This window comes from Rhipicephalus sanguineus, chromosome 3, assembly GCF_013339695.2.
Source record: "Rhipicephalus sanguineus isolate Rsan-2018 chromosome 3, BIME_Rsan_1.4, whole genome shotgun sequence".
Taxonomy (NCBI): Eukaryota; Metazoa; Arthropoda; class Arachnida; order Ixodida; family Ixodidae; genus Rhipicephalus; species Rhipicephalus sanguineus.
In genome coordinates, this window is record NC_051178.1 from 105,788,542 (window position 1) to 105,845,322 (window position 56,781).

General features: G+C 46.9%; 1 pseudogene; it reads left to right on the forward strand.

Annotated features, from left to right (window-relative positions):
• The first annotated feature begins 5,740 nt into the window (after positions 1-5,740).
• LOC119385732 (juvenile hormone acid O-methyltransferase-like) lies at positions 5,741-54,571 on the forward strand (annotated as a pseudogene).
• The last annotated feature ends 2,210 nt before the right edge of the window (positions 54,572-56,781 follow it).

Consider the following 56,781-nt stretch of genomic DNA (forward strand, 5'->3'; position numbering starts at 1 on the left):
TGACGAGTTTTATTAAAATAATGCTAAAATTGAACTATTCTTTTTTTGCAGTCGCTGGGCAGAACGGCAAGTATTATTGCACTTGCTTAAAATGAATACTCCACTATTTTCAACAGTAGACGCGCAAAAGTAGCGCAAGGGTCAAATGAGTAGCTTAAAATACTCGTGGAGTCGCTTGAAGCTTCGGTGTGGCTCACTTGACCCCCGTAGGAGTGTTACCGGCAAGAGTCGTCTGACTCGCTATAAGTGGTAACGTGATCCTTCGGATGAGAGTCTATCCACTCTTCTTAGAGGGTCAGGGGACTCTCCTAGAGCGAGCCGACCCTGACCCACCAAGAGAGTCACACCGTGACTATTAAAGAGAGTCGTATACGTGGCAAGTCAGAACTCTCCTAAAAGAGTCACGCATACTCTTTTTTTTCTTAGAGTGTGGAGCGCAGCTGAAGGGGTTGCAATAGCTCCATGACGCAGGAACGCGATAGGGGTTCTGGCACACTCACATGCGGCTCGCCGTATTTTCAATAAAGGACGTCTACCGCGCATAACCCTGAAGCTGCTTGGGAAAACGCACCGCGGATCACTCAGCAACACATGGTCCCCGGGACATCCGGGAACGCTAGGAAATGAACCATCTAGCTCGCGAAGTAGCGAACCGAACAGACGACGATCCCAGGTCATAAAAGTGTTTAAAAGTCGCGAAACGAGGTCGTAAAAGTGTTTAACAGTTTTACGACCTTGTTTTTTGGTACACGTGCCTCTGGACCCGTGTTGATCAAGAACCTGAGCGTACTCTAACTCGTCGACCCGTTTGAAAGGCAATATAACTGCGTTGCGCCACGCTAACACGCCCTAAAATAGACACGGTCACATCCGGCAACCGACAACCTCCCCAGGGTATCTTTTATGATAACAGAAAAAAAAGCTATCATATCTTCGTGTCGGCGCGGTAAAAATAACTAATGAGAATCCAGTCCTCGTTTTGTAGTTCACCACAACTGCCGGAGCGAAAGGCGTACCGTTTCATACCATGTGAGCGCCCATTTAGGCTAGTCCGTTAGCTACCCCTCGAATCATTTTGAGTGGATGTCGGTCGGTCATTTTAGCGCAGATTGTTTCAGCCGGGCAGAAGCATCCAAGAAGAGAATTCAATCTGCCCATAAGGTGAGCTGAGTGTACTTTTGTTATTCGTGACTAATTGAGGTTTTTCCCAGTTTTCTGCTGTGTTGCCTCAATGCAATTATTTGGGCGCATAAACATAGAAATATTCGTATACCATAACACTCGTAAATTACTTTTGGGAAATCATCTAACATCAGCTGCCACGGTAGACGAGTAGCTATAGCTAGGCTCTGCTGAGACAAGACTATGGCTTCGACATATTTCTCGGTAGCCAAATTGAGGAACCAGGCGAAGTAGAAAGCACTGGTTTATCTACCCTGCATTGGGATTTACAAGAGATCGGTCAGTTCGACAAACTTGAGTTATTACCTTTCTATCGCGCTCATTCACCTTTAATACAGGAAAATTTGCCATTCAACTGTAGTACGAAGCACATAATGAAGAACAGTGTATCACCACACGCAATCGCTCCACAGTCAGAAAGCTCACTGCCGGGATTTTATATTTTGAACCCTTTCAACCCTTTCAGCCCTGGATTCTCTATTTTGGTCGGAGACTTCTTTTGTGCGTGTTTTTCGAATACTTAAGACCTCAGAAGACAACAAACGAAAAATTGAGGCATTCGTGCAATTAATAATGGATTTAGAGACATGACATTAAATTAGGTCATCGGGGCTCAGCGGTCATGGAATGAGAAAAATTGATTCTTTTTTCCTGCTACTCACTAGAGTACGCAAAATGTGAACCACGTCTCACTTTTAAGTTTTATACTCATTGAAACAGCTTCGGTACGTTGACCCGAAAATGGCACTTACATGCCTCAGCTTACCCGCCTCGGCGCCACCCATGACTTCGCTCAAGCTTCTTCTTTGCGGCTCCCATCTACGCAAGCATCTCGCAGTTTTGGTGTCAATCGCTGTGGGGATCATTGAAGATTTATCCCCCCAAGAATGGACAGTTTTGGTTTCACGTCCGAGGTACTAGGGGAAACGTTGTGGGGTGGTGCCACTTGACACCGCCAGGGCCGAAAGGGTTAACATTTTTTTAGGAGCGAAGCACCTCAGGGCCGAGGCTTGTCCATCTATCCGCGTCCGGCCGTCACGGTACACAAAACCGAAACCGACAGTGCTCGCGCCAAAGATAAGTCTTCCTTCTCTTGTTCCTTGATGATGAAAAGTGAGCGCGCGCTCACGCCAAGAAGTCTTCTTCCTCTCACCTTTACCGTGCTATACTAGCATCGTAAAGGTGATGCGATACGTGGACGACTTTTTAATTTTTATGGCACTAACTGACGTGCAGCCTGCTGCGGAATCATTTGACGTGTTCCTCGTGGAATTAAGCCCCTTTGAATCGACCACTGAGTTTTGGTTTCACGTCCGAGGTACTAGGGGAAACGTTGTGGGGTGGTGCCACTTGACACCGCCAGGGCCGAAAGGGTTAACATTTTTTTAGGGGCGAAGCACCTCAGGGCCGAGGCTTGTCCATCTATCCGCGTCCGGCCGTCACGGTACACAAAACCGAAACCGACAGTGCTCGCGCCAAAGATAAGTCTTCCTTCTCTTGTTCCTTGATGATGAAAAGTGAGCGCGCGCTCACGCCAAGAAGTCTTCTTCCTCTCACCTTTACCGTGCTATACTAGCATCGTAAAGGTGATGCGATACGTGGACGACTTTTTAATTTTTATGGCACTAACTGACGTGCAGCCTGCTGCGGAATCATTTGACGTGTTCCTCGTGGAATTAAGCCCCTTTGAATCGACCACTGAGCATCCTTCAGACAATAGGCTACGCTTCTTGGACATGGAACTCTCGTTCTCAAGCAGCCATGTATGTTGGGGTTATGCGGCTAGGTCTCAAAAGAGCCTTCTCCCTTTTTCTTCTGCGCATTCAAAAATTGTCAAGCGCGGCATTGCAAGGGCTTGCATGAAGGCGGCGCTTGACAGGTCCTGTGACCACGAAGTTGAAGCGAGTTTTTGTTCTCAAGTAGCACGCCTGAAGCTTGAAAGTTTCCCAAGAACGCTTTTGACCAGCATCGCAGAAAGCCTCGTATCTGGTTTTAAAAGCAAGTGCGCATCAGCTGTTCAATTAGTGACACACTCAGCGCAAACAGTAGAGGTCGTTCCTTATGTGCACAAGGTGGCACATAATCCTGAGAAAGCGGTCAGCAGGGTAGGCGCTGGGTTGTTGTTTTCTGGCAGAAATAAGCTTGGTAGCCTGTGTCAGCAAGTAAATCGAGAGATCAAGGAGAAAAGATGTAGCAAGAAGCATCGCCAGAAGTGTGTTGAATGTTGTGAGAGCGCTGTGTATAAGATATCTCTTTCTTGCGGGCGTTACTATGTTGGTCAAACGGGGCGGTGCGCTATAGACCACATGAGCGAGCATGCGAACAACGTCCTTAAACAAGCCAAAGATAGTCGACTGTCTCTTCACTGTAATGAATGTGGACGCCAGCCATCTTTTAAAGATTCGATTTTCCTGTAGAAGTACAATGATGAACGCACGCGTGTCATTTCTGAAGCGTATCATATCTATAACGGCGGAGAGGCATGTGTCAGCCTCCCCTCGATTTCCCTCCTTCCGAAGGAGTTAACTTTTCTGGCTGATTGAGCATTTAGTGGTCTCGGCGCAGGTTAATCATCATTTTTTGCTTTTCTGTTTCCTTGAGATTCTGGTGGAATATATATATATGCGGACTGCAAGAATAAAACACATTTGGTTGATAGCCAGCGCCGTGATTAGTGTCCTTTCTTCCTCCCGTCTTTTAGCGCTGTTTTCTATTGGTAATATATGTTACAATGTGACCAGAATCGTGAGGCTAAAATTACAGCGCGAACGCACAAGATATACCAGTAAAAACAAACGTACGGCACAAGCGCTGACTAACAACTGCTTTATTATTTCATAACCAATGCATATATAAGCCCAAGGCAAACTTGCCGCACATGCGCACACAACAATAGCTTCAAAACCAAAACGTGTAACAAGGTTAATAGTGTATTTTATACACGGAAATATGAAATATTATTCAGATGGCTGCAGGAACAAAAAAATAAAGAAGTTATACCTGTCATAACGGAGAGGTATAAGCCCTACATATCAGCTTACCACGCCTCGTTTTGTTAATACCCATGTTGTTGTTGGAATCGTTATGCAACTGTAAACAACTCGTTCTATAACACATGTGCGACTCTTGAACATACGTGTGCGTCTATACCATTTCCATATATCTTTATCGTCATTTCGTAACCTTTCGCTCAATGTAAACACATTACGCCGCAACCATCTTCCCGCCGCATGCTTCTCATAACACAGATTCCCACGGTACGTGGGATATGCCGAATTGTTTTCTTTCTCGCTCTTCCTAAACTTTTCTTTCTTCTCTCTCTCTATTTCTCTCTGTATATGTATCTATATCGCTTCCTCTGTCATTCTACCTCTTTAGGTCTCTTTATCTCTTTTTCTCTCTATTTCTTTCTATCTCTCTTTTTCTGTCTTTGGTTCTATTTTTGTCTAGCGCTCTCTTTTTTCAATCTCTTATACGTGTCTGTTTCTTTCTCCCTCTTTCTCTGTCGTTATATTTTTCTCGGCATTTCTACTGAGAGACAGTTATCGTGCACAGCAAACCCCACTTCTTATTTCTGAACAGAATCACCTGTATATATTTCTACCGTTATTCTCTTTCCTCCTTTTCATTCGCCCTACTTCTCTATTTCACCTTCTATATCTCCCTTTCTTTCTCTTTCTGTCTTTCTCTGTCTCTCTTTATGTTTTTCTCTCTTTGTACTCGTTCGCCCGCCCGTCCGAGTTATTGAACCCCACGCCGAACAAATCGGCGCAGTGGGAGAGTGCACGCCGGACGCACATGTTGTAGGAGCAAAGCCGAAGTAATATAATAATAATATCTGGGATTTAACGTCCCAAAACCACGATATGATTATGAGAGACGCCGTAGTGGAGGGCTCCGGAAATTTCGTCCACCTGGGATTCTTTAACGTGCACCTAAATCTAGCAAAGCCGAAGGTGAAGAAGAGGACGAAGAGAGAGAGCGCGCCGGCCGAGCTATTGCGTAAAATACAGCAAGATTATTTTCTATATTAACTTATTTCTTATTTGACGAGAAATATTTCCACCAACCTTTTCCTTTTTTCAGTTATTATTCTCGCAATTTAACAAAATGAGAAATTATTATCATTTCTAGCTTCTAAATATTTTTTCTAAGCTACCCGATTCTTGGCCCATCCACCTGAGTGGGTGTGAGCCAGCAGTACAGGATCTACATCTACATCTACATCTACATCTACATCTACATCTACATTATTGCGTTGGATGCGCAAGGCGCAGCTCTGCCAGGTGCTCGGTGACTCGAAATGCGATATAAGGTAGAGACAGTTCGTGATGATAGTTTTTGATAGCCCCGACTAACGAACCTCGAGCTTAAGCAGCTTCGCTGTTAAAATTACTTCGGACTCCTCTCATAATGACTCAAGCTGAAATAACGGTTCTTCGCAGGTGCGAAAAACCAGAACCTCGCCGCTTGCGCGCCACTCCTTCAAGAATTCTCAAACGTCGCAGGACAAAACACTTCTAGTGGTGCCTTCTTCACCCTTGACAGCTGCTTCACTATGACCACGAATATCTCAGGTAATCTGAGGTACAACTCCAAGCTATACAAGGACAACAACGAGCTACAGCGTGGCATTAACCTGAAGGCCATGGACTTCCTTCACATGACTTTCGCGCCGGACGACAACACCGAGAACCAGCAATTCTTGGACATAGGCTGCGGTACCGGGGACTTCACTCGAGACTGGCTACTGCCTAGATGCTCTCCCTGCCGTAGACTCGTCGCCGTTGATGCGTCCGAAGATATGCTCTCCTATGCTCGTACAAACAGCTCGCATCCCAAAATACAGTACGATTACCTGAACATAGGTGATGACGTTACGGATTTCCTCGGAAAGTACAGAACATTCGATCGGATCTACTCCTTTTTCTGCCTCAATTGGCTAAAGGACCAGGCGGAGGCCATGAGGAATGTGTCACGACTGCTGACGCCATCTGGAGAGTGTCTCCTGCTGTTTCCCGCCTGGTCACCCACGCGGACGCTGTGGAAGGAGGTGGCGCAGCTCGATCGTTGGAAAAAGTTCTCGAACGTGAGTTTTTTTAACCGGCCGTCGGTAAGCCCTAGATAGATCTAAGACTATGTCTTTCTGAGCCTATTGCATTCGCGTTCCGCAACCGCGTTATTATCCGCTGAACGGCGTGTGCGTAGTAATTCCTAATTGAATTCAACCACCACCTTTCCCGGACTAGCTAGCAGTGGCTAACATCCACGGTCAAGCATTCGCTGCATGATCGATCATTTTGTCTAAGTTTTGGCTGCCGGTTCTCATAACGGCACATAATAACTAGCACAACCATTCAGCACATGCATTCTGCTTAAAGTGAGCTCTTGTAGTTACGTAATTACCATTAGCTATATCATACACTACCCTATCGAAAAAAAAAAGCGTTTCCAGTGCCTTTCAGCGCACTGGGTGGCACTGGAAACGCTGTACAGTGTGTCCCAGTGTACTACAGCGTGCTGGGAGGCACTGGGCAGACTGTACAGCATGGCCAGTGCAGCGCGGTGCGCTGAAAGACGCTGGGAATACTATACCCAGTGGCCCAGTGTCTTACAGCGCACTGAGAGGCACTGTCCACGCTGTACAGTGTCTGCCCGTTCACTGGAAACACTGGCAGCACTTTGGAAAAAACTGGGCGCGCTGTGTGGAATTCGTATAAAATTTGGTATTGGGTCGCCAGAAGTCGACAGAAAAACTTATCGAATATTTTCAAAATATTATTCTATTCTGTGTCGTACACATATCCAGCTTTAGCTTTAGTTAAGCGACGGACGTACGTATACGCTAAAGCAATCATTTGTCGAGCGCGCGCGCTTTCTCTGAAGTGTGTGATCGAGTGTCATGAATGTAGTTCATATAACTGCATCGAAAGAACTTATCATTCGCAACACAATATGACATTAGTATTAGTCTGAAAATAACATCGACCTACTATAACAGTCAGTCCTTCCATACGGGCTCGTACCGCTGAAAGCCGCACCATGGCCGCACGCCACCGGCAACAGTGAGCCAATGTAAGGCTCAATCTCGGCGTTTTTAGCTTCTGATTTGTGTAATCGAAGGTGAAAATATGGCCTCGCTTCATTCAGGTATGATCGAAATTACATTTGAACGGTTATTAGATTCTATGTAATTGAATATGCACGTTCTTAACAGCGATCGCGGCGCACGGAGTACAGCTCTAAGGCTAACGGTTGTCAGTTCGGCTAGGGTGAACAACTGCATGCGGCTGCATATTACGCGGAACGTAAACAAATAGGACGGAAAATATGTTCAAATGGGTGACGAAAGCTAATGTGTTCAGTGTGCAGTTCAGATAAACATTGTTTTCTACATAGGTAAGGCTAACTGCTTAGCGAGTCAGTGCGATCGCCGCAACACATCAGCGGTTACGCTAATATGTTCTTGCCGCAAAACGTGCCAGATAGACGTTGTGATCCTAGGCAGCACATAAACAAATTAACTCTCTTCTGTTAGGTTCTCGCGAGCACGAAGAGACTGAAATCTGTGTTTCTAAACGAGAAAAATTAAGACACTGGCTACCGGAAGTAGTAATAACATGAAGAAAAAAGAGGCTGACTCAGGCTGACTCTCGTCTACCAGTTGTGGCGTAGGTATTCGATGAAGCAATCCATGTTCTTCTGGCCTGCGATGTGAGTGGTGCCTTTTTAAGGCACTGGCACACCAGGTTTTTGGTATTACGCGGGGAAAAACTGGAATTTCCAGCAGCGCCGTACTGAGTTACGAAAAAAGAAATACCCCGTGTGGCGTAGCGGTAACGTGTCAGACTCAGAATGCACGGTGCGTCGAGGTGGTGGATTCGACTCCAGCTTGCTCGTTTTTTTTTTACTTGTTTTTTGTCGCAGTGCTCGTGCTTCAGCCCTAATTACGATCTGGGCACGAGCACAGTTTCTAAAATCAACTTTGTAGGGTTTTGCGGCTGCAGGGTTTGAGGTTTTTGCGGGCAACTTAAAAGCCCGATTCCGGCCCGTAACGGGTGTCCCAGTGTGCAGTGCGCCAGCGTCCAGCGTGCCTCGTGCAGCGTGCCAGCGTCCCAGTACCCCCGTGCCACACTGGTTCGATAATCATGTATGGCACTGGGACAGTGCCACTGGGTTTTCCAATAGAGTATGTAAGAGTTTTGTGCAGGTTTGGGACATTCTTTCATGAAACAAAATGCGTTGCGTATTCGGTCAACCTTCATGAACTGGCTCATTTTTTTGGCTGTGAAAGACGAGAACAGAACTAACTATTCCTTCGCATATCTGAGAAGAGAGAGAGAGAGAGAAGGAATGTAGGAAAGGCAGGGAGGTTAACTAGACAATGCGTCCAGTTTGCTACCCTACACATGGGGAGGGGGAATAGGGGAGTACATATCTGAGAAAGTACTGTGAGTGGTAATGGCGATGAACTTGGTAGTGTTAACGCGATGGAGTCAAAGAGCTTGTTTCGCAGATTTTTCGGTGTCGGTGGCGTCGTGTTTTTGGCCTTGAGCGAAAAATGAGCGTTGTCCGTGAGCTAAATTTGAAGTAGACGCAGCTAATCGGAACAACTAGCCCGATCTCAGTGCCTTATTCTAAGCAAATAAAGAAATTTTCTGTTCGATTGGGATCAAGGAATGAGACCTGAGACCCCTGGCTCCGTGGCGCGATGACTTTAGCCACTCGGCCACCAGGTACACATCCTCCAGTATAAAGGCGAGCTATTTATGTACACCATTTAGCGTTGGTGGTACACGCATCTCGAAGGTTCTTCAGCGGCTTGACAGAAAACCCGCGAGATTCCGCAGAGGGCCCGCGGGTACGCTTTCCGTGTTCTGTCGTGCAGCATCCATGGATATAGGAGACGGCGCACGTCCATACTTTCGCTTTCCTTGCTGCACGATTTAGGTGCCGACAGAGAAGCGAAGCCAGCCTAGCAATTGGGACGGCGATACGAACACGGTCCGATTAGGCTATCGCGTTCTACTCTTGAAAGCAAACCTCTAGCGTCCTAGAACTTTTTTTAGCTAATCTGCTCTTGTGGTCTGCTCTGCTCTGTTATTGTAGCTGATCTGCTCTTGTGTCTGCACAGAACAGGAGTCGGGGAAAGTAAGCGATGGGTTCAGTTTTCCTGCACACCAACATCTGCGGTATTTTAATTGCAGACATTCTTTGGCTATTTCCTTTGAAGAACCGGGCATCAGTCCGTCTGTGATGTTACGGTCCTTATGAATACATGAAGTTACTGTATGCTAATTATAGCGGACGTTGAATAATGTTAGGCTGCTTTGTCATCATGGTAATCATCAGACTGTATTGGGTCCACTACCGGACGTAGGCCGCTCCCACTGATCTACAACCCGCCATGTCCGAGTTAAATGTATTTCACATAATACTTACACACTATTTGACAGCTCCACAATAGGGAGCTTCTGCTGCAATTTCTGGCCACTGCTAGACGGCCGGACATCAAAACGTAATGCACGCCGTAATTAACGCACATATTCCTCTGTGCGGCTAAACGCGTGGTTTTTCGCAATTTATCGGGTATTTCTTGTGGCAAATAAGCATTGTTTGTACGTTCCAAGGTCTTCGACGAGTTTACGCCAAAAAGCCAGGACTTGGAGGATGACAAGGCGAGACTGTCTTACCTGCGCAATACCCTTGACTCTGCCGGCCTTGCCGCCAACACCTGCGAGCTGCTTTATGTGAAGATTGATTTCAGTGAATCTATTCAGACTGCCGTTGGTAGGTACTCACGAAATCTTACGCTTCTGAGACATACCATGCGCTAACATTATGCAGCTGTATGGCCATTGGTATTCTGCTCTTAAGTGATGTTTCAGAAAATGGAGACGCCGATTGCGATTTCATAGACTTTGTAAATACGAGATAGGTAAGCGATTCTCCGTCGATTTTAACACGACAGTGTTTCATGCCGTTGTCCACCACGGCTCCACTGACGTATTTCCGTCACGGATATGACGTTGTAAAATATAAAGACTAACAGTGGGCAAAGAAAAAAAAACAGAAGAAAAAGTTCCGTCACCCGGAATTGAACTTACGACCCCTCGCTCCGCAGCACGCTGCGCGAAACGATTCGGCCACGGACGCCACGTTCTTCGCAATGCTAACGACGAGCTATTTATATACACCATTTGCCCGTGGCGGTACTCAGACATCAGTGTTACAGCGTGTTTTCGTTATCACTAGCGAGATGGTGTGAAGGGCTGAAAGAGCGCTCTTTAAAAGTCGCCGCCGTTGCGACAAGCGCCCGCCTCTACAGGGTGTGGTCGCTCGTGCGTGCGCTTATCTCGTGATTGCGGTGGTTCGTACGTCTTGCGTTGAGAGCACGAAGGTCACTTGGCTCACTGCAGCGGCCGATTTTGCGAAAGCAGCGCGGTGCTCACGCAGACATAAGTTACAGATGCCACAGTTTGCTCTCATCCATTGTATGTTTCGTTCCGTGCGTCCTTTCTGCTTGAGCAGCGCGTTGTAAGTTTCGAGCTGCTTGCCGTTCTTCGCATGACATTACAATTTGTTGCTGTAGCATTCATTCCTTCGCCCTTGGGGCGAAGGAATGCAAACAAACGCTCCACTGCGTCTGTGAAGACACGTTTCACTTTCGTGTTATACCGAGTCCTATGACAGAGGGATCAGCCATGTTTTAGGGGCGAAGCTCCTTATAGCATCACCTGGTCGGTCGTCGCTCCATGCGGCGTTCCCCCACCGTCGCGTCTCCCGTATCATTCAATAGATGGCGCTGTCCCATGGAGATGCATGCAAACTGCAGTTGGGTGGCGATATACTAGATGGCGCTGTCCCATAGAGATGTGTGCAATATGTGTGCAAAAAAAAGAAAAGAAGAAAAGAAAAAAAGAGGAAAAGAAGAAAAAGAAAGAAAAAGGGAAAAAAAGGAACAAAAGAAAAAAAGAAGAAAAGAAAAAAAAACAGCGGCACCCTGCACGCTAGATTGCGTGCAGTAATCAAAGCGGCGTATCGCTTTGATTACTGCTGGGCGAAACCACTGAATATTTCACGGTGTAACCATGATTGCTTCGGGAGCTTCGCCCAAGCTCTTCATCATTCACCCGTGGATATGCTGTAATTCTTTTTTCTTGCACAGTGACGTCCGTAATCATTAAAGCGCGCCTAACAAGTCACGCTGCACATTTTGGTATCACTTGGGAAGTTCTAACGTGCCTCGATAGGGACTGTTTTACCCAACGTTTGTCACATCGGTTCATTATTGTTCGAGTTACGGTGCCGCGAGGCGTGTTTCCGTGTCCTATATAGCGCAATAGCGGGAAACTCAGTTGCTTCACATGCAGGAGAGTCACGTGACCTAAACGGAAACATCAAGTATACCGTCACTGGTAGATCGGCATGTCGCTGTCAACTCTGATTCAAGCAGTAGCGATGATGCCAAAGTAGGGAGGCCCGGCATGTAGCGAAGTCGCTTGCCGGGTATTGACTGAAGAACCGGTCACGTGTCGTATTCATTGAATTCAAAAGCACTCCGCGTGCGCGCTACATTGAAACGCACCTTTCTCGAGACGAAAACGCGCGCTTTTCTTTCTGTTAGAAATCTGGACCCATTTCGCATTACGTAGCCGCTTCAGACACCGCTGCACTGTCTACACGACTTGTTTGATGCATCACGCCTGCTAGCTTTCGATGCTCAGACATGTTGAAGGGGTTTTTAAGCAACTAGCGGCATTCACTACTGAACTTATCATACGCGAAAACTAACAAGTCAATCTTTTAAGTGGCGCGCACTTATATGGCTCATTATAATAAAAAGAAAGTTTCAGGAACTTGGTTCGAACAATCTCAAGCCCCTTCTTTCGTTCCGTACGCTACTCAATTAGGCAAATTAATGAGCACCAGCTAAGCTTTACCAATCCGAGTATCTCATACACGAAAAGAATTCTCATTACCTTTGGAACACTTCGAGGTTTTGAATCACAAAGCCGAAAATCTGCTGAAAATTTCGCGAACGCTTCACTAGCGGAGATATTCCTTTGCTGTACCCGAACCTTTTAAAGTGTTACTGTATATTAGATTCGGCAACATAGACAGCACACAAGGCGTAAATACACACACAGTGGCGGCGTTTTTCTACCTTGCGTATCCTCTGCGTTAGGTAATCTAGTATTCAATGATACTGTACCAACAAGCCAAATTCAAGTAGGTCCGGCCTCCCCGCATGGCCACTCTCGTAGGCAAACGTGTAGTCGATTATAACCGCAAAATAAACACAAGCTCCACCCACCACGATCACTGTCGTCCGACGAGAGAAAATTTCATACAGGTTCCATTCAATCGCAAGTGCTCGTCTCCATGACGTCAAGCACTTTTAGTGTGTTTCAGATAGTTGGTGTTCCCTACAGGCATGCTCGTTTCCATGGTTTTATATCGAAAGCTTGAACGTCCTGGAAAATTTGATAAAAGATTCCGACATCACTGCTTAGCCGAAGGTCATATCTTAGCTAGGAGTGATAAACCTTTAGTTCACGATCTACCTGCTTTTTAAGTTCCTTTAGAAAGGGTACTTACGGTTCGAAAGGAAACCAGCTTGATTGACTCTCTCATATAGGTGATAGAGAAGCACGCCTCGGTTTTAAGCGCAAAGCATTTCTTAGCGAACTTTTGGTACTTCGAGCGTTTCTATCTGCGTATCTATCTATATATCTATCTAGGCGCCTACGTCTCGGTGCTCTCATGATCGCCTCCTTAACTTTGTGTACACCAAAATTGGCATGGGAGCGTAAGAAGATTTGACAAATATGAATGTCTGGTCATGACATGGATAACAAGAAAGTCCTGTCGCGTGCGTCGTTAAACCCTTTCTTACAGACACGTGTGGCACATACCCGTTTACCATGGGCAGCGGTGTACGGGTATGCGCCACAGGTGGATAGTTTGTATCTGCCAAAGAACGGCGACAACAGACATTTGTAACTTAAATGCAAGAGCGTGAAGAAAAACCGACATTGGCAGCGTTGACGCGACGAATGGAAATAATAAAAATTAAGATCCCAGCAGGAATCGAACCCTAGCATTCTGCGTGGTAATTAGGTATTGTGCCACTAGCCACGCCACGTCTATAAACTGGTTTGGAAAAGCAGCCTATGCAGGCGTAACGACGGTGCGAGGTCAATTGTGGTTGTGGTGCTGGCTATCGAATTTTACATGAAAGCAATAAACACTACATATGCACTCTTACGGTACAGGTGTCATATCAGATGGACGTCTGTGTTTCCAGTGTTGGCTTTTTTTTTTTTGAAGTCTAATAAACATTACACTTCTGTTCCTATGATACAGCAAGCTACATTGAAACATTGCTCGACTCCGGAGGAATGCATTAACGAAAGTTACGTATGATATTCACATGATTGCACTATAAGGTACAGTTAGTTTCGATAATACTGACGTATGTACTTTAACGTGAGCGCTCACTTTACGTGGCGCCCTAGGTTGTCGACATGCCTGGTAAGCCCACGACGTGCACACAGCTACTACACTTACGAAATCACATCGATACACCTCGTAACGCTTGGCTCAAAGCCATAAAATACTGCATAGAAGTAGTCGCTGACTGCTTCACATGAAACCGATTCCCACAACGCGTGGGATCTCCCATATTTTTTCGGAGAGGCTTCTATTTATTGTTACGTTGTAGCTATATATTAAATGCGAAGCATTTCTTAGCGAACTTCTGCGACTTTGAGCGTATCTATCTATCTATCTATCTATCTATCTATCTATCTATCTATCTATCTATCTATCTATCTATCTATCTATCTATCTATCTATCTATCTATCTATCTATCTATCTATCTATCTATCTATCTATCTATCTAGCCGCCTACGACTTTGTGCTCTCCTGGTCGCTTGGTTAATCGAATGTACTCCAAAGTTGGTATGGCGTAACATGACTGTATGACGAACATAAATGACAAGTCATAACATGAAAATCATGACACGCATGTCATTTACAGCATGATTTACATGCCGCGCTCATGGTGCGCTGGCGGCCGTTTCGCTAGCTTGATATACAGCAAAATTGGTATCTTGCGACGTGACTGTATGACGAACATAAATGACAAGTCATACTTGAAAATCATGACACGCATGTCATGTACAGCATGATTTACATGCCGCGCTCATGGTGCTCTGGCGGCCGTTTCGCTAGCTTGATATACAGCAAAATTGGTATCTTGCGACGTGACTGTTTGACGAGCATAAATAACACGAGTTAATATAAAAATCATGACACGCATGTCATGTACAGCATGACTTACGTGCCACGCTCATGGTGCGCTGGCAGCCGTTTCGCTAGCTTGATCTACCCCTAAATTGGTATTGCGCGACGTGACTGTGTGACGAATATAAATAACACGAGTTAACACGAAAATCATGACACGCATGTCATGTACAGCATGACTTACGTGTCACGCTCATGGCGCGCTGGTGGCCGTTTCGCTAGCTTGATATACAGCAAAATTGGTATCTTGCGACGTGACTGTGTAACGAACAGAAATAACACGAGTTAACATGAAAATCATGACACGCATGTCATGTACAGCATGACTTACTTGCCACGCTCATGGGGTGCGAGCGGCCGTTTCGCTAGCTTGATCTACCCCGAAATTGGTATTGCGCGACGTGACTGTGTGGCGAGCATAAATAACACGGGTTAACACGAAAATCATGACACGCATGTCATGTACAGCATGACTTACGTGTCACGCTCATGGCGCGCTGGTGGCCGTTTCGCTAGCTTGATCTACCCCGAAATTGGTATTGCGCGACGTGACTGTGTGACGAACATAACACGAGTTAACACGAAAATCATGACACGCATGTGATGTACAGCATCACTTACGTGCCACGCTCATGGGGCGCTGGCGGCCGTTTCGCTAGCTTGATCTACCCCGAAATTGGTATTGCGCGTCGCGACTGTGTGACGAACATAAATAACACGAGTTAACACGAAAATCATGACACGCATGTGATGTATAGTATCACTTACGTGCCACGCTCATGGGGCGCTGGTGGCCGTTTCGCTAGCTTGATCTACCCTGAAATTGGTATTGCGCGACGTGACTGTGTGACGAACATAAATAACACGAGTTAACACGAAAATCATGACACGCATGTCATGTACAGCATGACTTACGTGTCACGCTCATGGCGCGCTGGTGGCCGTTTCGCTAGCTTGATCTACCCCGAAATTGGTATTGCGCGACGTGACTGTGTGACGAACATAACACGAGTTAACACGAAAATCATGACACGCATGTGATGTACAGCATCACTTACGTGCCACGCTCATGGGGCGCTGGCGGCCGTTTCGCTAGCTTGATCTACCCCGAAATTGGTATTGCGCGTCGTGACTGTGTCACGAACATAAATAACACGAGTTAACACGAAAATCATGACACGCATGTGATGTATAGCATCACTTACGTGCCACGCTCATGGGGCGCTGGTGGCCGTTTCGCTAGCTTGATCTACCCTGAAATTGGTATTGCGCGACGTGACTGTGTGACGAACATAAATAACACGAGTTAACACGAAAATCATGACACGCATGTCATGTACAGCATGACTTACGTGCCACGCTCATGGGGCCCTGGTGGCCGTTTCGCTAGCTTGATCTACCCCGAAATTGGTATTGCGCGACGTTACTGTGTGACGAACATAAATAATAGGAGTTAACGTGAAAGAAATGACACGCATTTTGCTAAACGACATACAAGACGATGTATGCAGCTCTTTGCTGGCTGCTTCGCATTACATCGATTCCCACAATGCGTGGGATCTGCCGGCTTTTTTTTACGTTATCGCTATATATTTTATCACCACCGCCGCGTCATCACTCCACACTTGCCAGTACGACTGCAACTGATGGTCATTTCAATGGTGTACATGAATGCAATTGTAGCCTCCTCATATGATGACATGAATATGCACATCTGACTTGCCCACATCCCGCACTGCCTTCCTTACATTTGTTTTCCTGTCCAGATATCAACCTCTCCGTAAATCCCGTGCTGGCATTGCTGTCGCCAGAAGAGGAAGAACTCTTCCGCAAGGACGTGACCAACAAGGTTCGGAAATGGGCGAGTTATAGCACCTTCTCGGCCCGGCCCTCTGTGTATCTCGTGCACGCAAGAAAACAAATCGAATGTACAAATAAAACAGAATAACGCATTAAAGCTCCGTGCATTCCTCCTATTTGCATCCGTGTCACTGATCCCGTTAATGGGGATTGCAATCGCCGGGCGGATTTTAAGGGCTGGCGTCACGGCCCTCCGAAAACGCACCACGAAAGCGCGGACAATTTAGAGTTGGTCCTTTGGTGCGCCAGCGAACGCCGGTTGTGGTCCAAAGACCGAGTCAGAGCCGAGAGTCGATAACACAAACGAAAACGAAATATATTCTCAGTTAAGGCAATACAAATATCACAAACACGTGCACACTCGGCTGGTACCAGTTACAGCTTCACAATATAACTCAGATGGTGTTTACACAACGGGAGCTAAACAAACAGATCACACGCTACGAATGCAATTGCATGCATTACAACTATTCAACGACAGTTAAAGTCCTGAATAAACAATGGCGTATCCAGTCCACAATACTTGGACGGTAATCGAATACTTCTCTTCAAGGAAACACTCACGCCAGCTCCAGCGTTGATCGTCGTAGCTCAACCGTCGTCGTGACTTGTCACGGCTCACACGGTGTCGTCATCGGATTCTTCCAGATCGACGATCGACTGACCGCACACCATCATAAACACGTCTTCTTTGGCTAACGGAGCCACACTTGGCGTAACTTTACCATCCGGGCCGACTGACTCGCTCACTCCTTCGCTGACTGTCTGCTCCCTCGTCGTTTGCACGCTTTTATCCATTCTTCCCCGGTTTCTAGAAGCGTCGGGAGGGTTCTTCGGCGCGCAGTACAGCTAAGGCTAGAGAAAGGGCGAGAGCTTTCTCGTATGTTCGAACCGCGGCGGCATCGCTCGGTGCTGCGTCCCCCTTCCTTCTAGAAACATCCAGGCTTTGCCGGGCGTTTGATCGCGTTGGCTGCGTCTGGCTCCAGTGGGTGAGGAGGAGGCGGCGCGCCGGCGTCTTTTGATGTTTGTTTTTTCGTCGTTCGCGCTTCTTGGGCGCGCGGCTCGCGCCGTCCTGTCGCGCAGCCGTTTGAAAGCGGCCTCGCGCGCGCTTTATTACGCGCTAATTTGTGACAATCCGCCATCGTTACTTATGGTGCATTCACACGACGGACCAAATGCGGATTTGGAGGGGGGGGATGACGGCGCGTCACGTGACCTCACATCAGCGATTCCCCTTGTCCGGGCGGCTCGCGAAAGAATGAGCCCAAGCTGTTTTCCACATCTGGATTCTGGCGGCGGAACGCCGCAGTTTTGTCTACAACCAGTACGCATTTCTTCTGCTCGAGCAGTACGCCTGTCCCCGCAGTTGATTACAGCTATGCTGGCGCTCATTTATTTAATAATAATAATAATAATAATAATAATAATAATAATAATAATAATAATAATAATAATAATAATTATTATTATTATTATTATTATTATTATTATTATTATTATTATTATTATTATTATTATTATTATTATTATTATTATTATTATTATTTATGTATTTGTTACGCGCCAGGTGTGGATGAGGAGGGTGTTTTGGAACACCACCGCCACCAGCTTCACACGTGAGTCAATAAAAGCTTCGCTTGAACAGCTGACATGTGCGTACGTCTTTCGTCGTTATCGCTTATGAGTGAGGAAATTGCGCGTCTTGTACGCGCGCACGCACACACACACACACACAAAATTCGGCAGATCCCACGTACCGTGGGAGTCGATGTTATGCGAAGCATGTGGCGGGTAGGTGACTGTGGCGTAACTTTTTTTACTGAGCGACACGTTACAAAATGACGCTAAAGATTTGTATATATTTTACACGCACACATATATATGTTGAAGAGCCGCATATGTGTTATATAACCAGTTGTTTACGGTTGGGTAACGCAGCCAATGGCAACGTGGGTATTACCAAAACCAGAAGCGGTAAGCTGATATGTAGTGCTTATACGTGTCCCGAAAACGCACGCACGTTTCACGAACCCGTGTGCACGTGTGCAAGAAGTTCTTGACAGTTCTTGAGCAAGGGCATCATCATCACGATCAGTGAGCACCAACAGCTGGTCATGACTTGTTATAGGTTCCGGTCGTGATCGTGGTGACGAGGGGTCTATGTCTAGTGAAGTATGTGGTATAGTAGAGCTGTTGGAATTCGTGGATGCCTCGGTCAGGTCGTCGACAAATTATCTGTCGACAGAGCCAGCGACATGTCCGAACCTGAAGCCATCCTTCGTGTTGGTGAGGTATAGGCCGTCGAGGCTGGTAGGCCTGGATAGTGCTACGTAGACCAACTTCAGTGGACGGTGTTGGTCGTATTCGTAGACTACCTGGGCGTATGTGGCCTACGTAGCCTAGTCTACAAAGCGGCTGTCAATTATTCTGGCATCTTCCTCGGTCAGCATGAGGCCATCACCCAGCCTCGTAAGAAATGAAGAGGACACTGCGTCGTTCTGGTGCACGAAGTGCACTTTACGGTGCTGTGATGTGGATATCATATGTAACATTCGTTAATGTATTCCTCCGGGGACGAGCAATGCTCCAATATAGCTTCCTGAATCATAGGAATACAAATGTAATGTTTATTAGACTGCTATAAAAGAGGAGCCAACACTGGAACTACACACGTTCATCTCATATGACGCCTGTATCGTAGGAGTACACATCGTAGGAGTATCATGTAGTGTTTATTGCTGTCCTGTAAAATTAGATAGCCAGCACCACAACCACAATTGACGTTGCACCGGTAGTACGCCTGCGTAGGCTGTTTTTCCAAGCCAGTTTATAGACCTGGCGTGGCTCAGTGGTAGAATACCTGATTGCAACGCAGAATGCTTGGGTTCGATTCCTGCTGGGATCCTAATTTTTATTATTTCCATTCACTGAGTCAACGCTGCCGATGTTGGTTTTCCTTACCGCTCTAGCATTTGAGTTACCAACGTCTGTTCTCGCCGTTCCTGGGTAGATATAAACTGTCAATCACCTGTGGCGCATACCCGTACACCGCTGCCCGTGGTAAACGGGTATGTGGCACACGTATCTAGTGGAAAGGGTTTGACGACGTACGCGACAGGATTTTAATGTTATTCATGTCATGACCCGGCAATCATATTCGTCAAATCCCCTTACCCTCTCATGCAAATTTTGGTCTACACCAACTTAAGGAGGCGATCATGAGAGCACCTAGACGTAGGCGGCTAGATAGATAGATAGATAGAAACGCTCAAAGTGCCAGGGGTTCGCTAAGAAATGCTTCGCATTTAAAAAAGACTGTGGTTGTAAGTCGGCGCTTCATCTCTCTCGGTATGTTTTTCCAGCTCCTTGCTTTGCTTCAAGTTTCTTCTGTCGTGCAGCCAATATACAAAGCCAATAGACACACGGCCTCACGTATCTAGAGCTCAACCTTAGCTAAAGCAAAGAAGTGGATGTCATCATACGTACGGCGTATAAACCGGCACTGGGACTCCCACCCAGCGCATCCAAAGAGAGACCATAACCGTCCGGACTTCATAATACAGTGACTAGGCTAACTTAAGGGAACGCCCCGACAACTCAAAAGCAGGGAGGCTGGTCCTTTTGCGGATATAAATCTTCCTTTGTAACCCCATTAGTGCGAGGATGACCTCGTTTCCGTCCCCGAGACCTTGCAATAACAAGCGACAGTTTCTCTAATTCTGAGGACCATGACGGTGATTCTGATCCTCTACCATGGCGCAACTTAAACTGAAAAGGAAACTGAAGGTGCGCGACGAGAGCAAGAAAAATTCCTCGAAATTTTGCCGGGCAACGTTACGTCATTTATGTGGACGTCGCGAAGTCAAACGAAGGTCAGGTAATGGCAGTAAGCTACTTCAAACCATCTGACAAAAATCGCAGCCTCTTGCGCACCTACTGGAGCGCAGCTGAAATAATTGCAATAGTTGCATGAGTTCCATAGACTCTAGCAGAAACGCCATAGGGGTTCCGACACATTCACACTGGCTTGCCGCATTTTCATTAAGGGACGTATACCACGCATAACCCTGAAGGTACTTGGAGAAATGCACCGCGAATCGCACAGCAACATATGGTGCCCGCGACACTCGGGAGTCCTAGAAAATGAACCGTCTAGCTCGCGAACTATCGAACACTATCTCGCGAAGTAGCGAACCGAGCAGACGACGACCCCAGCTCGGAAAGGTGTTTAACAGTCACAAAACGAGGTCTTAAAGGGTTTACCAGTTTTACAGTTTTACTACCTTGTTTAGCTGCACGTGCACCTGCCATGCGCGGCTCTAGACCCGGGTGGAAAAAGAACCTGATTGTACTCCAACTGGTCGACCCGTTTAAAAGGCAATATAACTGCTTTGCGCCACGCTAACACGCCCTGAGAGAAAAAATGGCGCATCCGGCAACAGGCGACCCGGTACCAGGGTATCTTTTATGATAAACATAAAAAAGACAGTTAACATAACTTCGTGTCGCCGCGGTAAAAATTACTAATAAAAATCAAGTCTTCGTTTTGCAGTTCGCAACAGCTGCCGGAGCCAAAGGCGTACCTTTTCCTATCATGCGAGCGCCCATTTAGTTTGTCAATTAGCTACACCTCGAATCATTTCGAGTGCTCTTGGCCGGTCATTTTAGCGCAGACTGTTTGAGACGGGAGCCCCGCCACGATGGTCTAGTGGTTATGCTGCTCGACTGCTGACTCGAAGGTCGCGGATCGAATCCCGGCCGCGGCGGCTGCATTTTCGGTGTAGGCGAAAATGTTGGAGGCCCGTGTACTTAGATTTAGCGGTACGTTAAAGAACCCCAGGTGGTCGAATGTTCCGTAGCCCTCCACTACGGCGTCTCTCATAATCATATCGTGGTTTTCGAGACGTTAAACCCCAGATATCATTGTAGGTTTCAGCCGGGAAAAAGCGTCGAAGACGACAATTCAATCTGCGTATAACGTGAGCTGAGTGTACTTTTTCTATTGGTGACTAATTGCAAGTTTTCGCGATTTCTTCTATGTTGCCTCAACGCAATTATTTGTGCGCATAAACACATAAATGTTTGTTACTATTCGTATACCGTAACACTCATCCATTACTTTATTCCGAAACGCCATTTTCTTTTGTTTTGACATTGATCAGTGAGCTCCTTTTCAACTAATTATTTCATTATATGGATGTACGGGGGGAAATCATCTAACATCAGCTGCCACGGTAGACGAGTAGCTATAGCATAGCTCTGCTGAGGACAAGACGATGGGTTCGACATATTTCCCGGCAGCCGAATTAAGAAATTAGCTAAAGTAGAAAGCACTGGTGAATCTGCCGTGCTTTGGGGGTCACAAGGGATCGGCAAGTGACACCACAATGCAAGCTGCAGTGAATAATACACGAGACTCAGGCGTGATTTACGGTAACACCAAACGATCCCCACGTGCTTCGCTCACTCATCATCATTCACTTCGTGGATATTCGTTCATATTTTTTTTTGCTCTTTCTGCCTCACTCCTCCTGCGTTTGTCTCCTCACTTCCTTCACAAGGCAGAGTAGCACGTCAGCTATTTCTGTACGCCGGCTAAATTCGCCGTAGTTCCATAGAGAGCTTTATCTCCCTCTGTCTAACGCGCACAAGTTATCAAAATAATTCTCTACGGTGCTTCTCTAGGGTGCCCCTCATGAAACTCTCCAATAAGTTATGAAGCTTCCGTTCACTCCTCTCAAAATGATTCAAATTGATAATGCGTTTCTTCGCAGGTGCGAAAAACTAGAAGCTCACTGTTTGCGCAACACTGCTTTGTGAATCCTGAAACGTTATCGGGAAAACCTCTTCTAGCGATATTTCCTACACCGTTGATAGCCGATCCAACATGGCATAGAAGCGGTCAGACAACCTCCGGTGCGACTCCCAGCTATGCGCCGACAAGAACAAGAAACAGCACCGCCTCAATCTCAATACCCTGAATTTGCTTCACCTGACTTTCACGCCGGCGAAGACCGAGAACGAGCAGTTCTTGGATATAGACTGTGGTACCGGGTACTTCTCTCGGGACTGGCTGCTGCCTAGATGCCCTCCTTGCCGTAGACTCGTCGCCGTAGATGCGTCCGAAGAGATGCTCTCCTATGCTCGCGCAAACAGCGGAAACAGATTTCGTCGGAAAGTACGGGATATTCGACTGGGTCTACTCCTTTTTCTGCGGGCACTCGCTAAACGACCAGGCGGAGCCCATTGAGCAATGTGTCACGGCTGCTGAGACCTTCTGGGGAGTGTCTCCTTGTGTTTCTCGCCTGGTCGCCCATTCGGGTGTTGTGGAAGGAGGCGGCGCAGCTCGATCGTTGGAAAAAGTATTCGAACGTGAGTTTTTAAGAGGCCGTCGGTAAGCCTTGCATATATCAAGGACAATGTCTTGCGTAGCCTATTACGTTCATGTTCAGCGACCTCGTATATCATCCGCTGATCGACGTGTGGGTATTAACTCCTGATCTAATTCAATAACCGCAATTTCGGGACTAGCTTGCCGTGGCTAATATTCAATGGCTAGTATTCATTCGCTAGTACTCATTGGCTAGTATTCACTGCATGATGGCTCATGTTATCTCACTTTTGGCTATCCGTTGTTGTTACAGGGCATAATGTCAATGCAATAAAGGATTTGTGTACCGATACTTTGTCCACACCTCCTTGGGGAACGAATCATCATGGGTTCTGTAAAAACCACAAAAGTGCATTTTATTAGAAGTCGCTGCAAACGCATGTACATAAAAAGAAATTGGTAGAGCTATCCAGCACATGCATTCTGCTTATAATGATGACTTCCATTTACGGAGTATTTAACATCGGCTATATCGTAAACTATGAACGAGTTCAGTGTAGGCTTGCCACAATTTTCTTACAAAAAACCGAAGACAGAGGGATTAAGCTACGGATTCAATTTTCCTGCACAACCATAGGCGTGCGCACAGGGGGAGGCAGGGGGGACGGCTGCCCCCCCCCCCCCCTTATCACCTAGGAGGGGACGCAAAATCTGCCCCGTACATTGACCCTTCTATTCACCTAAGAGGGGGGGGGGGCGCAAAATCTGCCCCATGCATTGACTTAGTAGGTTGGGGGCGCGCTGCGATGAACCTTCGCCCCCCCCCCCCTGATGGGGAACCCTGCGCACGCCCTATGTGCACAACAACGTCTGCAATGTTAATGTCGAAATCCTTGGGCCATTTCTCTTGAACAACCGAGCGTACGTTTGTCCGTAACGTTACGGTTAATAAAAATACATGAATGTAGTGTGTTAATGATAGCTTTGGTTGGATAACTTTAGCCTGGTTTGTCATCATCATAATCTTCAGACTGTATTGTGTCCAGCGCCGGACAAAGGCCTCTCCCAATGGTCTTCAACGCACCTTGTCCTGGTTAAATATATTTCGAATGATACGTTCACACCATTTCAGAGCTCCCCTACAGGAAGTTTGTGTGGCCATTTCTGACCACTGCTAGACTGCCGAAAGCCAAAGCATACGACACGCCGTAATGAACGCCCATATTTATCTACGCAAAAAATGCGCGGATATTTCGCGATTTAGTGGCTATTTCCCGTGTCAAATAAGCATTGTTTCTACGTTTCAAGATCTTCAACGGTTTCATGCCAAAAAGCCAGGACTTGGAAGACGACAAAACGACACTGTCCTACCTGCGTAATATCCTTGACTCTGCCGGTCTTCTGGCCAACACCTGTGAGCTGCCTTATTGGAAGATTGATTTTAGCAAAACTACTCAAGCTGTCGTCGGTAGGTACTCACGAAATTCTACGCTTCTAAGACATAAACTGCGCAAACATTATGCAGCTGTATGGGCATTCGTGTTCTGCTTTTAACTAGCATATCAGAAAATGGAAAATGCGATCGGTATTTCTTGCACATTACAAATGCGAAATAGGTAAGCGATTTTCCTTGGATTCCTCTTACCAAAGTGACGTCCGTAAATAGCAAAGGGCCCCTAACCAGTCGCAATGCACATTTTGGTTTCACACTGAAAATTCTAAAATGACTTCGATTAAAACCGTATTACCCAAAAACTTTGTCACATCAGTTCATTATTGTTTGACTTAAAAGCATTTGGGATATCGAGTTACGATGCCACGAGACTGTTTCCGTCTCCTCAAGAGCATAATAGCTGGAATTCTAGAAGGCGTCACGTGTCGTAAAGCCACGTGACCTCAGCGGAAACGTCATGTATGACGTCACTGCTAGGTCGGCATGTCGCTGTCAACTCGGATTCAAGCGGTAGTGGCGCTTCCAAAGTACTGAGCCCCGGCAACCAGCGAGGCGTAGGTTAATAGATTGCGCTACAAAGACATGACAAAGGGGATAAATATACACATAGGGGTGCCGTTTTTTTTGCGTATCTTCTGTGCCAAGTAATCCAATATTCAATCACGTTGTGCCATCACGCCCAATCCTCAACCCGAGCAACTTTTTTAACCACTTCACAAGGTCTGGCTTCTACTCTTGCAGCCACAACGGTAGTCGATTAGAATCTAAGAATAAATGCAAGCTCCCCCCACAACCATCAAAGTCCGCCCAAAAGAGAATTTTTATAGACGTTCCATCGAATCGCAGTTGCTGATTTCCGTGACGTCATGCCCTCTTCGCGTGTTTGAGTTATATTGTGCTGTCACACAGACATGTTCGCGTCACTGGTTTTATGTCGAAAGCTTGAACGTCCGGGAAAATTTCACAAGAGATTCTGACATCACTGCTTAGCCGAAGGTCACATCTTAGGTAGGTATGACGAACCTTTAGTTTTTGATATGCGAGGTATTTAAATTAGCACAGAAAAAGTACTTATGGTTCGAACGGAGACCAGCTTGCTCGAGTCTTTTAATGGTGATCGACAAGCACGCCGTGGTTTTTCTGGAATGGCTTGTACTTATTCCTAGGTTGTGACCGACTACAATAATGCTAAATATTTCATCATTACCGCCCTGGCATCCCTCTGCAATTACCAGTATGATTGCGACTGTCATCGTCATCTCAATAGTATGCAAAGGTGCAATTGCAGCTTTCTCACGTGACGCCATAAATATATACGCACCTGACTTTGCCCAAATCCTTCACTGCCTTCCCTACATTTCTTTTCATCTCCAGATATCCAGCTCTCCGTAAATCCCGTGGTGGCATCGCTGTCGCCGGAAGAGAACGAACTCCTCCGCAAGGACGTGACCAACGAGGTTGTGAAATGGACGAATTATAGCGCCTTCTCGGAACGGCCCTCTGTGTATCTCGTGCACGCGAGAAAACAATATGATTGTACAACTACAATAGACTAACGCATTAAAGCTGCGTGCATTGTTGTGAATTGCATTCGCCATCGTGGCTTAGTGTCTACGTCGTTGCGGTGCAACGTACGAGGGCGCTTGCTCGATTCCCGGCCATGGTGGCCATATTGCGGTGTGGGCGAAACGATAAGTACGTACGCCTACTTAAATTTTTACCCTTGTCATTCGGTCCACTGCTGATCGGGATCAAGCCCGATCGAGATCATATTTCTAGACAGTGACTGACACCCTACAGCAGCTACTTTAAATAAGTGAACCACGATGCAGAAATTTCATCCTGATCAGGCCCGATCACGACGTTGTCACACTGGCATTAGAATGACGAACCCGAGGAGTCAAAGCTAATCGAAAGTCCCACATCGTGGCGAAGTTGAATACACCACGGGGAAATTCAGGGGAGCACCGTACTCTGTTTTACGGGTCAGTCATGTGGCATGAAAATTGCTTTTGCTCTATCTTGTATTTTGTAATCAATGACAACAAAAAAACAGGCCTGCGCGGAAAGCGCAGCACAGTCACAGCGAAAGCTGGAAGAGCGGCATTTCTAGAGCCCGTTGTAAACTCTCTTGGGGCTACTAATACAAGTACACTAGCAAGGCACCCACTACGCCATAAATCACAATATTTGTGAAGTTGGGAAGCACCTACAACGCCATTATTCATCATTGTGCGCAGAAGCGAGGTTCCAGCTACAATATGTAAGGCATTATGTGCACTTTGTTTACGTGACGACTGATGACGATGAATAATTCTGGCTCAGACCTTGTAATGGGTTGGAAGCTTTAAACGGCTCACCAGTTACGTAATTCGCATTATGTGACGCCCGGTCGCTATTTCACTCTCCCACCATGCAATATAACATACGTTGACGTGAGAAAAAGAGACAGAGAGAGGAGGGAAGAACTTTATTGAGACCCTGAGAAAATGTTTGATAGGCTTATGGGCTTCCTTGGCAACCAATGCAAGTGCACTTGCGAGGAACCCACTACGCTATACCCCTCATAATTTCTGTGAAGTAGGGAATCAGCCACTATGCCATTTTTCGTCATTCAACGGAGAGCCGGGGTACCCGCTAAAAACATGTAAGGCATTATGCGCACTTTCTGGTGTTGTGCCTGATGACGATGAAGAATTCTTGCAGAGCCCCTTGTAATGGGTTGGAAGCATCCAACAGCCCAATCGTAGCGCAATTCACATTGTATGACCCCTGGTTACAGAATTCGCGTTGTGTGGTGCGTGGTTGTTATTTCACTCTTCTACCACACTAAATTACATATGTTAATGTGGTTCCTTCTGGACATGAAGCCTGTACAGCGTCTTCTTGCAAGGCAGTTCCGAGCACCGGTATGGCTCTGAGGTAAACCACTGGGCTCTCACGCAGAGGGCCCAGGTTCGAACCCCGTTCCATCCTGGAAATTTTTTCTTATTTCGTTTCTTTTCTTATTTCGAGCGACAGTGGTTACGGACACCGGCGGCGGCGGCGGCGGACAACTACGGTGCCAAAAACGGCCGTTGAAATGATCTCATAACAGCTTTCGCTGTAAAAACAATTATAAACCGATATTCAAGCATAGAACTTGTACCTTTAACTTCGTGGCGAGGCGACCTTTTGCACCGTTGTGTTTCGTTTTTGTTTTGATTGGTTTTTGGGAGGTGGGGGGCTTACAACGCCTTCTTTCATTGTAACAGTGCGTAGCCTCATTGCTATTGCATTACCTTAACTTACTATTCCCACTCCCACTCAGTGTTTTTCTTCTTGCATTGCATCAGAGACGGAAGAGATGAGGATAATAAGGCGGCAATAGGGGCTAGTTATCTTCATGCTTGTGATGCGCTGTCGGTGTATAGCGCATCACAAGCATGGAAAACATCACCCTGTGTTGTTTTCCTCGTTTTTTCTGGTCTGTGTCCACCGGCAGCGCATCACAAGCATGAAGATGAGGATACACGAAGGGCAAATATTAAGACAGCCTCAATCGAATGACAACCTTTCTTATGCGTCGTATCGGCCAAAGTGCCATAAATACGATCTTCGCGATTCAGGAAGCCACTAACAACATAAACTACAGAATAATAACTATTCGGGTTCTACGTGCCAACACCACGTTTGATTATGAGGCAGTGCATGGGGTAGAGCTTGGAAAACTTTGACGATCTGGTGTTCTTTACGCGACCTGACATCGCACAGTACATGGGCCTCTAGCAGTACGCCTCCATAAAAATGCGACCGCCACGGTCGGAATGCGTGACTTTCGGGGCACCAGCCGAGCAGCGATGTGGATTGGGGGGGGGGGGGGGGGGGGTTGACGGGGGCCGGGCACCGATGTGTGCGCACCGGGGTACAGGGGGGCAAGGGGGGGGGGGTGGTTGCCGACCCCTCTTGTCATCTAAAAGAGAGCGCCAATTCAGCCACAAACCTCTACTCATTCGGACCTTTCACGTCATTTTTTAATGCGCGGCTTGATCGCTACGCAATACTTTTTACGATAATGGTGACTAAGAACCCCTGATATTGCATTCAAAGAACTATTTACTTCCCATCATTGTCCCAAACGGACGGCGACCAATGGCAAGCCTTTGTGACAAGCACGTCATCGCTTGATTTTAATTATTGCATCCATTGCGGGGCTTGTTTTATTTCGTACTGGACCAAAGGGTGTTGCGCAGGTCTATAACCACTGTACCACTGCAGTGGACAACACGTCGAACGAATGACACCACTGCGTCCCCGCTTCAACACCACAGTTAGTATTTCCTAATAATAAGCAAAGCTTCAACTTTGCCTAACTGATTGATATGTGCTTTTTCTGCTTGTATTGTTCCTGGTATCCCTCTTTGCTCCATATTTCAAGGCGTGGGGTACGTGCAAAGACCGGCAAGATAATCCGCTCAGACAGCTTCGTGGCTAGTATTGATAAAAATCATGAGCCCTTCCCCACTCGGGCAAATGGAGTTAAGCGAAGCTTGTCGTGCGCCTGCCGGACGTACTCTTCATTCATTCATTCATTCATTCATTCATTCATTCATTCATTCATTCATTCATTCATTCATTCATTCGTTCGTTCGTTCGTTCTTTCTTTCTTTCTTTCTTTCTTTCTTTCTTTCTTTCTTTCTTTCTTTCTTTCCTTCCTTCCTTCCTTCCTTCCTTCCTTCCTTCCTTCCTTCTTTCTTTCTTTCTTTCTTTCTTTCTTCTTTCTTTCTTTCTTTCTTTCTTTCCTTCTCTCTTTCTTTCTTTCTTTCTTTCTTTCTTTCTTTCTTTCTTTCTTTCTTTATGCATTGGCATGGCGTCTTCCGTGCTCCTCCCAGCGTGACACCTGTAGAACGGCCCAACGAAAGAACCATAACGCGATCATGAAAACGCGGGTTAGGAATTCGATTTTCTCGAAGTCGGAATTTTGCAGAAATGCGCCATTGCTGATATCGACGTTACGCGTTGTCCGGCAGATAGGCTTTTGTCCCCCCAACACGAAATAATTCAATGAAGCGCCCATAGGAAGTGTACTGCCTTCCAATTGCTTTTCGCATCATCGATAGAACGCATTCGTATCCTTCAGTTAGGTGACATAGGGCAAGCATGGGGGGCATTAAAAAAATTACACATATCCACGAAGTGAATGATAATGAGTGAGCGATGCACCGGGGGTCATTCGGGTAACCGTGAATCCCCGTACATTGCCCACTCGAGCATGCAGTTGCGTGACAAACACGTGTGTACAGTATATACAATGTTGTTTTGATGTCATTAGGCGTATATGGTGTTGAGTTGCGCACTTCGTTTCTCCTTCATTAGGACCGCCTTGTGATCGGTGGAATGACGAGCCAGGCGTTCTTGAACGGGATGTAATCTGAAGTTAGCGAATACGAGGTCTATACACGTCCCCCTGGTTGTTGTTGGATGTTTATGGTCATATGAAATGCATCTAAGAGCATGACGCGCCCCTAGTGGTCTCCATTCAAACCGGAGCACGCGCCGGGAGCGAGCGCTGCTACCGCAGCGCCCCTAGCGGACTCCGTGTAAATGAGAGCTACGCCAGACGCTAGGGATACAAGGCACGACCCTAAGGTGCTTCGCCCCAAAAAACAGTGCGAGCATGGGCGCGTGGCCTAGTGGTTGAGGCACCCGTTTTCGGACCAGGGGAACGCGGGTTCAAGCCCCAGGCTTGGAAATAAAGTTTAGATAGTGTTATCTGTTATTTATTTTTTACGCGCCAGGTGCGAGTGAGCAGGGTGTTTTGAAACACCACCACCACCAGCTTTAGACGTGAGTCAATAAAAGCTTCGCTTGAATAGCTGACGTGTGCGTAAGTGTTTCTTCGTTATCGTTTATGAGTATGGAAATTGCGCGTCTTGTACGCAGTCATAGGCTACTTTGAGCTGTGCCCTGATTCATGGATATTTCATAATTGGGCGTATTACCTGTCTGTCATCCTCCTCTTCCTTTTAGAAACCCTTAAAAACTGTATATATGTATTGTGTCAAATAGAAAAAACTGTGGCATTAAGTCAGCGTGCCACCTCGTCCGGTCTGTTTTTTCAGTTCATTGCTTTGTTGCCAATTTCTGCTAGCATGCACCCAATAGACAAAGTTGACATTTTATCTAAAACTCCGGAATGTCGTGCTTAAGGGACTCTAGCGAACTCACAGCCTGGAACATATTGTGCTGTGACTTTGTGTTGGCCGCAAACTTGACCGAAGTGGTCGCCGATTCCATTGCTATGCACCACAGCGACCACAAGACCGTCGTTTCAGCGGTAAATAAAGCGCCTTACGTACAATGCTTTATTTGCTTATCATTGTGACTACGGCACAAAATGTGACGCGCAGCACTTTGTGTGTATATGCGTTGCTTGTCATGCAGATGTGTAATGTAGACTCGCGTGATATTCCTCATACGGTGCCTTTTTCAGCCGTGGTATCATTCGAGCCGTCCTGGTAACACCTTCGCTCTACCTCCAATTTCGCATTGTGCAAGGAAAGCGTAACTACCCACCCTAAAGTTTGTCAAAGACACATTCAATGAAAGCGTCATTAGATTCTTACATTTCTGACTTGTCCATACAATCGTGCGTAGCACTGCCGTAAGTTTTATTACCTGAATTAGGCACAACCGAATGAATCCTACAGACAATCAGCGCGAGAAAAATATAATGCACATTAATTGTTGTGTTTACCTGTAGTGTAGTAATTGTGGCTTGAATTGAAATAAGTTAAATGGACAAAAAGCACCCTTTTCGTCGGTGGTATCCAGACTCACAATCTTCGATTTACGCGTCCGATGATCTGCCAATGGAGATCCGACGGAAGCCGCTTCCTTATTGTCTTCGTTAGGTATTTCTGCACGTGTATAATTCCAGGGAGCTTAGCTGAACGTCTTGCTGGGATAGTTGGTACATAAATTCAAGAAATATCTAGACAGCTACAGTCGGTGATAAATTCAGAATAAAATGTAAACTCTACATCTGCCCATTTTTAAAATGCGCGTCCAATTACGGCCGCTCTTTACATCGGCAACAACTAACATGAACCAATAAAAAATGCAACATGGCGATGTTTGCGACGAGAGATGAGGCACCTCTGCACCTAGACCGAGAGCCGTTAATTTGATTTTCCTGTGTTGTTTATTTGTTCCAAAAGAAGTCTTTCGTACTGTTACTCGCGCGTACCGAGCGTCAGCCTCGCCATTCGTCAATCGATGCAGTAGAAGTTTGCGCACCACCAGAAGGTATAACGGGCTTAAGCCAATTTAAAATAAATGAGTAGGACACATATCCTGAAAGTTTTTAGATGCGAAAGCATCTTAATTCTCGGGACAGTGTCTGTTCTGCGGCGTCCGCACCCACACTGCGCATGCGCCAACTCTCCCCCCTCTCCTCGCGTGAGAGCGGGAGAGTATTTTCGCAGCGCGTTAAAAAAGTGCGGCCGGTGCGGCCCTCTGGTGGGGGTCTGGCGAGCGAGACCAGCGAGACGGAGAGACGGAGACGCGTAGACGCGGTGGCTCCGGCCATCGTATCGATAGTATGCGCTCCCCTTCTGCGGTAGTGTTATGTTATTTCGGCAGAGTAAAAAGCTGGGCTTGGTGTTCCCTGAATACTGTGCGATGGAGTTAGGAGAGGCTAGGATAGACGCACATCTTCATTATCTTTGTTTATTGCTAGCGTGCATGCTTGTTGTTGACATCCGACCGTCAGTTCGTACGTGTTGCATATCGTGCTTTAATTGTGGTGTTAATGCTAATGCGGCCGGACTGCTCGCACTGAGCTTACAAGAGTGCCCCCTACCTCTAGGCCGCATACTTTGATTTAACAGCACTAACACTGTTTCATTTCGTTGTTGCTGCAAGTATAAATTCTGAGTGAACAAAGCAGTACAAAAGAAAAGCGTGTACTGTCCGCGCAGAGCACGACGTTCGGCGACGAGTATGGCGAGTACGAACAAAGTTCTGTCTTCGGGAGAAGAAGCGGCGCGGCGGAAAATATGATGGGAATTCGCTAGAGCATATGGGCCCAACGATGACGGGCCGACCCCGAGTTTCGAGTGAGAGAGGCGTGTCGCGGCAACTGCACGACAAAACTCATCGGGAAGAGAGACGTCGGCCGCCCAGCAACGAAGGGAATCCGATCCTGGCTTGCGAGTGGCCAAAGGAGGAGCTCACGGACCGTTTAGCGGCGTCATATTATCATCGCTGTATCGACAGCTAAAATAGTACTTAGTAAAAAACGCACCCCAAAGCCAAGGAAAAGGCACCAGCTCCGCAGTTTCATCAGTCTTCGCGACGCCAAGTCAGTGAAGCTGTGCTAAATTTTACCCTTGAATGTTGCATTTGTGCTCTGTGACGTGCAGCTCATGCAGTTACTGCTTCATCGCAATGCCCACTGAATACGTTGTAATACCAAAGGAAGCATGGCACTGCCGCAGAACCCAAGGACGGTCGGAGTGCCGCCGCGGCCGCGTCTTCGTCGCCTAGGCAACCGCGACTGCCGCTCGCGGAGCAGCTCTGTGTACCACGTGACTTTTTTAACGCGCGGCCGAAATACTCTCCCCGTGAGAGCGAGCAGGTGGGAGGAGGTGGCGTGAGCGCTGCCTCCGCTTCGTTTTTCCTCTCCCGTTTCTCTCTCTCCGCCACAGCTGTGCGCTCGTATATTGGCCTCGAGGCCCACCACTGGAAACGCCGGCGCCACCGTCGGCGTGACGTACTTGGCAGGATCACGTGGTCTCCGCGGCCGCGTCGGCTGCTTGTGGCGCACTGCCGCGTGCTTTGAAAACGAGTTTCAAGTCCCACATGCGCTGCGATCTGTTCAAATTCGGAAGTTTTCTCTCATTTTCTACTCAAGTGAAACCATTTTAATAGAGTGGCTGCCTCCGAAGGCGACGAACATGGGGCTCTACCGCTCGGTGCCGCAGCGCCGCGCTTACGCAAAGGAGCCCAGTTTCAGCCTGCACTGGTAACCGCGGGACAAGAAACAGCGTGAAGCATGGGTTGTAAAGCTAAGAACCGGCAAGTAGCCATCCGCTACGAGTCTTGTGTGCAACAAGCACTTCCGCGACGAAGACTTTTGTTACTGCGTGGGGCCTGCGATGTTCGGTGAGTAGCAGACAGCGCGCACTGAGGCGATGGCTCGCGCGCGCTTCCCGCCGGCAAATGATGCTTATCTGCCACAGGATGGTAAAAGCGCTACATTTTACCACGTGCGATGCCATCTCAGAACCTTCCAATGCGACCTCTTGATCGTCGGCCCCGTGCTCAGCGTCCACAAAATCGGCTGCAGATACACAAGTCCTTCTTTAGATACGTTGAAATAAAAACGCACAGGGTCCCTTATGCATTCGTTAAAGATGACTAGAAGGCGAAAGCCATCTTCTTGTCAGTCGATGTACTGATTCTCCCGCGTTACTGTATTTTCTTTCTTTTCCTTGGCGTCTCATGCTACTACATGCTCGGTCTCGTAGACTGGTTCTCCTTCCACCAGCAATCTCGAAGTGGTGAAGCTTTGGTCTATGAAATTGTTGATCACAGAGAGCGGCAAGTTCACTGGAATGCAAACGGAACGATAATAAGGAGCATTAAAAAAAGGCGTCGCATTTGCTCACGTTTTCTGTGAGCACCAAACGAAACGAATGCGCTAATAAAGAAACAGAAGCAGCGGCATTTCCCGCTGAGAAGACCGATCAATACGCAGTGCGAGACAACTTGTCAAATGACATTGAAACGTACCCGAATTTAGACCGAAAAAGAAAAAAAAAACACTGAATCGTCGGGACGGCAGATCACAAAGTTATCATGCGCACCGAAGCCGCAGTTGTAAGGAAATTGTTTTTGAACTGTTCTGATAGCGTCCGCGCAACAGTAGTTGTTTGTTTACTCACAAATTATCATGTTTTGCGACCTAAAGTTCACAGCGCGGTGCCAGAACGCGCTCGTAGCAAAAGCGAAACCATCAGTACGAACATACATGCAGACGCTCATAGAGGCACCGTCAGTCGTCGCGAACCCGTGCGATCGCTGGCTTGAGGCTTCTTTCTGTTATGATCCGTTTGGTTATACAAGCAGTCTACTCTAACGAGATATTTCACATAGTTTGCACTCAGCGAGTGACTACCTTTCACGTAAGAAGCCGGTTCAGGGGTCTCCAACGCGGTGACAGCGTGAAGCGGGTGCTCGGTTTTCTGCAAAGAGACAGCGACTGTAGACTATCTTGTGCTTTCAGTTCGTCGAAAATGATTATCTTGACAGTAAAGAACACAGTTCCTTTCGAAAGTACTTACAGAAATGCCCTGGAGGGCTTCCGCGAGGTGTTTTTGTAGAGCGCCGACAGCAAAACCTATGGGGAGCGCGCCGGCGGCATCCTGCCTAGCACGCAATCGAGGCGCGTCCGATAGAGGGCGACTCCGTAACTCCTCGAGGCCAATAATGCGGCGTTCGCTCGCTCCCGTTGCACTCTTCTCCGCAACGGCGCTATGGACGCTCGCGAAGCTGAACGTAAAGAACAACGCCGGCAAGCAAATCTCGAAGCTGCGAGGCTGTGAAAGCGCGCGCTCGCTGTGCTTCCGTCATTCTCTCTCTGTGCAACGGTGTACGAAACGCGATGAACAACATCAACGTCGGCGCTAGTTGCAGCGGCAGCGCAACCGCCGCGGAGAAGAGGAAGACTCGGGAAGCCAAACGTAAACGTCAGCGTCGGCAAGCGGTAATTCAAACGCCTCGACAACCGACGTCTCATAAGTCACATAAGAGAAACGGAAACTCGATGCGCACGCCCCGCGATGCTTTCGCATCCCACCATGGTTGCCCGTAGGGGGAGCTGATGTGTAATTTTTTGGAAAAAAGGCACCGTTTCGCCGCAAGGGTGTCGCAATGAAGGCGATAGCAACATATTGGAAAGTCACACAAACAACGGGAAGCAGCTCGAAACTTGCAGCGCGGTGCTCAAGCACAAAAGTCGCACAAATAAAACATACGAAGGACGAGCACGAAGTAACAGCTGTCACAGCTGGACACTTGCAGCGCGTTGCTCAAACACAAAGCAGGACGCACGAAAAGAACGCACTAGTATACACAGGACGAGCGCGGACTGTCAGAGTTGTTACTTCTTTGTGTTCGAGCAGCGCGCTGCAATCATCGACAACGCACAACCAACTAGCCCCTACTTTGGCTCCTCTAGTTAGTAGCCCACTACTTCAGCAAACACGGCCGCTCCAGCGAGCGAGTGACCTTCGTGTGGTGCGTAGCTTCGACGCAAACTTTGCGGTGAGAGCACGAAACGTGCAAACTTCCTTCTCACGAGATAAGTGCGCGAGCACGGGCGACAACGCCCTGTAGGCCAAAGTACAAGTAGGAGGCGCGCGCGCATCCCAACTCCTGCGAAACACGAGCAACGCGACGACCTTTATATCGCGCCATTCGCGGTTGACAACGAATACGCTGAAGCACCTGCGAGCTCTGCGTACCGCCAGCACTAAAGTGCGGATATTAATATCTTGCTCTTAGTATGCTGGAGGATGCAAGCCACGCGGTGGAATTGTTTAACGCAGCGCGTTGCGGAGCTGGCGGTCGCCGGTTCGAATCCCCGGTCACCTGCCAAGGAAAACATTTTTTCTGAATTATTTCTCTTTGTGGCTTACATGCATATACGGAGCATGACGGCGACAGCAAAAACCAGCCCAGGGTGTGCGTATAGTTGCGCAACAAAAAGAAACAATATTAATGATAACTAACAGACAATAATGCCAAGGAAAGTATAGGGGCTGTTATTAGTAGTAAATGTAATGTAAATGTGAAGAAAGAATAAGTGGGCGAAAAGATAACTTGCCGCGGGTAGGGACTGAACCTGCGACATTCGAATAACGCGCCCGATGCTCTACCAACTGAGCTATCGCGGCGGCCACCCCCCCCCCCCGTCCACTTTTTGGGGTTATATGTGTATTTTAAACGTGGAGTGTCAGTCAGCGCCGCCAATAACCATGAAGGCGAGTGTGGAACACTCATTTTCTGCCATTTGGCGGCACGCAGTACGTGAACTACTTACTAGCTGGCAGCTGACTAATAATCCCTCGTATACTACCTGAAAGTATCTAGTCTGCCAGAACGAGACCCTCGCTGTGAATGAAGGAAAGTGGAAATTTCAAGGGCTAGTTTTTCTTTGTTATACACAATATTAATGAGAACTAACAGACAATAATGCCAAGGAAAGTATAGGGGCTGTTATTAGTAGTAAATGCAGTGTAAATGTGAAGAAACAAGAGTGGACGAAAAGATAACTTCCCGCGGGCAGGGACCGAACCTCCGTACATCCCTCTACATACATTAACTTGCAAGATAACCTAGCGCAGCAAATAATTTGTGATTTATAAGTCGAGTGCTTCCTGAAGCAGCTTAATATTTGTTTTCTTCGTTTACCTCAAGTATAGAGGTACACATGAAGAGCATCATGTAACTTCAAAGGCTATCGCACCACGAAAGGTCATGTCATATTCAGATGTAACATATAAAAGCGTCATGACTAGGGCTCCATGTTTTCGGAGTTTATTTTTGCTGATATTCAGAGGGTGTTTTTCGGAGTTTATCTGATGGCGGATATTCTACGTTTATCTGACTTTATTATTCGTAAATCCCCAACTCTTCCAAATGCGGAGTTCAATTTGTATTATTCTCAATACTCCGGTATCTTATATGAAATGATATCTAGACACGAACACATCAAAACGCACGAAGCGTATTTCCGTTGTCTGGAAGGTTTGAACGCACAAACACATATATACACAAGCGTAAATACTTCAATACAAAACACCTACGTTTGTGCGTATTACAACCTCAAGATTTGCTGTAATAGACGCAGGCATACTTAATGAGGCCCAGGCTTAATGATGGTGTCGGGCGCGCTCCAGTGTCGCCAGGGGACCGTACATCAACATGCCATCTCGTGCTCCCGTGGGCCCTACATACGTGAACATCTCTCGCTCCATCCGATACAAGCACTTTGTTAAATGTATGATGGGTGCAGCCTACGAGATATTGATAGCATGAGATAATGTTTATGGTACAATGATTATCACGGGAAAACCAAGTCCCGTATTCTGGATAATGGGATTCATTTGTTGCCCTTATGGGGCACACTTTTTGCTTTCTTTCATGAAAGAATGTTAGTTTGGTTCTGTCAGAACGTTAATCGTCTTAGAAAATGCAACAACGGTTTGTTTTGATCCGAGGAAAGGAAAAGAATGTTTCGCATGGTTAGCTGTCGCACACAGCGTTAGCACGATGAAGGACAAAAAAATCTAGGAACAATAGGGTGAACGAGGATGAAAGAGAGCGAACGCGGAGTGCAGCGAGCCGCTGTGTTAGCGTCAGCAATTCATCCTGCCTGCTCGCGCTTCTTGTGGCAGCGCAACTCATGCCGCTCGCTCACGAGCACGTGAAAGTGGGTTGACCTGCGAGGCTTGGGACAACAAGAGGTGCGTTGGTCGAAAGGACACCATTGTGTGGAATGCTCTAGCGGACTCTCAGGTTTTGCATCTAGTTTTCCGAGCAGAAGTTCGCCAATAATAAACAAGTTTTAGAGCACAGCTTTAGAGCACAGCGTTGAGCGGCGTCGGCTTCGTCGTAACCGGCAGAGCGAGCAAGGAAGAAAGAGAGCGAACGTGGAGCGCAGCATAGGATGAAAGATGGCGATAGCGAGAAGAGTGCGAGGAGGAGGGAACGGCAGTGGCGAGACGACAGGTTCGGCGGCGGTCATCTGCGGCGCCACAGTAGAGCGCGCCGTCGTGCGGTCGCTGATGACGTCATCACTAAGGCATGCGTCGAGGGCGTGTACCGATACCTTATATGGAAATAAAGCGCTGCATGAACGGAGGCCTGTCTGCTGCGGGTGTTGTGGAACGCGCCGACGCGCTGCCTTCCGCGGACTCCCGGTTCTCGGAGTCACCCAGAGTCGCGCCTCAACGTATCGCGAAATTAAAACACTTAAACAGCTGCGCTCGGAATTCGAATGATTCATTATCGTAATCAACGATAATTTTTTTTACATTACAGATACAACATTGATCAAAATGTTTAGAAACATTTCAAACATTCTTCTACATCCTTTTTTTTACGTAGCAACATCTCCTTCGCTGTGATCACGGCCAGGGTGGTTTTACTGTACATGGCGGTATAGAGTCCAAACGCGAATATACAAAACGACAGAGTATTTTCTCTGATGACAGAATAGGATAATGCCAGGAAGGAGAATTTCCACGGCGTTACACTTTCATTTGATACACTTAAAAAAGCAAACTGCGACCAAACATTTACCTGAGTGCATCTCTATAGCTTATATAGGTCTAGTTCACTCGAAGCCCAACTCGCGTAAGCCGATCGACAAAGCTTGTCCGTTTCGACCGTGCTCGCGCACCACGCTGGATTTCCTGACACCACTGGACGCTTTGCAGAAATCGCCCGTTGCGCGAGCAAGGAGAGAGCGCGATCAAGCGGTTCTTGTCACCAGCTCGTGGCCTCCAAGATTGCGCGCCGACAGCTTTCAGTAATCTCCCGGCGCACAGTTTCGGACGCAATGACCAGCCCTGTGGTGCGATCTTGTACGCGTTACAAAATAAACACGGAGGCGTGGCATGACAACCAGCCGCACGTGACCGCACGCGATTGGTCAATGCAGAGCCGTGACGTCTGTCGCGGTTCAAATGGGCCATTCGCGTGCGGTCACGTGCGGCTGGATGTACTGCCACGCCTCCGTGTTTATTTTGTAACGCGTACAAAATCGCACCACTGACCCGTTATTTTGTTTGCCAATACATGGCGCCAAAAGCGGACGTGCTGTATTCAGTTTGTGGATGGCGCTGTGGGCATCCACCGCTTAAAGCCTCTAGTTATGGAAAGTAGCGACACTCTCCTCCACTCCGGCGCTTTCCTCCTCTATATCCTCTCCCAACAGGCCAAGCCTCCTCTCTCAACAGGCCGTGCACCCTCTCCCATCCTGCCGCCGTGTGGTCGCCGGCACTATGTGTTGGCTGGGAGGTAATAGCGATTCTGCTAGCTGATAGCGCCGGCGAAAAATAAAAACACTGGAAAAAATGGTTCGCGCGCGTTTCTCGGGCGACGGCCCGAGCGGCGCTCCGATAAGCACCGAGACGAGAAGCGGGAAAGGAGGCCGCGTGGCGTGGCGGCTCGGTTAAAAGAAAGCCGGTACTATCCAAAAAATATCCAGGGACTTTACCGCCGCATAGCTCACGGGGCTTTACCGCAACAGAGCGCAGGCCACGCGCTCGCGTGTTCTCTTTCATAAACGGTGACAGTGTACATATGTAATGCCCATTACATTTATATGAAATCGGATAGCCAACACTGCAACCACTATTGACGTTGACCCGACATGTGTTTTTCCGAAGCAGTTTCAAGCGCTGGTATGGCACTGTGGTAGAATACGTGACTGCCACGAAGACTGTCTTGGTTCGATTTTACCTCGAACCGTAATCTTTATCCTTATTGTCCATCGGAATTTTTCGCTGACAAAGAGGGCCAGCAGCAGATTTTTTCGACCCAGACTCGCGAACGCTATCCTTTTAAGATTTCCGAAGTATATTCTCGCCATTCCTGGGATGATATAGACCAGGGGTCTCAAACTCACCTCAGCAAACGGATCGCGTTCACGAAAATTTACTCCCACAACATCGAAGATAGTGACAAATGCAGAAGCAGAGGGGGGGTGGGGGTGGATAGGTTGTACAAAATGTTCTGTCAGTTATAGTTGCCATTTTAAAAAAGACCTTTCCCATATCTCATATATGGGTCATTTCTAAAGAGCACTTGGCGGCAGTACTCCAACAACATATCGATACCTATCTCCAATATGACTAAACCCTGGACGCCGATGCTGAAAAATGGAGTTTTGTTTCACGGTTATGTGTCAATAAATGGCGACCGCAGGCGGCGCCTCACGAAAACAATGCTTTAGACCTGCCATACCTGTGTAGATCAAGAACGTACTTATAAAGAAAACAAAAAAGGGACGAAGACAGGCATGTGCGGGCCGCGGACTGCTAGTGAGAGGTCCGCGGGCCGCATGTTTGAAATGCCTGATATAGACTGTGAATCACCTGTTGTGCATATCCGCTATTCCATGGGCCATGGGATGCGGGCATATGCCACAGGGAAACGAGAGGAAGGATTTCATGCCGTACGTGACAGACATGTCACGTCATTGAAGAGATTACCAGTTAATCGCGTTCGTGATGTATTTATGTCCTCCCATGCTAACATGATGATTCTAGTATATATAAAGTCAAAAAGACAGCCACGAGAGCACAGAGGCCTAGGCGGCTAGACAGACAGACAGACAGACAGACAGACAGACAGACAGACAGACAGACAGACAGACAGACAGACAGACAGATAGATAGATAGATAGATAGATAGATAGATAGATAGATAGATAGATAGATAGATAGATAGATAGATAGATAGATAGATAGATAGATAGATAGATAGATAGATAGATAGATAGATAGATAGATAGATAGATAGATAGATAGATACCGAGACAGTAAACGTGTCAAACACTTGAAAGAACACTTGCCGTCGGAAGGATTCCTTACGGGGCACCTGTGTATGAGTCCTCAATGGCACCTAAAGGTTACCCATTCCTAGGCAGCGCATATTAGACAATACACGAGAAAGAAAACATGACAAGCAGCGGTCTAACAAATGAACAATTCATTTGAAGGAAACATATATGGTAAATACGGGAGCGAACTACGCGTAAAAAACACGCACATGCCTATGAGCGATATATACGTGCAATCTGTTCTTCAGGTAGGAAAACCGATGGCTGTCTAATGCAATTATCTTCATTCTTAGCCACCTGGTATACCTCAGTGACCTCCCGTTGCTTTTGATCATGATGCGGCGGGATAATCAAGGCTCCCATGAATGAAGGCGCGCAGTCGCACTCACGGCAGCGGATGACAGGACGGGATGACGCTGTTCCCTTAAAGTAATTGCCGCGTTCTCGTAATTTAATGTTAGTTACTACCTGTGGTTCTTTATTGGGCGCCTATATTAACCTCCACAGTCCGTGGGTACAATTGAAGAATGTGCGCTCGGCTCCTATAGTTCAAGACAGCTAGGCGAAAATGGATGTTTCTGCTAGGCGAAGCGTCAATAAACAAAATGTCCACGACATGTCATCGTATGCCCATCTATGCGCTCTCAGTATGGTGCTGTTATGCAAGGAGAGCGCGCGCAGCAGACCAGGTGAGGTCAACGTTTCCTTCATTCACTAAATACTACATTTAAATTGTTAAGTTATGAATAGGAACGATCGCGACGGACTGGAGAAGGCGCATGAAAATTTCAGGCTTGTTGCTATGCCTTGCCTCAGAGATAGCACTGCTTACTTACAAATGTACCCAATTAGGTACTTGACGTCGCTACGTTGAAAGTACATTCTATTTGGTCCTGTGTTGCAGGCCAGTTCTCCTTGACTAGGAAATACAGAAGCTACTACTTTAGAGCGATATTGACTTGTCTGATGAAGACGAAATTCTCGACAAGCTGCACAGCGCTAGTGATTGATCAGATAGCAGCAGTGATGATGATGATAATTAAGATTATGATGATGATGAGGATGATGATACGCCAGTAAGCCACGACGTTGAAGGTCGTGGCCCTATTGAAAATCGACAGAATAGACCTTGTTTGGAAAGCGCCAGAACACGCACGAGGAGGAGAAAAAGAATGGAGGCGAAAGAGAAAGCAGGTGTTTCGCTGCCACATTGCATCAAATCACACAACAAGAGCATGGGCGGTGTTAATCTTTCGGACATGTACGTGTCCAATTGCAGGACAAAGGATCATACAAACAAATCGATCATTAGGGCATTTGTCCACTTTCTGGTCTTAGCGGTGTCAAATTTCTGGATCGGATACAGGAATGAGTGCAGGCCTATTCATGATATGGTAAAGGACATTCTAGACCAATTCGAGCTGACGAACAGTGTTGCGGAAACGCTGATTCGCGCGCACGCGAAGCATAGTCCTCTATGACTAAAACCAGTGAAAACTTCCAGGCTAGCAAAGAATTCATGGGCCACTCCACTCTGGGAAGATGCATAACTAACGAAGCTATTGATAGCAAACAGCTCAAAGCTAACATAGAATTTTGATGAAGAGAGAAAGACGGAATATAGGAAAGATAGGGTTGTATTAAACTACGTCCAGTTCACTACCCTACACATAGGAAGGGAAATAAGGGAGTAAAAAAGTGTCCCATAATTTTCATGTTAGATGCAAAAAGTATGGCAAGCTTCTTTTGAATTCAGCATATGCTCCTTTGAAGGTTTTCATTTCGGCAGCATGAGTTTTTTTGTGACATTAACCATTTCGCGATATTTTAGTGGACCAGTAACGTGTAGTGGGGATCACCCAATTTTTTTTTTTGGCACATGCGTTTTTCTTGCAGACAACTGCATATTTAGTGGGCCACTGGTTCTGGATCCAGAAGATTGAATACGAAGTTAACCTTGCGAAAAAATATTTCTTCGCCTAATACAATACACCAATGCTAACCGCAAAAAAAAAACACTTTTTCACCAATTTCGCATTTTCTGAACATTGAGCGCACCTAGTTAAGGAACGCTGCGCCTATTGGTAACAATATTTATTCCCGCGCAATAGCAAGTGAAACACAATCTTATGAGCATTTTATTTCTCTCTGTATGTTACAAACATGGTAAACTGCACGAAATGCCTGTCTTTCAGGAATTTATTGCTGCAGACGAGTTTAAGATGGCGACGGTAGAACTACACAAGTATTCACTTCAATATCTGCGCTCTCCGTACTTTTCGCTGTAACCAATGTATTTCTAAATTGTGCTCAAACGTATGTTCTTACAGTGTTGTCAAAAAGGTAATTAATAATCTGTTTTAAATCTCTCTGACTGAAGTCGAGGACGTTGTCTACCATTCTGCGTAAAAAGACAAGTTGCAACATTTGAGCTGCGAATAAATTATAATCCGTCAATTGTGAAAAACTCAGGCGACTGGCCGCACCAATAATTATGTGCTGCGAATGAAATACAGGTTGTTCAATGTAATTGCTAGCGATATAATAACGCAGCTGCTCTTTTAAATAGCACATGTTCAGCCAGGTGGCATGGCGCGGCAAGCTTTGCCTTCTCATCAACCGCTTGGCAAACTTGAGTTGACGACTAATATCGGCAGCCGCAGGAGGCTCCAGGCTCTCACGTTACCAGTGCCTATTCGACTGCGGGCCAGCGCCGCTTGAGCGTGAAAAGGACGCTAAGAAGTCAAAAGAGATAAGAAATGTGTCACTGTGAAAAGTTAAAGCGCTTAAGTGCAAGCAAGGTTCATGTTATACAACGAAAACATTGCCGGTAATTTTTTCGCAAGAATAATCTCATTGTTCTGAGCCCAAAACCTGCACCTGGAGCAAATTTTATCAAAATCGGGAATGGTGGCCAGGACCTCTTGTTCGTTCTTATCTGGCCATACTCTCCTAGCGAGAACTGATCTTGAAGTCACAGTTCTTTCAAAGGCGTGTCTAGTTGTGGAGTTTCGCCGCAACGGCAAAGCACTAAATGCGATAGCAACAAATCCGAATGCTAAATGAAGTAAGGGTAGCAGCTAGCTCCTTTACGATCGAACCTCGCCTAACTGTACAAAACGCTGGCGTAATAGGACAGGGCTGCCCCAGGGAGCAAAGGGGTTTTCCTGCTGTTACTCGCCGCTGAGAGCACAGCGATGAGAGCACAGTACGTGCGATCGCGATTAAAAGAAGCTCGAAGCTGCGGAATGCGTGGCTGTCGGCACAGTCCAACTCGAAATGCCTTGACTGTCGCTAGGCGAATCGGTGCTTTCATCCTGCGTCACTGTAGCACTCGAATCTTGCTATGGCTGGTGTTAATGCACCTCGTGGGTGTTGCGAGTGCTAGACGTGACTGGAAGATGATGAGCCGCGCTAGGTTCGCCAGCTTACATACGTTTCTCAGCTCACCTCCGACATTATACATATCAGTGGTGCCGACAATTAGAGCGTCACAGATTCGCATCAACGCAAGCCAAGTAACTCTTTCCGACATTCACTTCATTTCGCCTAGCTACTGCTCAGTGCACAGGCCCTGAACTTCCAACACTTTGAACTGCAAACAACTCCCTACGCTCCGAAGACGTCTTATTGCCTGGCTGCGACTTTACCGTCATTGGCGTCGTGTGTACCGGTCCGCCTCGACCGTATTTTCCACAACAATTTCGATGGGAAGTTTTCCATGGTCTACACTTCTTATCGCACCCATCAATGCGAGCACAACGTCTCGTCACCTCCTGCTCGCTGTGTCCGTGTATGAATGCTGACGTCCGTTGTTGGGCACCTGCATGTATCCAGTGCCGATTATGCTAAGGTCAACAGACGCACAATGAGCTGGCCTGACCATTTCCTACACCCAGACATCCATTTCCGTCACGTTCACGCCGACATTGTGGGTCCGCTACCACCACCTGCGAGACAAACAATATCTCATTTGTATCGACCGATTTGCCCGCTCGCTGGAAGCAGTGCCTCTAAGTAACATGGCTGCTGAATCTGCGGCACAGGCCCTCGTACATACCTGAATTGCTCGTTACAGGGTGCTATACGCCATAATGATTGAACAAGGGAGACAAGTGGACTGCATAGTGGAAAACTGGCGCGCACCACACGAAGACAAAACGAAAAATGTACACAAGGATTAAAATAATAGACAGCTAAGCTAGTTGGTGTTCTTTTTGTTTTTTGGTGGAACAGTTTATCCTTTAACTGCGCAGCCGTGCCTTCCAGGTACATACAAAGTACTTCAAGAAAGCTTTCGGATGATGAGCAGAAGGCTGGGGAGGCTAGTGTTGAGGAGCGAAAAAACGCCAGGCCTGCGCTGAAACCGCAGCACAGTCACAGCGAAAGCTGGACGAGCGGCGTTTCTAGAGCCCGTTAAGCTCTCTTGGGGCTACAATACAAGTACACTAGAAAGGTACCCACTACGCCATAAATCACAATTTTTGTGAAGTTGGGAAGCACCTACTAAGCCATTATTCGTCATTCTGCGGAGAAGCGAGGCACCAGCTACACGTCTGTAAGGCATTATGTGCACTTTGTTGACGCGACGACTGAGGACGATGAAGAATTATGGCTCAGCCCTTTGTAATGGGTTGAAATCTTTAAACGGCCCACCAGTTATGTAATTTGCATTGGGTGACGCCCGGTCGCTATTTCCCTATCCCATCATGCTGTATAACATACGCTGACGTGGTAGAGAGACGGGGTGGGGGCGAAGAACTTTACTGAGACCCCGAAGAAATGGATCATGCGCTTATGGGCTTCCTTGGCAACCAATACAAGTGCACTTGCGAGGAACCAACTACGCTATAAATCATTGTAATTTTACTGAGACCCCGAGGAAGTGGATCATGCGCTTATAGGCTTCCTTGGCAACCAATACAAGTGCACTTGCGAGGAACCCACTACGCTATAAATCGGTGTAATTTTTGAGAAGTAGGGCAGCAGGCACTGTGCCATTTTTCGTCGTTCTACGGAGAGCGTTGGTACCTGCTAAACGCACGTAAGGCATTATGCGCACTTTGTTGATGGTGTGCCTGATGACGATGAAGAATTATGGCAGAGCCCTTTGTAATGGGTTGGAAGCATTCAACAACCTACTCGTTGCGCAATTCGCATTGTGTGACGCCTGGTTACAGAATTCGCGTTGTGCGACGCTTGGTGCTTATTTTACTCTTCTACCACGCTATATTACATATGCTGTGGTTCCTTCCCGACATGAAGCCTGTATAGGACCTTTTTGCAAAGCAGTTTCAAGCACCGGCATGGCTCAGAGGTTGAATACTTGGCTCCCACGCAGAGGGCCCAGGTTGGAACCTCATTCCATCAGGAATTTTTTCTTATTTCGTTTTTTTTCTTATTTCGAGCGATACTGGTTACGGACACCGGCGGCGGCGGCGGCGGCAGCGGCGGCGGCGGACAACTACGGCGCCAAAAACGGCCGGTGAAATGATCTCATAACAGCTTTCGCTGTAAAACGGGGGCCAAGATTAAGCTTGTCTTTGACAAAATGAAAATAAATGATCTGGTGTATGGTTGGAACGGAGATACTAATATGAGGTAAATATCTAAGACACCTCCCGAAAACCTGACAGGCGTCGTGATGGCGACTGACGGCGTCAGAGTAGTCTTAACCAGTTAAAGATAATAAATATAAATGTAAGAAGTATTATGAATAAATTGGCGGATCTTGAGGCTGTGGTACTAGAACATGATCCCGACTTTATAGTAATGACCGAAACATGGTTGAAGAAAGATATACTGGATGCCGAGGTTACTCCTCCCGGATACAAAATCATGAGAAGAGACCGTGAAACAAGATGAGGGGGTGTGGCCGTTTTAAATAAAGATAATATATTAGTTAGTGTTCTTCCGCATGCTATTGATGCCGAAGCTCTTTGGATTAAAACCACGCTCAGCAATCGCACGGTATACATTGGTGCTATGTATAGACCTCCGAACGCCCCAGTGAATGCACTTGATAACTTAAGAAGCTTTATGGACTCCCACCTGAAGCATGATGATAATATTATCCTAATAGGAGATTTTAATCTCCCTGGAATTAATTGGTCGAGGCTCACTTCAGAGGGAAGCGAAGTCATTAAAGGTGATTCTGACTCAGGTCTGACTCAGGTCGTCTCACCTTGTACGCGTGTGGGTCCAACGGCTTCCTCAGTGCTTGATTTGGCGTTCTTATCTGGATCACTGCTCCCGTTTCTTGGCATGTGTGAAATTGAGGACGGTCTTTCTGATCACATATTGGTTTTAATGTCTTTAGATCTGTATGTCGATACCATGCACAAGGATGAAAAACTTATGATCCCAAATTTTAGGGCTGCAAATGACCTAGCTATACTAGAACACCTGGAGCAGTCTTATTATTCATTTCTGGAAATGTACCGAACATCTCGCTCAACAAAAGAATTGTGGCAGTTTTTTCATTCTACGATAATGTTTTGCGTCCAGCAATTCATTCCCAGGCGTCGTAAAAATGTAAGAAAACGAAACCCTTGGATCACGCGCGATATAATACACGCTAAAAGAAAGCTTAAACGCAAGCGAAAGGCATGCACTGTGAATCCAAGCATTGAAAGAAAAAATAAGGTCCAGGTTTTAAGTAAAAACCTCCGGCAGAGTCTGAAGACTACTAAAAATAAGTTTTATAACTCAACGTTGAAACAATAATAGCGAAAGTTGGGCTAGTTGGTGGTTCATGCTTGGGATGTAAAAACAGCGCAAAATATAGACAAGGACAGAGGAAGAGACGACACCGCGCGGTGTCGTCTCTTCCTCTGTCCTTGTCTATATTTTGCGCTGTTTTTTCATCCCAAGCATCAACTTTGAAACGATTTCTCAAGGAATCCCCAGACAAATTTTGGAGGTACGTGAATCCTTTGACCAGACCGAGTAGTATGTCTATTCATAAAAGTAGCAAGGATCGGCAGAGGCGTTTAATTCCTTCTTCTCGTCAGTTTTTACAATCGATGATGGTATTGTACCCAACATCAGCGACTTCTTAGATATGGTTTCTATCCAGGATATAAGCATCACTGAGGAGGGAGTTCTAAACCTCTTGCTTCATATAAATTAAAAAAAAAGCCCTGGCCCTGACAATATCCTCAATGAATTTCTTTATAGATATGCCGAATGGTCATTGAAGTTTTTAACATTAATTTTTCAATCATCCGTTAGCAGTGGCTCTTTTCCCAGTGCTTGGAAACTTGCAAAAATTGTGCCCATACACAAAGGCGGTTCCACATCTCACGCTAGCAATTACCGACCTATATCGCTTACAAGCACCTGTTCAAAAATAATAGAGCACATTGTATCGAAGCACTTGCTAACCTATCTCGATGAACATAATTCATTCATTCTCTTTATTTTCCAGAATAAAATGAAAACATTACATTCTGAATGGTCTAATCCAGAATGAATGTAAATAATCTAATTGTTTCCGGTCAACATGGTTTTAGGAAAGGGTTATCCACCGTTACTCAGCTTATTGAGCTTGTACACGACCTTTCTATTACAATACCCGCGTTCAGACTGACATATTATTCTTGGACTTCGCAAAGGCTTTCGGTAAGGTGTCGCACTTTAAGCGCTTACTTAAAATCGATTATACCTTTAAAAATTCTGCCCTTACCCGATAGTTCAGCTCCTATCTTGCACGCAGAGAACAATTTGTCCAGCTAGGGCATCACCAATCTGGTTTATCTCCTATGGTATCTGGGGTGCCCCAGGGTAGTGTCTCGGGGCCCCTCTTGTTCCTGGTGTTTATAAACGATCTGCCAAAAAATATTACTACCCAAATAAGAATGTTTGTTGACGATTGCATACAATACAAAAATGTAAAATCACCGAGCGACCAGGCCGAACTTAATCTTAACTTTGGGAGAGTGAAAAACTGGTGCGAGAAGTGGCAAATGCAGCTTAACCCAACAAATACTGTTTTTATGTTCATTTCTAGAAAAAAGAACATGCTTAGTTATCCGTACAGTATTAATGGTCACGAACTTGCTCAGGCTCATCAATATAGATGCTGTAAGGGAAAAGAACAGAGACAACGCCCGTACGCTAGGCCGGCTGTTCTATTCTCTAGCTGTGTCCTTCTCTTCTTCCCGCTAGCCGAGCATGAGGCCCAAGCTACGTTGGCGCTTATCGTCATTACACTCGGCCATGACTGCGAAAGAGCAAAGCTGTCGAAGATGACTGGTGGTTGGTGCTGGCTCTGTCGCTGTGGACGCTGAGGCTTGGCTTTGCTCTTTGCCGATGATGGCTCTGGTAGACGACATTGGCTGTGCCGCGGCGGTCGTCCTCGGCCACGCTGCGATTTTGCTTGGAAAGTTGCCTCATTCTCCTCTGGCGGACGAAATTGGCGGCTTCGTTGTAGTCGTAGTTCCTGGTCATGATGATACTTCACCTGAAATTTCTTTACCGACGGTTCTGGGGGGCGGCCTTGACTACTTCGACATGGTCGCAGGGCCACCCCAAAGTGCTGAGCTTTGTCCCGTCGCCGTTCTGAAAATAGCAGAATATGCGGAACTGATGAAGAAACAAGATGTGCAAATTGCGGAAGTGCCGAGTGGCGGATTACTTGGAATCGATTGCACTCTTCACGGTTGGTCGAGCTGCACCGAGGTGTACTGCGAGGCTTCTGCGTCAGCGAGTGCGGGATTTCCCGAGGTGAGCTGCGACGCAGCTCATGGTCTTGCAGCATTCTGGCTGTAGTGCTCTTTGAGGTGGTCGAGCTGGCGGGTCTTGATGTGCCGCGTGCATTCCAGCTGTCCCGCTGGAAAGCAGTGTTGCCAGCAGAAGATTTGGCCTGGCCGGACAAGTTATCGTCGATGACTGTCGCCTCAACCGGGATAGGCACCTCTAAGGAGACATCGTTTAGTAAATGAAGAGCGTCCGCACACTCGTCCAATAACTGCGGCGTTTGGACGTATGGCTGAGACTGGTCAGGGCCGATCTTGTTGGATTCACTGGAGAGGTCTGCTTTGTGGAGAGGTCCAGCGTAGGCCTTGCTGTTACAGGCATTCGTAGACTAGTGGGGGTCGTGGATTCGTGGCTCGTCCTGCACGACAGGGGCCAACGCCTCTATGTGCCCAAGTGCAGTCGAGCTTGGAGGTGGCATCGCCAACTGCTGTGTCTTCAGGTTGGTGTTGTAGTCTGTCATGGGGCTGGAGGGAATCATCGACGTGTCGCCTCAAATGAGCTCTACCTCCGAGAGTGGGTACGTTGCTTACCACGGGCACAACTGCGCCGTGGCCTTCACGATCTCGGTCACCGAGAGGGGGCAGGAAGGTGGGGGCCCGAGCTGCACCGTCGCGATTGTGCGTCTCACAGCTCCTATCCGCGGTAGACAGTGGGTCGGTAGGTAGGGGGTCGCCAGCATGGAAGAGCATCAGGCCCAAGCTACGTTGGCGCTTATCGTCATTACAATACCTAGGTCTCATATTTGCACCCGACTTGCGATGGAATCTTCATGTTGAGGAACTTTGTTCCAAAGCTAACAAGGTGTGATGGGGCCTGAGACGCAACCTTCACTGTGCCTCTCCCGAAATTAAAACTTTAGCCTATAAAACCTTGCTAAGACCCATAATCGAATATGCGAAAGTAGTTTGGGATCCCTATACCCAAACTGACTGTTTGAAACTCGACAAAATACAGCGAATGTGAAAGGCTGAAATTCATTTTCTTAATAATTCATAATCACGTTAAAATAAGCTACGACAGGTACTTAGAAATAACAATGCAAGAAACATCAAGACGCAGACACACTATGTACATATCGCCCCACAAAGTTCATAATGAATGTTTCAGGTACAGCTTCTTCCCTAGGGCGATTCAGCAGTGGAATTCGTTACCAGATTCGGTTGGGAAAATTAAACTACTTACTGACTTTTTAGAAGCAATAAAACCTATAGTGTACTTTGATGCCATGCGCTAAGATTGTGATGACATGTATGAATTACGCGCTTTGTAACTAGGTTATGATATTCATTATGTGTTTCATTTTTGTTTATTTTATTTATTATGTATTTAATTATCTGTTATATTCCGCGCAAAAATATGATATGTGTTTCGGCAGTGATGCTCTCTTTCCTTATTTTTCACTGACGAACTTCGCTGCTTAAATCTACATGCCTAGCAATTATGATAGATTTGCTGTATGTATATGTGCTGCGAAATGATATGTGTTCCAGTAGTGAAGGTCCATTTTCTTATGTTTCTCTTATGCACATTTCTGTTTAATATGATTCCATTCCACTCCTGTAATAGCCCGCCAAAAAGGGCTGACAGTATCAATAAGCAAAATGAAATGAAGTTAGTGGGCGTTTGTGGTGTCTTGACTTCTCTCTTGTGTCGATGTTTGCACACCATGTCTATTTAACATGCACACAGACTAGCGCAGAAAAAATGGTGATTAGCACTGGGGCTACTTTTCACCATATGCAAGCTCTATATACTTTTTTTTTTTGACGGAACAGTTTATCTTTAAAGTGCACAGCTGTGCCATCCAGGTACATGCAAAATACTTCAAGAAAGCTTTTGAACGACATTCCACCGCTTTTGCGGAAAGCATTGGAACTGTTCCGTCAAATAAATCGGGTGTGCATAGGGTCAAAAGTAGCCCCTGTTACAAGCAGACTTTCTTTCTGCTCTAGTACTTGTGTACTTTTTCTCGCTGTGGCTTCGTGTGGTGTTTGTAAGTTTCCCACTGCGCGGCCAAACCAACTAGCCTATCATTCCGTCTTACTGCAAACAGTTTGAATCGTGCGTCTTCGAGCTCTGCCTGGCCTTCCAGGCGCAACGCACGTACAAACCATAGCATACCGCCAATGTTGGAATGGCATGGTAGAACGCTTTCAAGGTCAACTTGAAGCATCACTACGTGCACGTGACTCAACAATTCCTTGGTCACAGCGCTGCCTTTCGTTCTACTTAGTGATCGCACCGCTTGACAGAAGATACAGGGTGCTCGTCAGCAGTGCTATTTTTCGGCATGACACTTCGCGTACGCGGTGAGTTATTTTCCTCGGAACCGACATCTGCTGAAATACGCTCTTACACCGACCACCTGCAAATTACTATGGCTACTGCTGTATCACCACAATTTCATCATTTGGCAAGGCTGCTAATATGAACACATCATTACTCGATACCAGCCAGCTATTCATCCGTCACGATGCTACCCGCGCTTCATTACAAGCGTCTTTACGGCGCTCTCTTCAACGTCCTCAAGTGGGATCCGAAGTGCTTCACTCTACCTGTTAATGGGCGTGATGGGACAATTTCAATAATTTGTTTGATGCCAGCTCATCTAGATGCTGACAACGCCATCTTAACAACATGAACAGTCGACGGCAACTCCATCATCGCTAGGGGTGGGAGGGGAGCAATGTAGTAGGCAGTGTGCTTTCTGTCGGAGGTAAAAGACGAAGAGACCGACAAGCTCCAACATCGTAGCAGTGACATCAGTTTAGTCACCCGGCTAATAAATGTTTCTTCGCTGTACCAACCAGACGTGCCGATTGCTCAAGCGAATAGCAAACAAACGTGCGGGTATGAAGGAAGCGAACCTCTTAAGGTTAGTGCAATCTTTCGTAATTAGCAGGATTGTATATGTAGGCCCCTACCTGAAATTCACCAGAGCAGAGAAAGACAAGTTCGAAATCATTATTAGGAAGGGAGTCAAGACGGCTCTCGGACTTCCCCCAAACACACCAACGAACAAAATCTTAAGTTTAGGGGTGTCCAACACCTTAGACGAGCTCATTGAAGCGGCGACAGTATCGCAATATCAGAGACTCAGACTGGTAGACGGATCCTGGAGCGGCTGGGGTTTGAGCCCCAGGCGTGTTCCAAGCAGACAGGCAAAGTCCCACCGCGAGTCAGGGACAGGCTAAGAATACTCCCGTTGCCCAGGAATATGTACCCGGTGCATCACGAGAGCAGGCGAAAGGACAGAGCTGAGGCGTTGCAGAAAAGCCTGAAAGGCAGGCAAGATGTGATTTACACGGACGCGACCGAATACGAGCAAGGCAAAGTATACGCAGCCGTAATTACACGCGAAAACGGAGGCCCTGCCTCGTGCTGCAGCGTCAGACATTTAGGAGTAACAGAGACGGAAGAAGTCGCCATTGCGCTGGCTTTGACTCAAAAGAATGTGAGAGTTATTGTTAGTGATTCACAATCTGCAATCAGAAATTTTGATGCGGGCAGGATCTCTGCCACAGCTGTACACATATTAGCCGTCGGACAGCCCCCGGCGGAGCAGGTTTCACTAATCTGGACACCGACTCATCAGGGTTTGCGAGGGAACGAGAAGGCGCACGCGCTGGCCCGAGGTCTCACTTTCCGGGATTCCAGCGCTGTCTCGACAACATCCCCAAGCCAGGAACCCCTACAAACCGCTGACGAACTGAGCACTTATAACGAAATCCTTAACCACTATAAGCTGGGGCGTAAGACTTACCCGAGAGCGCATAAGAACCTTTCAAAAAGCGAGGAAGTTATGTGGAGAAAGTTACAAACAGGGGTATTTCCAAACCCGCAATTGTTGAGCAAGTGGCATCCCTCGGTGTATAGCCATCGGTGTAGGCATTGCGATGGTAGAGCGGACCTAGTCCACGTGGTTTGGAGCTGTCCTAACTTTGATGAGCCAGACAGATGCAGAGAGTCCTGGGAGTCCTTGCTACTCAAAGAAGAGGAAAATGCTCAACGGCAAGTCATCGGTCTCGCCCTAACCGCCGCCACGTCCCAAGGGATCCCGGTCGACGGTTAGGGAGGATGAGTGTGGGTTTAGGCTGACGCCTCTACCCCGTCATCTATTTGACGGGTGCCAATAAAGTTACTTCTCTCTCTCTTCGCTTTGGGCCTTCTGTGTCAACAAGATCCTCCACATGACGCAGAGGGCTTTTCCAATAAAGATTGGCTACCCTAAGGACACGAGGTTCTCCCACCACAGGTTATCAGCTTTTAGATCAATCAATCAATCAATCAATCAATCAATCAATCAATCAATCAATCAATCAATCAATCAATCAATCAATCAATCAACTTTATTTTTGTCAATTTCAAAATAGACAAAGGAGCGGTGAATAAAAGCTGTCTTTCGGCAGCTTGACGAGCCCGCCGCCCCCATTACAAGGCTTCACTGGTTTTCGCGCTGAACTACCACCTTGCGTTCACTTGTTCATCTTTACCTGAGTGAAATCACCCCTTGAAAATATTTAAGTGCTGACACTCTTTTTCTTCAGTATAGATTTACTGCGCCTGGATTGCACAGTTTTCGAACCTCGAAAGACTAGCACAAGCGGCGTTGACTGACACTCCCAAGTTTACATGCATAGATATAGCGAACGAACTTGACGGGAGGATGACCGCAGCCGTAGCTTATTTCGTAGAGCATCTGGTGCGTAATCCGAAGGCTGGATGTTCAGTCCCTGCCGGTGCCAGTAAAGTGTCTCTTCGTGCACTTTACTTATTTCACATTTATATCACGATTAATACAACACAGTTTTAAAGACTACAAATAATGTAATCGATACCTTCATTGCCTTAATGTCTGTTGCCTTTCAATAATGTAGTACATACCGCGTGTTATGAGCCCCTCGTTACTGGCCTTAGGTTATGCGGCCTCCGCAAGGCATTGGCTCGTCAGCAGAGCCAGATTCCCGCTGTGCTGAAGCCAAGCCGAGGGGTCTGAAGATTGAGGTTATCACCTGGAGGAACGAACAGCGTGAGCGGTTCTCAGAGGCAGAGTGAATGATGATGTGTAAGCCGTCAGAATCAAAAGTAGTTTACTTTTAATCTGACAGCTTGTGCTGTTTCTGCAGTGTTGTCTGCAAGTGCAATTTTACCGAAACCAAAAGAACTCTTACTTCCACGCAATTCGCAATATTAAATTATTTTATGTATAAAGAATGCCGTGTTTGCTAAGCAAGGCAACTATCATGCGCTTAACTCCCAATTTCCGTAATGCTTGAACTCTCTTGTAAGACCGAAAGCAAGTCATACCTGTAATAACGCAGCGATTACAGAGGTTTCTTGTGCCGATCAGCTAGTATGTTTTTTTGTCTAAATTTCATACCTCAGTAAACGTAGGAACTTGAAGTCGAGAATTACTTTTCGATCTCTCGCACGGGAGTTTATGGAGCTGGCATTCAATGCTTTCACCTTTCATTCATCAAGGTCTGTTAGCGCATGTGCTACACATGAATTGCAGGCACGCGCAAAGAAAGTTGCACCAAAATACAGAAAAATAGCGTAGCTTGCGCTAAGCACTAAGCCGCGCAAGCGTTGAAGCAGTGAAACTGGACGGTTCTGAAGAATAACCTGGTTGATTCTAGGTTGTTTCTAGGCCTCAGCTAGGTGATTTGGGTTGTTTCTGGGTTGCTTCTAGGTCGTTGCTAGGCTTTAACTGGGTTATGCTAGGTTCTTTATATACGTTGATTCTAAGCACACAGAAGTTCGAGTTAAACCACCCACAGTCACAGACACGACACGGATGTCCACGCTCCAGAGACAAAAACTCGCGCTGAAACCAAGCGGTCGTCTCTCTCATACAGTCACATACACGACATGGATGTCCAACCAGAGACAAACTCGCACTGAAACCAATCGTTCGTACCTCTCTACGGGCACGTCGTCGTTGGCGTAGGCCTTCGATCGCTTCAGGGTCTTCGCGTAGCCGCCGCTGCATTTCTCGTTCCCTAGTGTTGGCCGACCTGTTATCTTGTTCATTTTTAGTAGGCCAGTGTTTATTAGTGGCATGTACCGTAATTCTGTGTCACATACCCGCTTATTTTTCGAGATAAGATCGGACACATTACGCCTAGCTTAAACAGCTTCGCTGTTTAAAAAAAAGCCTGGCCTGCGCGGAACGTGCAGCACAGTCGCAGCGTAGGCTGCTATAACGGCCTTAATAGAGCCCACTGTAAACTCTGTTATCGCGCCTTACATAAAGTACAGTTGGAAGGTACCCCCTTCGCAGTAAATAAGCACATTTCGCAAAGCAGCCACTGCATGTTTCGAAGGCAATAAGCGCGCCCCAGTAGCTCTACACTTTATTATTGGTAAGGTGGATGATGGTGCGGGTGACGAACAATTATCGCTGGTATCTTTGTAAAGATTGGGAAGCGTTAAACCACCCACTCCTTAAGGACTTCGCATGGTGTGACGCCCGCTGCGATTCTGCTCTTCTGCCCCGTAATATTACGTCTGTCAACTCGTTTTCACTTCCTACGTGAGGCTGGTATAGAGGTGTTTTTTTTTCGGTAATGTCTGGAGCAATGTCATGGCTCTGTGATAGAGCACTTGCTCTGCACACAGAAGGCTTGGGTTTGAAACCACCAGGAACCCTGGTTTCGCTTTTAGGGGTGAAGCTCCTTAAGGCGGCACCCGTTCGTCCCTCGTAGGTGTCGTAGTCGTAGTGCGTAACCAGTCGTAACGCTAGTACCAGATATTGACCTCCAAGGTGGTGCCGGTGGGACATTTTTCCTGTGCGTTGTTGAACAATAAAAAATTCGCAGCGTGCGCGTTAACTAAAAGCCGAATTCTTCTGTCTCTCATTCCCCATTAGCAGCCATTGGCATGTTCCAGTAGGAAACGTCAGTAGAAGTAGAAGTGTAAGTGTTAGCTAAAAGCCGACTTCTTCTGTCTCTCATTCCCATTAACAGCCATTGTTTACCTCCAAGGTAGTGCCTGGTGAGATTTCTCCTGTGCGTGATTAAACAATAAAAATTTTGTTCAAAACGCCGTTGATTGATGAAATAAACCAACGAAAGACGCCAGATGTTTTGTAAAAGCAAAACGAAAGAACGCCAGATGTTTCTAAAGCAAAACGAAAAGACGCCAGCTGCTTAACGAAAGACGCCAGATGTTTTCTAAAGCAATGGTTTTCTAAACAATGAAAATTCACAGCGTACATGTAAAATTAAAGTGAGCTGCAAGTCGTCATAACTCATCGAACCTTT